The sequence below is a fragment of the Hyla sarda genome, chromosome 12 (genome assembly GCF_029499605.1).
Source record: "Hyla sarda isolate aHylSar1 chromosome 12, aHylSar1.hap1, whole genome shotgun sequence".
NCBI classification, from domain to species: domain Eukaryota; kingdom Metazoa; phylum Chordata; class Amphibia; order Anura; family Hylidae; genus Hyla; species Hyla sarda.
Window position 1 is genome coordinate 20,222,383 of NC_079200.1, and position 66,604 is coordinate 20,288,986.

The 66,604-nt window shown below is 47.1% G+C and overlaps 1 protein-coding gene across 1 annotated transcript; it reads left to right on the plus strand.

Moving 5' to 3' along the window:
• Nucleotides 1-15,031: 15,031 nt before the first annotated feature.
• On the plus strand, nucleotides 15,032-47,067 carry LOC130296268 (NXPE family member 1-like). Its single transcript, XM_056547660.1, has 6 exons — nucleotides 15,032-15,096; nucleotides 15,202-15,304; nucleotides 15,385-16,106; nucleotides 26,809-26,873; nucleotides 28,045-28,266; nucleotides 46,532-47,067. Exons 1-6 carry the CDS (start codon nucleotides 15,032-15,034, stop codon nucleotides 47,065-47,067), a joined length of 1,713 nt encoding a protein of 570 aa, XP_056403635.1.
• Nucleotides 47,068-66,604: the final 19,537 nt, after the last annotated feature.

Below are 66,604 nucleotides of genomic sequence, written 5' to 3' on the forward strand. Positions count from 1 at the left end.
CTTCTATCACAGTGACCTCTTTTTAAAGGACTCTGCTTTCTTATTAGCCCTTTCTTTAGGGACACCGACTTTCACAGGCTCATTTTTAGGCTGAGAACTCTTGGCTCCTTTAGCCAGTTTTTCACCTGCACCTTCAGATGTGTCACTGAGTTTACTTGCAGCTTCTGCAGTTATCTCTGGTTTAACTTCTACCTCAGAGAACTTCTCTGCCTCAGAATTTTCACCATGCAATGTCAATATCTCTGCAGCTTCAGAGGACTTCCCATATGGTTTCACCTCAGTCTCAGCTTCAGAGGACCTTTCATATGGCTTCTTCTCATGGTCTTCAGACTCTACTGTTTCTTGCGTCCATTGTTCAGACTCCGCCTTTTTTTGAGAAAGCATCCCTGTCTCCAGTAGCTTTTGCCCCACAAGCAGTTTTTCTTTTACACGGACGGCTGTGGCCTCAGTTTCCATCTGAGACATTTTTAACCTCTCGTTAGCCAGTTCTACTATAGCTTGGTCACGGCTTTCTTTTAGGACCTTCATGTCCCCTTCCAGCTTTAAACATTTCTGCTGCTCACTCTTGAGCTTAGCAGAGTTCTTTTTCTCACTTTCCAGCAATTCTGTCAAATTTTTGACAGTATCCTCCAGGGACAGCAGCTGTTCTCTCATCTGCTCATTGTCTTTATTCAGTTGCGCCATCTTGGACACTTTCTGCTCATAGACTTTTAGCTGAGCCTCTTGTTCAGAGAGCTGAGTACCCAGTGAATCCAAGGCAGCTGCGCGAGACTTAATATGCGTTTCCTTCTGCGCCTCCAGGCTCTGCACCTTATAAGCCATTACCACTTTCTCCTTCTCCAGCTCTTCCATGGCTACCAACCTAGCCTTGTTATCACTTTGTAGAGCCAGATATGCCCCACACAGGACATTCACTTCTTCATCCTTGAATGAGATCTGCTTGGCCAGAATCTCCAATTCTCTCTCCTTGCTGGTCATAAGACCCTGGGAGCGGGACAGTTCCTCCTGCAGAGCCGCAAACTCACTTTTGTGAAGCTCCATATCTTTCTGCAGCTGAAGCGTCGCTTCCTGCTCTTTATTCAAGTCTGCAAGTGTTTTTTCCTTCTCCTCTGTCAGGTGATGAACTACTTCTTCCTTTTGAGACAATTTAGCAGAAACCATCTGTAAGGTTTCTTCAAGGTTCTGGATCTGCTCCCTTTTTTTTTACCAAGACCAGTGCGTTTTTTCCGAGATCTCTTACTTACAGCGGTCTCCATACTCTCGCTGCTGGACCTTGTGAGATTCTCTTGTCCTCTGACAGTCACCTGTGCTTGGCCTGTCTCTTCCTTCAAGCCAACTCGTTCAGACTCTTTTCCACCTTTAGGAGTAGTCTCCCCCTTTTCAAGGGTCTTGGCAACTTGGGCTTCAGGGTAGTTCCTGGACAGTCTCTCTGGACTGTCTCTCTGCTCACTGGCAGACTTCTCTTTCACTTCAACACTGTCTCTCTGCTGCCCAGCAGAAAGGTCTAGGGCTCCTGGGTCTGCAACAACATCTGGTCCAGTGGTTCGACCTTCCTGGTCACGATCCATCTCTGGTCCAGACATCACATCTCCTTCACTCAGGACTCTGTCTGTGACAGTAAGCGCAGCACCCAGCTCCACATGTACTCTCTTCAGTACTTCTGCATTATCCACAGACATCTCTGTAGCTTCTTTTCCAGTCACCTCTTCCAGATGACCGCGCAACTCTAGCCCCCCCTTGGGCTCATCTTCAGCTGGCGGATGGAACCCATGTTCCTGTACCTGATCCGTTTCTGGTTTCACTGAAGATTCTGTTTTAGTCAGAGGCACACTTGTCACTTGAGTCACTGGATCCTCTTGGACTTGACTCGCGGTCTGGTCTTCAGCTCCCCCAGCAGTCTGGCAGACCCCTATCTGACCTACATCTAGTGACTGCTGACACTCCCCGTCCGCAGCCTCTGCTGAGTAACTCTCCACTAGTGTGTGGTGCAAGTCAAGTGTTGTGGGCCTATAAGGTGTACCTGCTCTAGTCACCTGACAGTCTTCCCATAATTGCTGAAAAAATTGAAAATCCGTCCCCAGTACTACATCATACTCCAAGGAGGGCTCTATTGCGACCTTGTGACCTATAGTACCATAGGGAGTAGAAATACAGACATTAACCGTTTTATAACCCCAAATACCAGCCTGCATAGACACTATAGAGGGGTCTGGCTTTCTCCTGCTGGACTTTACCAGACTTATTATACATCTAGGGTCTAACAAAACAGTCATCTTTTTACCTTCTATTTCCAGCTCACACAGGTTTTCTTTTGTCCTGTCAGAGGTGGCAGCAGTACTCTTTACATCTGAACACATCAACATAAGTTTTTCAACAAAAACATTATCAGATTGCACATGTTCAAAATTTACAGGACAGTTCATAGCACTAGGACCTAACTCAGGCAAAGTGTGTTTTGTTACATTTTCTCCCAGTCCTGCATTCAACATTTTCTGTTCAGATTTTTTCAATCTGATCTGCACAGTGTGAACAGTCTCATCAGTCTTCATGAGGGGTTCCCCACCCTCACATGATTTTGCAACTGGACATAGGTTAGTACCACCTTGAATACTGTTCACACAGTCAACTAGGGAAACACCACCCTCCGACTCAGCTTTTTTATGCACAGTCCCATCATTTTTATGTACAGTCTCATAGTCTCTAAACATGGCCCCCATAACCCCTGGAACAGTCTTACCAGAATCTCTTGCCTTCCAGTCGGTTAAGGGCTGGCGCTGGACACCTCTCACCAGCTTCTCTGCTGCAGAACATCGCTCCACTTGCTCTTTAAGTAGCTCTGCAACCTTAAACCCAGCATCACTGTTAGGCTGCAGTGCACACTGTAGTCTTGCAGCTTGGCTTACGCCCACTTGAATCAGGATCTCTGTCTTGACTTTCTCATAGTCCCGTAAGATCTTTGGATCCAGTTCACAATGAACTTTTTGGGCATCTCCTCCAATGAATCCAAACACCAAGTTTCCCCAGTGTGTTTTGGGCCATGCCTCATGCGTAGCAATCCTTTCAAACTCTGCAAAGCTTGCTTCCTCCTGCGCTGGAGCTGTCTGCAACAAAGCACTTATCAGGACATCCATCTTGCAACACTTCAAACCTTGCAAACACAGCACAGTCCTCTGCCGAAATGTCAGCCGCTTGCCAACAGAATTTTCCGTTGCCCCTAGTAACGCCTTTATACACAGTCTCAAAACTTCATTTGCACTCTGCAGGTGGCCCGTCCACCTGTCTCCTTACTTGAGAAAGAGCACCCACTCGCAACATGCACGATTATTTTCTCTTGGCAACAACTTCACTGCAACTCTACCACTGGTTGCTCATAGCAACGTGTTTGCCCGCATCCTCCACCAAAATGTGACGATCCGTCTTGGGGATTAGCTCTGGGATCGTCCTGGACCACGCCACAGGATGCGTTTCTTCTCAAAAAACCAGCAAACAAACGCTTATAATGCAAATCTGGCACCTTGCCAGTTTTATTAGACAGGTTGCAGGGAAAGAAATAAACAAAAAGCAGGAACAAACAAAATCCTAGACCGTCTGGTCACTGACTAAACAGATCAGCTTGTCCTGACTAACAACCGCTGAGCTTTCCTCAGCTGGTTAAACAGATGTCCCCTGCAACCTTCTACTCACATTTCTTATCACTTTCTTTGAGCCCCTCATAGCTCGGGCTGTGTACTCCTCAGCAGGCTCTGTCTCTTCCCTACAGCCCACAAGCTGTCTCCTAGGAAGAGCCCCAACTATTCTGTTTCTTTTCCTTTTAAACACACACTTTCCCTTCCTGATACCTCATTAATCAGGCAACAGGTGGAGAATTCTGCAGAGATAGCAAGGGAAATACACCCTTTCCTTGCCACACTGCCACATATCCCCCCCCCTCTGCTCAGACCACCGGGAAGGAGCACTTGTATTCAAAAGGCAGAGTCCAACTGCCTTTCCTTTTCCTTGAACAACTACGTCCAACAGGTTTTGAGGCACTTGGCTTCCTTCATCAGTAGATGTTAGGATGTTGGGAGTCCTTGTGTATAGTCTACCCCTTGTCACCTCTCGCCCATGTAGTCTTTAACCTCCCCATATGTTCCTTATTTATAAAAGTCTAACTGTATAGAAATAGTTAATTACCTGTCCGGAGAGTAGCAGGACCTGCGGGTCACGTGATCAGGTAAACTCTATGGTATTCTGCTTGAGGACCTTTGGAGGTCCTTGTGACGTAATGCACCCAGCATCCTTTGTGACAGTTAGTGACAGATGATTGGACCAATCAAAACGGCCCCGCCCCTGCCCATATAAGGGTGCGGCGGCCATTAATCTCTCTCTTGGTTCCTGGCTGTTGACGAGAAAGGATCTGCGCTGCTGTCATCAGTGAGTCTAGGCCTTAGCCTTGTGGCGACGGCTGTTCTCTTCTAAATTGTGAGTGTATCAATCCCTAAACACTCTGCAAGACCACCGGACCTTATCTATCCCCTAAATCCGGATGGATCTTCTCAATATACCCTAAGTTCAGAGACTATTATCTAAAGTCAAGGTCCGCAACATCTGTCAGTCACTGAAGTATATAGAGACTGTTTGATTGAGACTGTTACTACTCAGTGGATGTACCGTGGTGAGAATCGTGGAATTTCTTAAGTAAAGTGGCCGCATGGACAGAAGAGGCCGGAACCCACGATTTCACCTCCGGACCATAACCTTTCCAATGAACTAAGTACTGGACAGAATTCTGTACCCTTCTACTATGCAGTATCCTAGCGACCTCATACTCAAGCTCTCCGTCAACCTCAACCGGGGGAGGCGGAATCAGGACTGGAGACTGAGTAGAAACATAACGTTTTAACAAGGAACAATGGAACACATTATGAATCTTAAAAGAAGCTGGTAATTTTAATCTGTAACTTACAGGATTAATAACTTCAATAACATCATAAGGTCCAATGAACCTAGATGCCAGTTTCTTAGACGGAACCTTGAGACGAAGATTTTTCATAGCTTACCACACTTTATCACCAACTTTAAATTTTATGCCTCAAGTACGTCTCTTGTCAGCCGATTTCTTTTGTAGTTCTTGGGCGTTTCTCAGGTTCATCTGAACCTGGGCCCAAACTGTGCCCAGTTTACTCATAGTAGTGTTGACCTCAGGGTTATCACTATCAGTATTGATACAGGAAGAAAACCGTGGATTAAATCCATAAACACAAAAGAATGGTGACATACCGGTTGAAGAATGTTCTTGATTATTCAAGGCAAACTCAGCTAGAGACAGAAAGGACTCCCATTCATTCTGCCTGTCTGCCACATAGTATCTCAAGTATTGTTCCACACTTTTATTCAACCTTTCAGTTTCACCGTTAGATTGTGGATGAAAAGCGGAGGAAAAAGATAACTGAACGCCTAATTGTTTACAAAAAGCTTGCCAAAATTTAGAGACAAATTATACTCCTCAATCTGATACAATATTTTCTGGTAATCCATGGTACTTAACAACATGCCTTATAAATAAGTCAGCAAGAATCTTGGCTGAAAGAAGATTTTTTTAAAGGAATAAGATGACACTGTTTGCTAAACCTATCCACCACCACCCATAAAACAGTTTTCCCCTCAGATGGTGGTAGATCTGTCATAAAATCCATAGAAATATGAGTCCAGGGTCTCTTAGGAATAGATAATGGACACAGCTCCCCTGCAGGACAAATGCGAGGAGTCTTAGCTCAGGCACACACATCACATGAAGCAACAAAAGCTTTCACATCCCTGTTCAGGGTTGACCACCAAAATCTCCTTTGAAACAATCTCCTTGTACCATGGATACCAGGATGGCCTGCTAACGGAGAACAATGAGATTCCTCGATTATGCGGAGGCAAAACTGACTAGGTACAAAGATTTTGCTCCTAGGAGTCTCTGGGGGAACCAAACCTTGATTACTCAAAATTTCAGATGTTAAATCGACAGATACTGCAGAGATAACCACTCTTTCTGGAAGAATAGTCTCAGGATTTAGAGTCTATAGGCTGAGAAGCACTGAAACTTCGAGACAAGGCATCAGGTAAAAGTTCAATAGCACAGTCATAATCTCGGTGTGGGGGCAAAGCAGAGGAGGTAATGCATTTGTTAGAACACTCAGATCACCACTTGATAAGTTCCCCCGAGGTCCAATCAAAAACAGGGTTTAATTCCTAACCAGGGTAAACCTAAAATCACATTTACAGACAAATTTTTAAGAACAAAAAGGGTGATTTCTTCAAAATGCATAGAACCGACCAATAATCCCACCTCGGGAGTAGAAAAACTGACACAACCCCCTGACAAGGGTGTATAATCCACTCCAGAAATGGGAATCGGGTTCTCGAACCGTTTCAAAGGTAAATTTAAAGACTTAATAAATTTTAGATCCACAAAATTAGCAGCGGAACCAGAATCAACAAAAGCTTTACCAAATATTTTTCTCTTTTGAAAACATATTTGCACTGGTAACAACATTTTTGAAGATGATTTCGAAGATACCTGTGCGCCCAAATGACCTCCCCGATTGTCACTTAGGCGCTGGCGTTTTCCCGGCTGCTGACGTTTGAAGCAATTCTGGAACCGATGTCCTTCCTCTCCACAAAAGAAACGTGGTTTTCTTCCGAATGGATTTTTTCTGCTGAGGGGAAAATTTCCCTATCTGCATAGGTTCCTCGACAGAGACATGAGGGACAGGAGAAGAAGGAAACATGGAGGAAGGAGAGTGAGGAACAGAATTAAAAGTCCACTCTCGATTTCTTTCTTTCATATGTCTGTCAAGTCGTATAGCTAATGTCATGGCTTGTTCTAATGAGTCAGGTGCTGGATAACTTACTAAAACATCCTTAATAGGGTCAGATAATCCTAGTCTAAACTGACACCTAAGGGCTGGATCATTCCAACCCGAAGCCGTGCACCACTTCCGAAAATTCGCACAGCACTCCTCTGCTGTTCTCTTTCCCTGCTTAAGATTGAGTAGCTGCAATTCTGCAAAGGCTGCACGGCCTGGCTCATCATAAAAAAGGCCCAAAGCAGAAAATAAACTATCCACTGAACTCAATTCAGGAGCTGAGGAAGGTAAGGAAAAAGCCCACTCTTGAGGGTCTCCTTGCAACAAAGACAATATAAGTCCTACTCTCTGGTCCTCTGTGCTAGTAGACTGTGGTCTCATGCGAAACTATAGCTTACAACTCTCTCCGAAAACAACAAATTTCTTTCGGCCACCTGAAAAACGGTCAGGAAGATTAATTTTAGGGTCACTTGAAACAGCTGGAGGACAGACCACTGACTGAGCATTAGCTGTCTCCTGAGCCTGAACCCTTTCAGCAAGAGATTGTACTAAATGGGTTAATCCATGCATTTGCTCTACTAAAGAAGTCATTGGTTCGATCATAGCAGATGCAGGTAGTAGTTTTGGCCTGTGAAAATGTCACGTATGGGCAGGGAAGGAGTGCTCGCTAGCTCACCCGCGCCCCTGTCCCTGCCTACTTGTCCGCCTATCCTAAACGATAGGCCGGAAACTGGTTGACAATCCCTTCCTAAATAAGTGAGGGGAGTCAAATGTCAACACAATAAAATACAATCCTGTCCGTAGTCAGGAGCAACAGGGATACACGCAACTAACAAAGACAAACTAAACATACACACATAAAGACGATGTCAGTCAAACCGTGTCAAGCCAGGAGTGGGAAGAGGTGCCAAATCGCTATAACCAAAGAGAAGTCAGATAAGAAGCCAGAAGTCAAGTTGCCGGGTATACAATGCAATAAGGGAATGCTAGCTACTCAGGTAATGAACCAGTTTCACAGGCGTCTTCCCAGTGTCTGAAGCATGGTTAAATAGGGAGATTCACATGTGTTCAATCAGTAGCCAGCCACTAAGGCAGGAGGGCGTAACCCGGCAACCTAGCAAACAATACCTTGTCAGCACTTGTTAACCCCGCTGGTGCTGACACTGAAACAATACCCTGGCTGTACTACCCCTACCCCTGAGGCCTACCACAAAGCCTTTTTGGCCTCGCACAAACAGGATACAGGTGTGTGCCTACTACAGTCGCCATTAGTGAAAGTGTACTCCCCCCCAGAAAAAGAACTTTATTCATGTGCTGTAAACCGTGTTGCTTTGTACGGTAGCGGTGTTTGTGGTGCACCATACAAGGGGGCCACGAGAAAAGTAAGGGGGGAGGCGAAAATTATGCTACAACTAAGATTTGTAAACTGCGCAATGAGTTCATGCTGCGATCCTTTTGCCCGGTCGGCACAGGCGGAGCCGAACTGCTGCCCTAAAAGCGCGCAAAGAAAGCCCGCGCTGAGCCACGCTCCACCCTGGGCGTGGCTGCCAAGTTGCTGTGTCGCAGCCGAAAGGGAACTTGGAGACACAGGAGTCGTCTCAGGAGGGACCGGAAGTCAAGGCTGCTCTGATGACATCCTTCCTGCCGGCCACCATTTTGGGGAAGCCTCCTACAAAAGACGCCACGCACAGCGACCTCCTCAGTCTGCACAGGGGGCCGAAGAGCACAGACATGGCGGAGAGCAGCATCACACGTGGTGAAGAAGGCAAAATGGCGCCTGAACAATGGAAAGTCGTGGCAGTCGCAGCCCGACTTTTTCAAGAACTTGCTAATCGTCTGCAGCGGTTGTCATTAGACGAAGCAGGGGCCTGCAATCTTCCCCCACTGCCTGATGATGACCATGATTGGCCAGAGACACCTCCAGCAAAGAGCGCAGGTACACCTGGAGGTGGGTCACCGGTGAGATTGTCCCCTCACCACAGAACTTGGGGCTCGTGGGGGAAGATCCCATCGGAGGAGTCTGCAGTGAGTACCCCGCCAGGGGCGGACTTCTCTTCCTCCTCCAGCCCTGAAGTGATACCACGATCAAGCTTGCCAAGTGCACGACCGTGCTCACCGAAATGGGTGTTTGGACATGAGCCGGAGCTGATCGAGTACATGCACAGAGTGCTTCAACCATTACCTGGAAAGCCACTCCCACCAGTCCCAACTGCAGAAAGGGAAAGGGCCCGTCAAGAAGCCGAGTTGGCCGAATTGATGAAAATGGAAAAGTTAAAAGCCCGACACAAAGAACTCTATGCTCCCAAGCACGTACATTTGCCCCATGAAGAGAAAGTACAGTGGCAAGAAAACACCAAAGAAATGGAGGCATTGTACATCCGTAAATGGGATCACCCCCGAGAAGGGGAGGAGCCATTAGAAAGATGAACAGCAACTGTGGCCAAGTTCGACAAGGTCAGAGGTTATGGGACACTCCTTGACTGCCACACTGGGCAGACCATCCTCGTAAACCGGCGAGCAGTGCAAAGGCCATATCTCCATAAGAAATTCTACACCTTGGAGGTGGGTGAAATTGTAGAGTACACCCCGTCCAGAGAATGGGCTGCAGCGGTCACCAGACCAACAGCCCCAACACAGCTTCCCTTCAAGTATTTTTCGTCAACTGATTGGTAGTCCGATCCCTTCAACTTGAGTCCGACGGGGTCTGCTCCTAGAGCCTCCACCAGCGTACCCAAGGAGGAGGAGCTTCAACAGTCAAGTTCATCATCTTCTATGTACAGCAAAGAGCCAAAATCTTCATCTTCTACATATCGTCGAGAGTCAAGTCCTGCTCAAGTTCAAGCAAGTAAGCCTAAATTGCGGGCACCAAAGACTGTACCTAGACCCTCTTGGAGCTATGAGAGTTTGTCTGTTCCAGAGGTACCAAGGCACGTACCTAGGCCCTCTCGGAGCAATGAGAGTTTGCCTCCTGCACAGGTACCAACGTATTTACCAAGGCCCTCTTCTGACATGGAGAGTTTACCTGCTTCCAGGGTACCGACGAAAGAGTCATGGGTCCATCCTGATTTGGAGATGGTCCTCAAACCCTATTGCCCCACTTTGATTCCGGCTAGTAAGCCTGTATCCCCTTCTAATGCTGCCTTTCACCACTCCATCCTCACCAATGTTGTGTGGCAAAGTTATGTCAATTCTACACCTGCCTCTGATGTTGGCAGATACATAGGAACCCAGAGAGGCACTAGAAGAGTAAAGAAGAATATTCTCATGTCAGATTATTTCTTGTGTTAACCACTTTTGTTTTGCAGCAACAAGTTCAAGAATTGTGCCTAGCAGGACTTTGATGAGATTGTTCCAGTTCAAAGTTCAGCAACGTAACCACTAAGCTTGTGCCTGACTATTAAGTCAAGAGACTCCTAGCCTGTATGAGATTCATTAAGGACTGTACCCGGCTGAGTTGTGGTAAGGCCGTGTTTACCTTTCCTTTCCTATGGACTCCTAGTGTAGGTGGAATGCTGATCCTTACACGCCAATTTGTATATTTCTCTTTAAGTGGACTCCTAGTGTAGGTGGACTGCTGATCCTTACATGTCTGTTTTATGTATATACCAGCAGCTTCATAAGAACTCTTATTATAAGTATTGCCTTTATCAGGTGAATGCGCCTGAACCATGTTGGTGTGTTGATAATTGTATAGGTCTGTATAGTAGATGTGCATATGGTCCTTGTACACAGGAAGGTATCCTCGTGTCTGTGTACATAAAAAAATAAGTAAGGTTTGTACATAGAAAGATAGTCTAATGTCTATGTACATAAAAATTGTCAGAGCTGTATACAGAAAATCTCAGTGTGTTGCGCGTGTACACTCAACACTAAAAACGTAAATGATTCCTGTACATACAAAAGTATAGAGTGTTAAAGGTGTTTAGTAGTTACTAAATAGGTGACACCCCGGTTCCTTCGAGGGTATTATTATTGCTGTCGCCCATCGCTAGTGTTACGCCTAGCGCTCCGGGTCCCCGCTCCTCCCCGGAGCGCTCACGGCGTCTCTCTCCCCGCAGCGCCCCGGTCAGTCCCGCTGACCGGGAGCGCTGCACTGTCATGGCCGTCGGGGATGCGATTCGCACAGCGGGACGCGCCCGCTCGCGAATCGCATCCCAGGTCACTTACCCGTCCCGGTCCCCTGCTGTCATGTGCTGGCGCGCGCGGCTCCGCTCTCTAGGGCGCGCGCACGCCAGCTCTCTGAGACTTAAAGGGCCAGTGCACCAATGATTGGTGCCTGGCCCAATTAGCTTAATTGGCTCCCACCTGCTCCCAGACTATATCTGCTCACTGCCCCTGCACTCCCTTGCCGGATCTTGTTGCCTTAGTGCCTAGAGAAAGCGTTTACTGTGTTTGTCCATACTGTGTACTTGACCTCCTGCTATTGCCATATTGAATACGATTCTTGCTGCCTGCCCCGACCTTCTGCTACGTCCGACCTTGCTCTTGTCTACTCCCTTGTACCGCGCCTATCTTCAGCAGTCAGAGAGGTTGAGCCATTGCTAGTGGATACGACCTGGTTGCTACCGCCGCTGCAAGACCATCCCGCTTTGCGGCGGGCTCTGGTGAAAACCAGTAGCAGCTTAGAACCGGTCCACTAGCACGGTCCACGCCTATCCCTCTCTGGCACAGAGGATCCACCTCCAGCCTGCCGAATCGTGACAGCTAGCACCTGTCTCAACAAAAAATATAGGGTAACTTCCCCTTAAAATAGTACTTGTACACATAGTACTCTAGATTACTGACTTAAATGTACTATCTCAAATTTCTCTAGTACATACATCAAAATAAATATCTCACTGAAGAAAACACTTTAGGGATTGTAACATATTGAGATGCAATTCCATCCACTGTTAGGTACACTTCTTCTTCTCCTTCTTTGCGTGTACCTGGCTAGTAGGTACTCTTGCGAATATAGAATTAAACACATAATTCTTAAAGTAATCTAGGTAGGTTATGTGAAGTGCTCTAGGGGTAAGTAGCGTGTAGCTGATAGACCCTAGCAGCCAATCTTACTGTGACCTAGCTTCCGGGCTAGCCAGTATACCTTATGTGTACTAACAGGTAACTCATTGTTGGCAAAAAGAATAAAATGTGTGAGATAATAAAAATGTCTAGTCAGCTTGATGCTAAAGGTATATAAAGCTGTACTAATGTCTAGTTAGCCTCATGAAAATGTGTAGAGAGCTAATAAAATGTTTTAGGAGCTAGCAACTAAATGTCAGATAGCTGTCTAATTGTTTAGTAAGCTTTCAAATGTATAGTAAGCCTAATAAAATTTTTTAAGAAGTTAGAGACTAAAGGTTAGATAGCTTCATAAATGTCTAGATAACATAAATGTCTAGATAGCATTAATGTCTAGATAGTACCCATGTCTAGATAGATTTCTATTGTCTAGTCCAGATACTAGTAAGAATGTAAATGTGTTCAATGTTTACTTACTATGTATAGCAAATTTATAGATCATCCTGTTCTAGTCCTAGTCCCTCTGTCTTAGAGGACAGCCGTCGAGGTCGACTTATCTTAAGTAAGGGGGTTTGTGGTGTCCCGATACCGCATCCTATACGGTACCTGTTTAAAGGTCCCCATAGCCAGAGTCCCTAGGACGTTGGGGGTCCTTGTGTATAGTCTACCCCTTGTCACCTCTCGCCCATGTAGTCTTTAACTTCCCAATATTTTCCTTATTTATAAAAGTCTAACTGTATAGATGTATAGAAATAGTTAATTACCTGTCCGGAGAGTAGCAGGACCTGCGGGTCACTTGATCAGGTAAACTCTATGGTATTCTGCTTGAGGACCTTTGGAGGTCCTTGTGACATAATGCACCCACCATCCTTTGTGACGGTGAGTGACAGATGATTGGACCAATCAAAACAGCCCCGTCCCTGCCCATATAAGGGCGTGGCGGCCATTAATCTCTCTCTCTGTTGAAGAGAAAGGAACTGCGCTGCTGTCATCAGTGAGTTTCGGCCTTAGCCTTGCGGCGACGGCTGTTCTCTTCTAAATTGTGAGTGTATCAATCCCTAAACACTCTGCAAGACCACCGGACCTTATCTATCCCCTAAATCCGGATGGATCTTCGCAATATACCCTAAATTCAGAGACTATTATCTAAAGTCAATGTCCGCAACATCTGTCAGTCACTGAAGTATATAGAGACTGTTTGATTGAGACTGTTACTACTCAGTGGATGTACCGCAAGCCGTTAAGTAAAGTTTATGCAAGTTCAAATTCAACTACCTTGTGGACCTTCAATATTTATTCTTATGCACCTGTTGTCACTGGGAAGGGCGGCGATAGGCCAGAGAATCATCTCAGCATAATAGCCCTCAGCCTGGCGTCATGAACTATAGGGTTAAAATTAACCCCTGATATACTGAAACAATACCCTGACTGTACTGCCTTTACCCCTGAGGCCTACCATATATATATATATATATATATATATATATATATATATGTATATGGTGAGATTTACAGATTTAGAATGCAATAATTTCATTTATTGTGCATTTAAGGTCATTAGTGTAGACACAGATGAATCGTTTTGGGTGTCACCTCAATTAATCATACTCCCACATCATTGGTGTCTACGCTTATGACTTTAGTTGCACAATAAATGGGATTACTGCACTGCACCTGATCTGCACTGGATTTGCCTTTTTTTTCCCTTGATGTGTGCTGCCCTGCCTTATCTGAGCTGCAATTTGGAACTACTGGAGATGAGCTGATAATGACTGTGGATCATTAATGGAGGTGCGGTATATATACAATTTGTGGTGGCATGGTATATAGTTCATTGATAGTGGCATAGTAAATAGTGCATTCATTTGCTTATATGTAAAATATTGTCTAGGCCCAATCTGCAAGTAGATATGGTGAGAAAAATTATCATGTAGAGTCTCTGTGGGTGTAAATAAGGGGAGGGGGAATGAACAATAAATTACTGATGGGAGTCTGGCCAGGTATAATGGAAGCAGCAGAAAACCTAATAATAAGACAAACATATGGGATAGAAAAGAAGGGACATATTATTATATTATTACCGTATTTATCGGGGTATACCACGCACCGGCCTATAACACGCACCCTCATTTTACCAAGGATATTTGGGTAAAAAAAGTTTTTTACCCAAATATTCATGAAAAAATGAGGGTGCGTGTGTGTGCGTGTATACCCCGATATACCCCCAGGAAAGGCAGGGGGAGAGAGGCCGTCGCTGCCCGCTTCTCTCCCCCTGCCTTTCCTGGGGGTCTAGAGCGCTGCTGTCGGCCCTTTTCACCCCCTGGTTATCGGGGGAGAGAAGGGGCAGTTGCACCCATTGCCGGCGCCACTGCCCCGTTGCCTCCCCCCATCCCCGGTGGCATAATTACCTGAGTCCGGTCCGCACTGCTCCGCTGCTCCAGGCCTCCGTCGTGCGTCCCCAGCGTCGTTGCTATGCACGGCGCGGCGCTCTGACGTCATGCGCCGCGCCGTTCAGCGCATAGCAATGACGCCGGGGACGCACGACGGAGGCCTGGAGCAGCGCGGACCGGACTCAGGTAATTATGCCACCGGGGATGGGGGGAGGCAACGGGGCAGCGGCGCCGGCAATGGGTGCCGCTGCCCCTTCTCTACCCCTGGCTGTCGGCGCCGCTTCTCTCCCCCTGGCTATCGGCGCCGGCACCGATAGTCAGGGGGACAGAGCGGGCAGCGGCGCCGATAACCAGGGGGTGAAAAGGGCCGGCAGCAGGGCTCTAGACCCCCAGGAAAGGCAGGGGGAGAGAAGCGGGCAGCGACGGCCTCTCTCCCCCTGCCTTTCCTGGGGGTGTATCGGCGTATAACACGCACACAGACTTTAGGCTAAAAATTTTTGCCTAAAAAGTGCGTGTTATACGCCGATAAATATGGTATATAGACTGCAGGTCCAGAATAGGAAACAGTTTTTGGGGAATAATAAAGGACAATTAACTTTCCCACTTCTTGACCTTATACTAAGCAATAGGCCACATACAGTATCCAAAGTAGAGGTAGGGAGTCACCTTGGTAATAGTGACCACAATATAATATGTTTTAATGTATCCTATAAGAGGAGTGAGGCTACAAAAACATGAAACTTTAGGTGAATTTTCATCAACTAAGAGAGGACCTCAGTGACATAGAGTGGGACTTTGGATATGTATGGAAAGAAAAAAGAACACAAAGACAGCGCAACCTGTGCTGTTACTCACGGGAGAGCTTTGTAAGGGACACACACATGGCATAGGAAAATGTCATGTAGCTTTCACTATTGCCATTTAAAGCTTTTACACATGGTTCTGAACTGACTTGAATTCTTCTGTTTTAGGAAAACCAATAGAATGTCCAAATCTGACAAAATAACATTTATGATAATTGTTGGTCTTACAATACTTATTACCACCTTGTTTAGCTTCATCATTCATCTTAAGGTAGGTTCTTCAATGAGATAAGAGATCACACCATGTAAACAGGATTTATACCTATGTAACTAATGCTAATTTCTCATCAGCCCAACAACTTTATTAACCTTCAAAACCGATATAGCATTTTCTCTGCTTGGAGAAATGCTGAAATCCCAAACATTTTACAAAAACCAGGAAAGATAGACCAACAAATAAGTGAGATGTTGAATCATGTAAATTGGTCTATGCCAAACGTGGACTTCACATACCTAAATCAAACAACCAGTGCCAATAATAGCACAGCAACCATTGTAAATTATAAACCTACATACTGTGTTGGAGACAATATAACAGTTCGAGTCGATATGTATAACTACTTGGGAGAAAAGAAGACTTATGGAGGAGACTTCTTACGAGCTCGGATTTTTTCCCCAAACCTTGTTGCTGGAGCTTCAGGGAAAATTGAGGATTTTCACAATGGGACCTATAATGTGTATTTCACTCTGTTTTGGAAAGGTCAAGTGAAGATATCTATTCTCTTGATCCATCCTAGTGAAGGAATCTCTGCTTTATGGAAGGCAAGAAACCATCAATACAACTATATTTCGTATACTGGATTATTCCTCAACAACAGTAATACGGTTTCCACAAGATGTGACTTTTCTTTAGATGAAAAGGGAGAAAAATGTGAATATGTGGATAAAAGGTACGGAGAGTCCTTCTACTGCATGAGACCTTCCGGTGTAGCTTGTGAGGCTTTCATATCTCTGAAGAGTGGAAACAAACCTTACACTTCTTTCACTGATGAACAGAAGAAGCTCTTTATGAGGTAAATACTCAATTTAAGTGTAAGTAGAAAGCATGTTTTAAATAAGTAGATCATTTGCTTGATGTAACATGCATAGACTTATATAATGGTGAGTATAATGTCTCCGCTGTCTCGTGGACACAGCTTCACATCAAGTTTATACCGAATCTCAAGGAAAGACACGCTGGTTGCTTAACTGATGTAATCTTTACTGAGATATAATGAACACACGCGGTAAAAACTGTAAAACAAACATATGAAAGATAAATATAAGCATGGCTATTCAAGTGCCTTACATTATGTATAGCTAATACATAGATAGTCTAACATGTGCTCACTTACTACACACTGAAAACACATTATCTATCTACAATGCCTAGCATCTCTCTACACAAGATAACTAACAATTCCGTACTCACAGGCTTTGGTATTTATCAGATTTGCAGTCTGTATTAGCTTTAAGAAGTCCTGTGGATCTGGTCACTGTGGTGGCTGGAGCTGGAATGAATGAGACGTGCCGGAGCTAGCCCTAGGCTTTAGAGAGAAGGCCCGCCTCTAGGCTTCAAGAAAATGGAGGGTCTTAAAGGAACAGACCCTGCTGAGTGCCAAGCATGTAAAATACATTGCGAAGGCAGCACAGTGAGGTTTTCCTCTGGTCGCTGAATACATAGTTAGGTTGCTGGACATAAGTCTTAACCTGACCCAGCACCTCCTCCAGTAGTTTATGGGGTGGATCTTAACAAGTTAGCACTCCACATGCTCTGTATTGTCATGCTGGCCCACCAGAGTACTAGAAAATCCTCCAGTAGGCCCAAACCCATAATCTTTTTCATGAATGCAATGATACCCAGGTTTATGAGGATTTTGGAGGTAATACTTCTGCCAAGTTTAGGCACAGATATTGATTGGTTGCTTTGGGCAACTGGTCAACTTTTCCTCTACACAGTTCTTGATGAATTTCCCTCTAAGTGTCTAATTGTGGGGCAAGGGGGCCCCACTGCTGGAAACCCCTCCACAGTCTCAAGAATATAACTCCTGTCCGAATGGAGGGCCAGTGCACATACTGTCTCAACCAGTGCTCTATTTGTCTTTGGGAGTGCCAAAGATGGCCAAGTACAGTACTCAGCTATCTTCCATAGATAATGAAAGGACAAGTGATAGAGTAAGTGAACTGCTAACAACAACAAAAAACGTGGTCTCAAATGGCTGGAGGTGCTCAACCCCAAATGCAGTTGTGCATATATACTGGGGGAGCAGATCCTGCCCTTGTAGTCCGTTGCTAGGGGCGATCCCCAGCATAAAAATGCATACAATGGAGGATGCCTGCAGCAGACTACAAGTGCCACAATAGAATCCTACACCAGATAAACGGTGTGGATGTGTAACAATTAGAATAATACAATACAGAAATTTAGGTGCACTACTGTGGTAGATGTATACAGTGACATTGGCTAATCCCTCAACACTGATGTTAAAATTGAGACATTCGCCAGTGTATCCTTATATAAAGGACACACCAGAGCCCGCACACCAACGCCAAGGTTTCTCAGATGGCACGGGACCTAACGCTAACCTACCTGTGCGTAATAAGCAAAAACCAGGGGCCAGTGGGCAATTACAGCAGCACTAGGTCGACATGCAGCCTGCTCCCAGTTCCCTCACGCTGGAGGGAACTGGGAGCAGGCTGCATGTCGACCTAGTGCTGCTGTAATTGCCCACTGGCCCCTGGTTTTTGCTTATTACGCACAGGTAGGTTAGCGTTAGGTCCCGTGCCATCTGAGAAACCTTGGCGTTGGTGTGCGGGCTCTGGTGTGTCCTTTATATAAGGATACACTGGCGAATGTCTCAATTTTAACATCAGTGTTGAGGGATTAGCCAATGTCACTGTATACATCTACCACAGTAGTGCACCTAAATTTCTGTATTGTATTATTCTAATTGTTACACATCCACACCGTTTATCTGGTGTAGGATTCTATTGTGGCACTTGTAGTCCGCTGCAGGCATCCTCCATTGTATGCATTTTTATGCTGGGGATCGCCCCTAGCAACGGACTACAAGGGCAGGATCTGCTCCCCCAGTATATATGCACAACTGCATTTGGGGTTGAGCACCTCCAGCCATTTGAGACCACGTTTTTTGTTGTTGTTTGTAAATTTATACGTGGAGGTGTGTAAACTCCATATGTTAATGCGCCTTGAACACTTTCCAGGCAGCATTAGGGTTGCACCTGTGAGGCCATGCACCTATATCAGCCAACTTGGGTGGGGCTTGTAGCCTCTCTCCCCCCTTCCATTGTATGTGTGCTCAGTCACGCTGGAGGGAACTGGGAGTAGGCTGCATGTCGACCTAGTGCTGCTGTAATTGCCCACTGGCCCCTGGTTTTTGCTTATTACGCACAGGTAGGTTAGCGTTAGGTCCCGTGCCATCTGAGAAACCTTGGCGTTGGTGTGCTGGCTCTGGTGTGTCCTTTATATAAGGATACACTGGCGAATGTCTCAATTTTAACATCAGTGTTGAGGGATTAGCCAATGTCATTGTATACATCTACCACAGTAGTGCACCTAAATTTCTGTATTGTATTATTCTAATTGTTACACATCCACACCGTTTATCTGGTGTAGGATTCTATTGTGGCACTTGTAGTCCGCTGCAGGCATCCTCCATTGTATGCATTTTTATGCTGGGGATCTCCCCTAGCAACGGACTACAAGGGCAGGATCTGCTCCCCCAGTATATATGCACAACTGCATTTGGGGTTGAGCACCTCCAGCCATTTGAGACCACGTTTTTTGTTGTTGTTTGTAAATTTATACGTGGAGGTGTGTAAACTCCATATGTTAATGCGCCTTGAACACTTTCCAGGCAGCATTAGGGTTGCACCTGTGAGGCCATGCACCTATATCAGCCAACTTGGGTGGGGCTTGTAGCCTCTCTCCCCCTTCCATTGTATGTGTGCTCAGTCACGCTGGAGGGAACTGGGAGCAGGCTGCATGTCGACCTAGTGCTGCTGTAATTGCCCACTGGCCCCTGGTTTTTGCTTATTACGCACAGGTAGGTTAGCATTAGGTCCCGTGCCATCTGAGAAACCTTGGCGTTGGTGTGCGGGCTCTGGTGTGTCCTTTATATAAGGATACACTGGCGAATGTCTCAATTTTAACATCAGTGTTGAGGGATTAGCCAATGTCATTGTATACATCTACCACAGTAGTGCACCTAAATTTCTGTATTGTATTATTCTAATTGTTACACATCCACACCGTTTATCTGGTGTAGGATTCTATTGTGGCACTTGTAGTCCGCTGCAGGCATCCTCCATTGTATGCATTTTTATGCTGGGGATCTCCCCTAGCAACGGACTACAAGGGCAGGATCTGCTCCCCCAGTATATATGCACAACTGCATTTGGGGTTGAGCACCTCCAGCCATTTGAGACCACGTTTTTTGTTGTTGTTTGTAAATTTATACGTGGAGGTGTGTAAACTCCATATGTTAATGCGCCTTGAACACTTTCCAGGCAGCATTAGGGTTGCACCTGTGAGGCCATGCACCTATATCAGCCAACTTGGGTGGGGCTTGTAGCCTCTCTCCCCCTTCCATTGTATGTGTGCTCAGTCACGCTGGAGGGAACTGGGAGCAGGCTGCATGTCGACCTAGTGCTGCTGTAATTGCCCACTGGCCCCTGGTTTTTGCTTATTACGCACAGGTAGGTTAGCGTTAGGTCCCGTGCCATCTGAGAAACCTTGGCGTTGGTGTGCGGGCTCTGGTGTGTCCTTTATATAAGGATACACTGGCGAATGTCTCAATTTTAACATCAGTGTTGAGGGATTAGCCAATATCACTGTATACATCTACCACAGTAGTGCACCTAAATTTCTGTATTGTATTATTCTAATTGTTACACATCCACACCGTTTATCTGGTGTAGGATTCTATTGTGGCACTTGTAGTCCGCTGCAGGCATCCTCCATTGTATGCATTTTTATGCTGGGGATCGCCCCTAGCAACGGACTACAAGGGCAGGATCTGCTCCCCCAGTATATATGCACAACTGCATTTGGGGTTGAGCACCTCCAGCCATTTGAGACCACGTTTTTTGTTGTTGTTTGTAAATTTATACGTGGAGGTGTGTAAACTCCATATGTTAATGCGCCTTGAACACTTTCCAGGCAGCATTAGGGTTGCACCTGTGAGGCCATGCACCTATATCAGCCAACTTGGGTGGGGCTTGTAGCCTCTCTCCCCCCTTCCATTGTATGTGTGCTCAGTCACGCTGGAGGGAACTGGGAGCAGGCTGCATGTCGACCTAGTGCTGCTGTAATTGCCCACTGGCCCCTGGTTTTTGCTTATTACGCACAGGTAGGTTAGCGTTAGGTCCCGTGCCATCTGAGAAACCTTGGCGTTGGTGTGCGGGCTCTGGTGTGTCCTTTATATAAGGATACACTGGCGAATGTCTCAATTTTAACATCAGTGTTGAGGGATTAGCCAATGTCACTGTATACATCTACCACAGTAGTGCACCTAAATTTCTGTATAGTAAGTGAACTGCTGCCCCATTCAAGGAGCTTCAGAAGTCTTATTCTTGAGATTGTAGGAGGACACCCCCCATCACCCCAAGATCACTAGTCCACAATGCCTGCACCCCATGACTAGAAGAATGCTGGCATAACAAGCTTTCATGGACAATGCAGATTCTCTTTAGCACCCACACAGCCTACGGTTAGTCTTAAACACTCACAAACATTCATACACCATTGCTCCATGTGCAAAACAGGACCACTCATACTGGTAGTGAGGTGTACCTTTGTTTTAAAAGAAAGCTGTCAGTCAGTGGTGAGAGGGCGGGGGGAATGCGCATCTCAGAAATATACTGGACTCCTGCCCCACAACATTCATAGCATAATGTTGAACTGTGACTTAAAAAAAAAAAAAAAGACTAAAATCAGACACACTGCTGAAATCAACAGCAAAAATGCGGTAGAGTTCCCGTTTTTTATTTTTTTTCCTTTTACCATTGTCACGATGCCGGCTGGCAGGTAGTGGACCCTCTGTGCCAGAGAGGGATTGGCGTGGACCGTGCTAGTGGACCGGTTCTAAGCCACTACTGGTTTTCACCAGAGCCCGCCGCAAAGCGGGATGGTCTTGCTGCGGCGGTAGTGACCAGGTCGTATCCACTAGCAACGGCTCACCTCTCTGGCTGCTGAAGATAGGCGCGGTACAAGGGAGTAGGCAGAAGCAAGGTCGGACGTAGCAGAAGGTCGGGGCAGGCAGCAAGGATCGTAGTCAAGGGCAACGGCAGAAGGTCTGGAAACACTGGCAAGGGACACACAAGGAACGCTTTCACTGGCACTAAGGCAACAAGATCCGGCAAGGGAGTGCAAGGGAAGTGAGGTAATATAGGGAGTGCACAGGTGATAACTCTAATTGGAACCACTGCGCCAATCAGCGGCGCAGTGGCCCTTTAAATCGCAGAGACCCGGCGCGCGCGCGCCCTAGGGAGCGGGGCCGCGCGCGCCGGGACAGAACAGACGGGGAGCGAGTCAGGTAGGAGAGCCGGGGTGCGCATCGCGAGCGGGCGCTACCCGCATCGCGAATCGCATCCCGGCTAGCAGCAGGATCGCAGCGCCCCGGGTCAGAGGACGTGACCGGAGCGCTGCAGCGGAGGAGGTGAAGCGAGCGCTCCGGGGAGGAGCGGGAACCCGGAGCGCTCGGCGTAACAGTACCCCCCCCCTTGGGTCTCCCCCTCTTCTTGGAGCCTGAGAACCTGAGGAGCAGACTTTTGTCAAGGATGTTGTCCTCAGGTTCCCAGGATCTCTCTTCAGGACCACAACCCTCCCAGTCTACTAAAAAAAAATTTTTTCCTCTGACCTTTTTGGCAGCCAAAATCTCCTTGACCGAGAAGACGTCCGAGGAGCCGGAAACAGGAGTGGGAGGAACAGATTTGGGAGAAAAACGGTTGAGGATGAGTGGTTTGAGAAGAGAGACGTGAAAGGCATTAGGGATACGAAGAGAAGGAGGAAGAAGAAGTTTATAAGAGACAGGATTAATTTGACACAGAATTTTGAAAGGACCAAGATAGCGTGGTCCCAACTTGTAGCTAGGGACACGGAAGCGGACATATTTAGCGGAGAGCCATACCTTGTCTCCAGGGGAAAAAACGGGGGGAGCTCTTCTTTTCTTATCCGCGAACCTCTTCATGCGTGAAGAAGCCTGTAAGAGAGAATTTTGGGTCTCTCTCCATATAATGGAAAGGTCACGAGAAATTTCATCCACAGCGGGCAGACCAGAGGGCAAGGGGGTAGGGAGGGGGGGAAGAGGGTGACGGCCGTACACCACGAAAAATGGGGATTTGGAGGAAGATTCAGAGACCCTGAAGTTATACGAGAATTCGGCCCATGGAAGGAGATCTGCCCAGTCATCCTGGCGGGAGGAAACAAAATGTCGCAAATAATCACCCAGGATCTGGTTAATTCTTTCTACTTGTCCATTGGACTGGGGATGATATGCAGAGGAAAAATTTAATTTAATCTTGAGTTGTTTACAGAGAGCTCTCCAGAATTTAGACACGAATTGGACCCCTCTATCCGAGACAATCTGCGTAGGCAACCCGTGAAGACGAAAAATGTGTACAAAAAATTGTTTAGCCAACTGAGGCGCAGAAGGAAGACCAGGAAGAGGAATGAAATGTGCCATTTTGGAGAATCGATCAACGACCACCCAAATAACGGTGTTGCCACGGGAAGGGGGTAAATCAGTAATAAAATCCATACCAATCAGAGACCAAGGCTGTTCGGGGACAGGCAGAGGATGAAGAAAACCAGCGGGCTTCTGGCGAGGAGTCTTATCCCGGGCACAGATAGTGCAGGCTCGCACAAAGTCCCCAACATCCGTCTCCAGAGTCGGCCACCAATAGAAGCGGGAGATGAGTTGCACAGATTTCTTGATGCCCGCATGACCTGCGAGATGGGAGGAGTGACCCCATTTGAGGATTCCGAGGCGTTGGCGTGGAGAAACAAAGGTCTTTCCTGGAGGGGTCTGTCTGATGGAGGCAGGAGAAGTGGAGATCAGGCAGTCAGGTGGAATGATGTGTTGCGGAGGGAGATCAACTTCTGAGGCATCCGAGGAACGAGAGAGAGCATCGGCTCTAATGTTCTTATCGGCAGGACGAAAGTGAATCTCAAAATTAAATCGGGCAAAGAACAGAGACCACCGGGCCTGGCGAGGATTCAGCCGTTGGGCAGACTGGAGGTAGGAGAGGTTCTTGTGGTCGGTGTAGATAATAACAGGAAATCTTGATCCCTCCAGCAGATGCCTCCATTCCTCAAGTGCTAATTTAATGGCTAGAAGCTCTCGATCCCCGATGGAGTAGTTCCTCTCCGCTGGAGAGAAGGTCCTAGAGAAAAAACCACAAGTGACAGCATGCCCGGAAGGATTTTTTTGTAGAAGAACAGCTCCAGCTCCTACTGAGGAGGCATCAACCTCCAAAAGGAAGGGTTTGGAAGGGTCAGGTCTGGAGAGCACGGGAGCCGAAGAAAAGGCAGACTTGAGTTGTTTAAAGGAGTCTTCTGCTTGAGGAGGCCAGGACTTGGGATCAGCATTTTTCTTGGTTAAAGCCACGATAGGAGCCACAATGGTAGAAAAATGTGGAATAAATTGCCTGTAATAATTGGCGAACCCCAAAAAGCGTTGGATAGCACGGAGTCCGGAGGGGCGTGGCCAATTTAAGACGGCAGAGAGTTTGTCTGGATCCATCTGTAGTCCCTGGCCAGAGACCAAATATCCTAGAAAAGGAAGAGATTGGCATTCAAACAGACATTTCTCAATTTTGGCATAGAGTTGGTTGTCACGAAGTCTCTGAAGAACCATACGGACATGCCGGCGGTGTTCCTCTAGATTGGCAGAAAAAATTAGGATATCGTCCAGATATACCACAACACAGGAGTATAATAAATCACGAAAAATTTCATTGACAAAGTCTTGGAAGACGGCAGGGGCATTGCACAGTCCAAAGGGCATGACCAGATACTCAAAGTGTCCATCTCTGGTGTTAAATGCCGTTTTCCACTCGTCCCCCTCTCTGATGCGGATGAGGTTATAGGCGCCTCTTAAGTCCAATTTAGTGAAGATGTGGGCACCTTGGAGGCGATCAAAGAGTTCAGAGATGAGGGGTAAGGGGTAGCGGTTCTTAACCGTGATTTTATTAAGACCGCGGTAGTCAATGCAAGGACGTAGGGAGCCATCTTTTTTGGAGACAAAGAAAAATCCGGCTCCGGCAGGAGAGGAGGATTTACGGATAAAGCCCCTTTTTAGATTCTCCTGGACGTATTCGGACATGGCAAGAGTCTCTGGGGCAGAGAGAGGATAAATTCTGCCCCGGGGTGGAGTAGTACCCGGGAGGAGGTCGATAGGGCAATCATAAGGCCTGTGAGGAGGTAGAGTCTCAGCTTGTTTTTTGCAGAAAACATCCGCGAAGTCCATATAGGCCTTAGGGAGACCGGTTACTGGAGGAACCACAGAGTTACGGCAAGGGTTACTGGGAACCGGTTTTAGACAGTTCTTGGAACAAGAGGACCCCCAACTCTTGATCTCCCCAGTGGACCAATCCAGGGTTGGGGAATGAAGTTGAAGCCAGGGAAGTCCAAGGAGAATCTCCGAGGTGCAATTGGGGAGGACCAAAAGTTCAATCCTCTCATGATGAGATCCGATGCTCATAAGAAGGGGCTCCGTGCGGAAACGTATGGTACAGTCCAATCTTTCATTATTTACACAATTGATGTAGAGGGGTCTGGCGAGACTGGTCACTGGGATGTTGAACTTGTTGACGAGAGAGGCCAAAATAAAATTTCCTGCAGAACCAGAGTCCAAGAAGGCCACTGTAGAGAAGGAGAAGGCAGAAGCAGACATCCGCACAGGCACAGTAAGACGTGGAGAAGCAGAGTAGACATCAAGGACTGTCTCACCTTTGTGCGGAGTCAGCGTACGTCTTTCCAGGCGGGGAGGACGGATAGGACAATCCCTCAGGAAGTGTTCGGTACTAGCACAGTACAGGCAGAGGTTCTCCATACGGCGTCGTGTCCTCTCTTGAGGTGTCAGGCGAGACCGGTAGACCTGCATAGCCTCCACGGCGGGAGGCACAGGAACAGATTGCAGGGGACCAGAGGAGAGAGGAGCCGAGGAGACGAAACGCCTCGTGCGAACAGAGTCCATATCTTGGCGGAGTTCCTGACGCCTTTCAGAAAAACGCATGTCAATGCGAGTGGCTAGGTGAATAAGTTCATGTAGATTAGCAGGAATTTCTCGTGCGGCCAGAACATCTTTAATGTTGCTGGATAGGCCTTTTTTGAAGGTCGCGCAGAGGGCCTCATTATTCCAGGACAATTCTGAAGCAAGTGTACGGAATTGTACGGCATACTCGCCAACGGAAGAATTACCCTGGACCAGGTTCAACAGGGCAGTCTCAGCAGAAGAGGCTCGGGCAGGTTCCTCAAAGACACTTCGGATTTCCGAGAAGAAGGAGTGTACAGAGGCAGTGACGGGGTCATTGCGGTCCCAGAGCGGTGTGGCCCATGACAGGGCTTTTCCGGACAGAAGACTGACTACGAAAGCCACCTTAGACCTTTCAGTGGGAAACAGGTCCGACATCATCTCCAGATGCAGGGAACATTGGGAAAGGAAGCCACGGCAAAACTTAGAGTCCCCATCAAACTTATCCGGCAAGGATAAGCGTATCCCAGGAGCGGCCACTCGCTGCGGAGGAGGTGCAGGAGCTGGCGGAGGAGATGACTGCTGAAGCTGTGGTAGCAACTGTTGTAGCAAAACGGTCAGTTGAGACAGCTGTTGGCCTTGTTGCGCAATCTGTTGTGACTGCTGGGCGACCACCGTGGTGAGGTCAGCGACAACTGGCAGAGGAACTTCAGCGGGATCCATGGCCGGATCTACTGTCACGATGCCGGCTGGCAGGTAGTGGACCCTCTGTGCCAGAGAGGGATTGGCGTGGACCGTGCTAGTGGACCGGTTCTAAGCCACTACTGGTTTTCACCAGAGCCCGCCGCAAAGCGGGATGGTCTTGCTGCGGCGGTAGTGACCAGGTCGTATCCACTAGCAACGGCTCACCTCTCTGGCTGCTGAAGATAGGCGCGGTACAAGGGAGTAGGCAGAAGCAAGGTCGGACGTAGCAGAAGGTCGGGGCAGGCAGCAAGGATCGTAGTCAAGGGCAACGGCAGAAGGTCTGGAAACACTGGCAAGGGACACACAAGGAACGCTTTCACTGGCACTAAGGCAACAAGATCCGGCAAGGGAGTGCAAGGGAAGTGAGGTAATATAGGGAGTGCACAGGTGATAACTCTAATTGGAACCACTGCGCCAATCAGCGGCGCAGTGGCCCTTTAAATCGCAGAGACCCGGCGCGCGCGCGCCCTAGGGAGCGGGGCCGCGCGCGCCGGGACAGAACAGACGGGGAGCGAGTCAGGTAGGAGAGCCGGGGTGCGCATCGCGAGCGGGCGCTACCCGCATCGCGAATCGCATCCCGGCTAGCAGCAGGATCGCAGCGCCCCGGGTCAGAGGACGTGACCGGAGCGCTGCAGCGGAGGAGGTGAAGCGAGCGCTCCGGGGAGGAGCGGGAACCCGGAGCGCTCGGCGTAACAACCATTGTGTAGCCTTTGTCCACCTGGATATATACTATGGGGCTGAAATGTTTTCTTACCCTTTTTCTGATCCATTAAAGGTCCTTCAGTTATGGAGTAGAGATTCCTAAACTAATTGAAAGTGTTAACGTTCTGGAGTGTCCAGGTAAGTTCTTTAATCCTTTTACTATTCTTTTTTATTACTGGTCATATTAATCTTCATATATCTTTTTGGATTCATTAGAGTCACATTCATGTTAATTCCTAATTGCGAAAAGCAAACTGACTACTTGAGTTTTTAAAGGAGTACTCCAGTGCAGGAACACTTATCCCCTATCCAAAGGATAGGGGATAAGTGTCTGATTGTGCGGGGTCCAACTGCTGTGACAACCCGCGATATCCTGCAAGTCACCCCGGCAGTCCACAGGACCCCCCAAATGAAGCAGTGGCCAACGTATGTACTGTATCTCTATGTAAAAGCCAAAGATACCCGAACACTGTATATCCAGCTCTCCCATAGAGATAGATAAAAGTTCCTACACTGGAGTATTCTTTTTAAGCCAGGTTCACACTGAGGAATTTCTGGATGGAATTTCTGTGCAGACTGCATTGCTGTCCCCATAGACAGCAATGCTTTTTTGAGCAGATCTTTCAGCAGATCCACTCAGAAATGCATTGCCATCTATGGGGATGGCAATGCAGCCACCTATGGGATCATCAGCAGAAATTCCATCCGGAGATTTTGCAGTGTGAACTCGGCCTAATTGTCTTCAAAAGCTTTATTTTGTCACTATAACACTGCAAAATGTATTATTATTATTATTATTATTATTATTATTATTATTATTATTATTATGTCAACTACTAGCCACAGCAGTAAGTTATCCCAATGGCCATACACCTTTGATTTTTGCTGACTGAGCCATTGATTCCGGCAGGATTAGCTAATCATGTAATGTGTATGGTGGAATCCCGACTCTGCCCCAGTAGATGATGTAGGATCAGTAGATGATGTAGGAGAGTAGGATCAGTTATGTGGGATTTCAACTACCCAATCTTTTGGTCCTCACCCACGAGAGGCGTCGGACAGTAGCTGACCTTTCTCAATTGAAAAATGTGAACTGATTAAGCATATGTATGGGAAAATCAGGAGATGGCTGGCAACCAAAGGGGCATTTGGCCCACAGCTATCTAATATGTACTGTATGTCCAGCTTTAGGTATGAATGCTAACTTTTTTCTATGGCTCATAGTCATCTCTGAACATAGTCTTAGCATAGTCTTTTAGGAACTAATTTTTTTTATTTATTTTTTTATTCTGGTGCATTTATTTCTCAGACCGCCCAATGAAAGTGTCAACATCAGCATGTCAAACTGGGATGTTCCCCCCTTTCCCCAGTGGATATTTCCTGAACAACCAATGGTTTACGATATACTGCAACCTAACAACTTATAACCCCTTTTATAATATTAAAACTTGTTTGGCTGGTAAAACGATATATTTGATGGGAGATTCAACAATTCGTCAGTGGGTTGAGTATGTTCCGAAAGTCATGAAGAGTAAGTTTGGTGCTTTGTGTATGTTTATATTTTTCCCATTCAAGTAGCTTAGATAGTTAAAGGGTTCTCAAAGGCTAGTTAATAAATTTTAGTCATGTTGGTGGGATTTACAGCTGGGTCTGGGACTCTACGTTCAGGTGTTCTGACCTCGAAGTGGAGATGTGGCCATGGTCTCACCCCCCCCCCCCCCCCATGTAACAAGAATGAATATTCAGGGACTTCAATAATGAAGAACCTGACATCTGCATCAGGCAGATTTCCAGTCCCTCTTTGTCCAACTTGGTGGCCAGCAATAATGGTCGTGCTCCTCTGCTTCCAATAAGATGTGGTGAAGGAAGAAATCAGGTGCACAGGGCCAATGCCAACTATGGTCCTTTATGTCAGACTGTATGTACCCTCTGCCATGCGCTTTACTTCTTCAGGCTCTGCTGACCAGCAGTAACAACTAGGCAGGGGCTCTTTGTGAGGAGGAGTTGTCAGGGGACATAAAATGACAGGGACAGGGGAGCAAAGAGTGACAAGGTAAAGTTTTAAGGAGGTCATTCAGAGCATGTGTCCTCAGAAAATTGCCTAATGTTTCAATATAGTTATTATTTTAGACTTTAGACTGTGATTTTTTTTCTCCTAATTTTCCTTTTTATTATTTAGTTTATAAAATAATCTTAAAATCATGCATTTTTTTTTTTATTTCAGCCGTTAAATGCATTGTCCAGCAAAAGAAACAACCTGTGTATGGTGTCAAAAAGTATAATAAAGCAACTATTGTTATTAGTACCATAGTGCAGAGATCTCTCCATTTCAGCTGAGATGTCTCGCTTCTAGTTGTGATACCCGGTCACACTCTCTGAAAGCGCAGCTCCAGTTTGCTCAGGACCAGACCATTGATATGAAGAGAGGAGATCATATTTCTGCTCATTAATTTTAAAGTCAGCAGAAAACATTTCTCAAATAATACAGCACTGAGCCTTGTTTGGCTTAAACCACGGTGACTGAGAGAGGCTTCTTTTTCCTTAAAATCTAATGAGCAGTAATATGAGTTTCTCCCTTCACATTACTGGTGTCTCCCTGAATAAAGACGATGAAAGGGAAAAAGGTATGTGGGCTCTTGTTACACCGAGCGTTCCGGGTCCCCGCTCCTCCCCGGAGCGCTCGCAGCGTTCTCCTGTTCGCAGCGCCCCGGTCAGACCCGCTGACCGGGAGCGCTGCGATAATGTCCCTAGCCGGGATGCGATTCGCGATGCGGGATGCGCCCGCTCGCAGTTGGCATCCCGGCCCGCTTACCAGACTCGTTCCCCGTCTGTTCTGTCCCGGCGTGCGCGGCCCCGCTCCCTATGGCGCGCGCGCGCGCCGGCTCTCTGCGATTTAAAGGGCCGGTGCGCCACTGATTGGTGCCTGGTTTCAATTAGTGTGTTCACCTGTGCACTTCCCTATTTAACCTCACTTCCCCTTCCCTTCCTTGCCGGATCTTGTTGCCATTGTGCCAGTGAAAGCGTTCCTTGTGTGTCACAAGCCAGTGTTCCAGACCTCTTGCCGTTGCCCCTGACTACGATCCTTGCTGCCTGCCCTGACCTTCTGCTACGTCCGACCTTGCTCTTGCCTAATCCATTGTACCGCGCCTATCTCAGCAGTCAGAGAGGTTGAGCCATTGCCGGTGGATACGACCTGGTTGCTACCGCCGCTGCAAGACCATCCCGCTTTGCGGCGGGCTCTGGTGAATACCAGTAGCAACTTAGAACCGGTCCGCCGGCACGGTCCACGCCAATCCCTCTCTGACACAGAGGATCCACCTCCAGCCTGCCGAATCCTGACAGTAGATCCGGCCATGGATCCCGCTGAGGTCCCGCTGCCAGTTGTCGCTGACCTTACCACGGTGGTCGCCCAGCAGTCGCAACAGATAGCGCAACAAGGCCATCAGCTGTCTCAACTGACTGTTATGCTACAGCAACTTCTACCACAGCTTCAGCAACCATCTCCTCAGCCAGCTCCTGCACCTCCTCCGCAGCGAGTGGCCGCATCCAGCCTCCGTTTATCGTTGCCGGACAAGTTCGATGGGGACTCTAGACTTTGTCGTGGTTTTCTCTCGCAATGTTCCCTGCATTTGGAGATGATGTCAGACCAATTTCCAACTGAACGGTCAAAGGTGGCTTTCGTGGTTAGTCTCCTGTCTGGGAAAGCCCTATCATGGGCCACACCGCTCTGGGACTGCAATGATCCTGTCACTGCCTCCGTACAGTCTTTCTTTGCGGAGATTCAAAGTGTCTTTGAGGAACCAGCCTGAGCTTCTTCTGCCGAGACTGCCCTGCTGAACCTGGTCCAGGGTAATTCTTCAGTAGGCGAGTACGCCATCCAATTTCGTACTCTCGCCTCCGAATTATCTTGGAATAACGAGGCCCTCTGCGCGACCTTCAAAAAAGGCCTATCCAGTAACATCAAAGATGTGCTGGCCACATGTGAAATCCCTGCTAACCTGCATGAACTTATTCATTTTGCCACCCGCATTGACATGCGTTTTTACGAAAGACGCCAGGAGCTCCATCAGGATATGGACTTTGTTCGCACTAGGCGGTTTCTCTCCCCGGCTCCTCTCTTCTCTGGTCCACTGCAATCTGTTCCTGTGCCTTCCGCCGTGGAGGCTATGCAAGTAGACCGGTCTCGCCTGACACCTCAAGAGAGGACACGCCGGCGCAATGAGAACCTATGCCTGTACTGTGCCAGTACCGAACACTTCTTGAAGGATTGTCCTATCCGTCCTCCACGTCAGGAAAGACGCACTCCGATCCTGCACAAAGGTGAGACAGCTCTAGGTGTGAACTCTGCTTCTCCACGTCTTGCTGTGCCTGTGCGGATTTCTTCTTCTGACTCCTCCTTCTCTGCTGTGGCCTTCTTGGATTCTGGATCTGCAGGAAATTTTATTTTGGCCTCTTTCGTTAACAGGTTCAACATCCCAGTGACCAGTCTTGCCAGACCTCTCTACATCGCCTCAGTTAATGGTGAAAGATTAGACTGTACTGTGCGTTACCGCACAGAACCCCTGTTAATGTGCATTGGACCTCATCAAGGAAAAATTGAATTTCTGGTCCTCTCTAACTGCACTTCTGAAATTCTTCTCGGACTGCCTTGGCTTCAACGCCATTCCCCTACCCTTGACTGGACCACCGGGGAAATCAAGAACCGGGGTACTTCTTGCTACAAAAAATGCCTCACGTCTGCTCCCAGTCCTGCCAGTCAAACCCATATGGCTCCTCCTATACCAGGTCTCCCCAAGGCCTATCTGGACTATGCCGATGTTTTTTGCAAAAAACAAGCAGAGACTTTGCCTCCTCACAGGCCTTATGACTGCCCTATTGATCTCCTTCCTGGTACTACTCCACCCCGGGGCAGAATCTATCCTCTGTCATCTCCTGAAACACAAGCCATGACGGAGTACATCCAAGAAAATTAAAAAAGGGGATTTATCCGCAAGTCTTCCTCCCCTGCCGGAGGAGGGTTCTTCTTTGTCTCCAAAAAAGACGGTTCCTTACGGCCTTGCATCGATTACCGCGGTCTTAATAAGATCACTATAAAAAACCGCTATCCCCTGCCTCTTATCTCGGAAATCTTTGACCGCCTACGTGGCGCTAACATCTTCACCAAATTGGATTTAAGAGGTGCATATAATCTCATCCGCATCAGGGAAGGGGACAAATGGAAGACCGCATTTAACACCAGAGACGGACACTTTGAATATCTGGTTATGCCCTTTGGGCTCTGCAACGCCCCTGCTGTCTTCCAGGACTTTGTAAATGACATTTTTCGTGATTTGTTATATACCTGTGTTGTGGTCTACTTGGACGACATTTTGATTTTCTCTTCTAACCTCGAAGAACACCGCCGGCATGTCCGCCTGGTTCTTCAGAGACTCCGTGACAATCAATTATATGCCAAGATGGAGAAATGTCTCTTTGAATGCCAATCTCTTCCCTTCCTAGGATATTTAGTCTCTGGCCAGGGACTTCAAATGGACCCAGACAAACTGTCAGCCGTGTTAGATTAGCCACGCCCCTCCGGACTCCGTGCTATCCAACGTTTCTTGGGGTTTGCCAATTACTACCGACAATTTATTCCGCATTTTTCCACCATTGTGGCCCCAATTGTGGCCCTAACCAAGAAAAACGCCAACCCTAAGTCCTGGCCTCCTCAAGCGGACAAGGCATTCAACCGTCTCAAAACCGCCTTTTCTTCTGCTCCTGTACTCTCCAGACCTGATCCATCTAAACCCTTCTCACTGGAGGTAGACGCCTCCTCGGTGGGAGCCGGAGCTGTACTCCTACAAAAAAACTCTTCTGGACATAACGTTACTTGTGGTTTCTTTTCTAGGACTTTCTCTCCGGCGGAGAAAAATTACTCCATTGGTGATCGAGAACTGCTGGCCATAAAACTAGCCCTCGAGGAATAGAGGCACCTGCTGGAGGGGTCCAAATACCCAATTATCATATACACAGATCACAAGAATCTCTCTTATCTTCAGTCTGCCCAACGGCTGAACCCACGCCAGGCTAGGTGGTCATTGTTTTTTGCCCGTTTTAACTTTGAGATTCATTTTCGCCCTGCTGACAAGAACATCAGGGCTGACGCCCTCTCTCGTTCCTCGGATGCCTCTGAAATGGAAGCCTCCCTGCAACACATTATTCCTCCTGAGTGTCTGATCTCCGCTTCCCCAGCTTCCATCAGACAAACTCCTCCTGGAAAGACTTTCGTCCCTCCACGCCAGCGCCTCAGGATCCTCAGGTGGGGACACTCCTCACACCTTGCCGGCCATGCTGGCATCAAAAAGTCCATCCAGCTCATCTCTCGATTTTATTGGTGGCCTACCCTGGAAGCAGATGTTGCTGATTTTGTTCGGGCTTGTACAGTCTGTGCCCGGGACAAGACTCCTCGTCAGAAGCCTGCCGGCCTCCTTCATCCTCTACCTGTTCCTGAGCTACCATGGTCTCAGATTGTTATGGACTTTCTAACAGACCTGCCTTCATCCCAGGGCAACACAGTCATTTGGGTGGTCGTTGATCGTTTCTCCAAGATGGCACATTTTATTCCACTTCCAGGTCTTCCTTCTGCGTCACAGTTGGCGAAACAACTTTTTGTGCACCTTTTTCGCCTTCACGGGCTTCCCACGCATATCGTCTTGAATAGAGGCGTTCAATTTGTGTCGAAATTCTGGAGGGCCCTCTGTAATCAGCTTAAAATCAAATTTAATTTCTCTTCTTCCTATCATCCCCAATCCAATGGGCAAGTGGAGAGAGTTAACCAGGTTCTTGGTGACTATTTGCGACATTTTGTTTCCTCCTGCCAGGATGATTGGGCCGATGTTCTACCCTGGGTTTAATTCTCGTACAATTTCAAGGTCTCTGAGTCCTCCGCTAAATCCCCGTTCTTTGTGGTGTACGGCCGTCACCCTCTTCCCCCAACTGCCACGCCTTCTGGTTTGCCCGCTGTTGATGAGGTTACCCGGGATTTCTCCACCATCTGGAAAGAGACTCAAAAATCCCTCATACAGGCCTCATCCCGGATGAAGAAGCATGCCGACAAAAAAAGAAGAACTCCTCCTGTCTTTGTTCCTGGAGACAAAGTGTGGCTCTCCGCCAAGTATATCCGCTTCCGTGTCCCCAGTTATAAACTGGGACCACGTTATCTTGGACCCTTTAAAATCAAGTGCCAAATCAATCCTGTCTCCTACAAACTCCTTCTTCCCCCTTCTCTCCGTATTCCTAATGCTTTTAATGTCTCTCTCCTTAAACCGCTTATCCTTAACCGCTTCTCTCCCAAGGTTGTTGCTCCTACTCCTGTCTCCGGGTCCTCAGATGTCTTCTCGGTTAAAGAAATTCTCGCGTCTAAGACGGTCAGAGGTAAAAAAAAATGTCTTGTAGATTGGGAGAATTGCGGTCCTGAGGAGAGGTCATGGGAACCCGAGGATAACATTCTCGACAAGGACCTAATTCACAAATTTTCAGGTTCCAAAAAGAGGGGGAGACCCAAGGGGGGGGGGGGGTACTGTTACGCCGAGCGCTCCGGGTCCCCGCTCCTCCCCGGAGTGCTCGCATCGTTCTCCTGTTCGCAGCGCCCCGGTCAGACCCGTTGACTGGGAGCTCTGCGATAATGTCCCTAGCCGGGATGCGATTCGCGATGCGGGACGCGCCCGCGGTTCGCATCCCGGCCCGCTTACCAGACTTGTTCCCCGTCTGTTCTGTCCCGGCGCGCGTGGCCCCGCTCCCTAGGGCGCGTGCGCGCCGGCTCTCTGCGATTTAATGGGCCGGTGCGCCACTGATTGACGCCTGGTTCTAATTAGTGTGTTCACCTGTGCACTTCCCTATTTAACCTCACTTCCCCTTCCCTTCCTTGCCGGATCTTGTTGCCATTGTGCCAGTGAAAGCGTTCCTTGTGTGTCCCAAGCCAGTGTTCCAGACCTCTTGCCATTGCCCTTGACTACGATCCTTGCTGCCTGCCCTGACCTTCTGCTACGTCCGACCTTGCTCTTGCCTAATCCCTTGTACCGCGCCTATCTCAGCAGTCAGAGAGGTTGAGCCGTTGCCGGTGGATACGACCTGATTGCTACCGCCGCTGCAAGACCATCCCGCTTTGCGGCGGGCTCTGGTGAATACCAGTAGCAACTTAGAACCGGTCCACCGGCACGGTCCACGCCAATCCCTCTCTGACACAGAGGATCCACCTCCAGCCTGCCGAATCCTGACAGCTCTGAATGTGACGTGATGTCACAGCTACACGGGAGAGAGTACAACTGATATGGAGAGATCCGTGCAATATGGTTAATGACATTATATTAGGAAGTTGATTTCTTGAACTTTTTGACACCATACACAGATTGTTTCTTTCACTGGACAACCCCTTTAAACCTTATAATAAGCTAAAAATTCCAGTTCTGTACAGATCACTTTTCAGCACTCATATATAATATGTAACGTTTCTGTGTTTTTGAATTTTTCTTCTTTGGGTCCTGTTCAGACATTAGGTTTATGTCTGAACAGATTCTGTGTTAATTCTCCCTGGTTGGGGAAGAGTTATTGCTTCCAGCCTATGGCATTCCGGATGTGGTTATTTAGTCCCTGGCTCTGCTAGAACTCTCTTCTGGTAATTAGATTTGTATTAGGTTAGGTTTTCACTTTTTTTGGGGGGGCAAAAACACCAATAAAAACTTCCATTCTGCCGCAAGGTGTTTTTTTTGTGAAAAAACACTGCAGTCACATGTTAGCTGCAAGTCAATAGTTAACTGCAAAATGCCATATCCACTTGGCGTTTTTCAGTTTGGGTTTTTTTTTTATCCTTTTGGTGTTTTGGGGCTCCTTGGCTCCTTGGTTTTTAAAAAGCTACCTCTTGTTGAGACTTTTGCCTTTTTTCGGGAAAATCTTGGCGTTTTCCTCCCATAGAAGTCTATAAGAATGAAAAACGCCAAGAAAAATGCCATGTGGGTTTTAACTTTGGCATTTTTACAGGTGGTTTTTATTCTTTTTTGGACTTTAGCGATCCAAAAAAGTGATAGAGATACCTTTTTTTATTAAAATTTTGTAGGGTACCATTAAAAAAATTTATAAAAAAGAGACAGTAGTGATGGAAAAAATTGTATTTAACCAAAATTATCTTTTTTTTATAACAAAATTTTACTTAATTTTTACACAGGGATCAATTTATGTGTGCGGGCAGGGCACTAAAAATTTAGCCGACAATAATAAAAATGTAGTGTGTGTGTTTTATACTTTTTTTTTAAAACATTTGTTATGTAGTACTACTACTCCCAGCATGAAACACACTGTTCCATGATGGGAATAGTAGTACCTGTACTAATTGACAGATCGCCCAGGGTTTCGTTGCGATCCTCCTGTTTAATGTATAGATGCGGCCGGCCGCTCTTTTATGGTTCCCTGCACTGCCTTATATATTCACCTATTCATATTTCCCGCAGAGAGCTGTGATTGGTCAGATGGTTCCAGCCAATCACAACTCTGTGGGAAATATGAATAGGTGTATATATACGTCAGTGCAGGGGACCACAGATGAGCGGCCGGCCGCATCTATATATTATACAGGAAGATCACAGCGGGTGTCAGGAGTGACACTCGCTGCGATCTGTCTATTAATGCAGGTACTACTGCTCCCAGCATGAATCAGAATGTGCTCCATGTTGGCAGCAGTAGTACCAGCAGTAAGGGACAGATCACAGCGGATGTCACTTCTCCTTACACCCGCTGTGATCCTCCTGAAGTGAATTTCGGGACTCAGCTGTGCCCAGGGCTACAGAATTGGGAGAACAGCTGATGCTGAGAAGTAGATATATGTCCTATATCTACTGCCCAGCAAGAACTTACAGTGAGCCCCCAATGTGTATACAGTATACACATTGCTGGCTCACTTAACCCCTTGCTGAGCTGGTTGCTATGCGCCAGCCCAGCAAGGAAAGAGTTAACTTACACTGATGGGCAGTAGGTTAACCCTTTGGGTGGTATACACTATAAACAGCTTTCTAGAGATAGCTGTATATAGTGTATACAGAAGACGAAGTCCACTTACTTCCCTCCAGTCCCGGCTGGGTCAGTGTAGCCCCGCCCCCTAGTGATGATGTCATTAGGGGCGGGGCTACAGACGGAAGCCAGGCTAGAAAGGGTGTGAGGCTCTGTTCACATTGTACATTTTGTATAATGTGAACAGTCCCTTTTGGCAGTGTCTTCTCAGGAAGGGAGACTCCAGCTGTTGCTAAACTACAACTCGCCGCATGTCTGGGCATGCTGGGAGTTGTAGTTTTGCAACAATTGGAGGCTCCCTGTTTGGGAAGACATTGCAATATCTCCCCAGCAGACAGCGCCAAAAAAATACTAACCAATATTTTGTGGTTTTTTTTCTTCTTGTTTCAGATCTGTGCATGCAGAGGATTACGGCAGATTCAATGGATTATGGCGGATGAACAGGTTTTTTTTTCCTTTTAATAAAATGGTTAACGAGGGCTGTGGGGGAGTGTTTTTTTTTTAAATAAAATTTTTTTTCCAATGTGTCGTCTTTTTTTTAAATTGAATTTTCAGGCTTAGTAGTGGAAGCCGGTCTTATTGAAGGAATCCATTACTAAGCCGGGGCTTAGCGCTTGCCCCCAAAACAGCTAGCGCTAACCCCCAATTATTACCCCCGTACCCAACGCCACAGGGGTGCTGGGAAGAGTCGGTACTAACAGGCCCGGAGCGTCAAAAATGGCGCCCCCGGGCCTAGGCGGTAACAGGCTGCTGTTATTTAGGCTGGGGAGGGCCAGTAACAATTGTCACGATGCCGGCTGGCAGGTAGTGGATCCTCTGTGCCAGAGAGGGATTGGCGTGGACCGTGCTAGTGGATCAGTTCTAAGTCACTACTGGTTTTCACCAGAGCCCGCCGCAAAGCGGGATGGTCTTGCTGCGGCGGTAGTGACCAGGTCGTATCCACTAGCAACGGCTCAACCTCTCTGACTGCTGAAGATAGGCGCGGTACAAGGGAGTAGACAGAAGCAAGGTCGGACGTAGCAGAAGGTCGGGGCAGGCAGCAAGGATCGTAGTCGGGGGCAACGGCAGGAGGTCTGGAACACAGGCTAGGAACACACAAGGAAACGCTTTCACTGGCACAATGGCAACAAGATCCGGCGAGGGAGTGAAGGGGAAGTGAAGTATAAATAGGGAGTGCACAGGTGAACACACTAATTGGAACCACTGCGCCAATCAGCGGCGCAGTGGCCCTTTAAATCGCAGAGACCCGGCGCGCGCGCGCCCTAGGGAGCGGGGCCGCGCGCGCCGGGACAGGACAGACGGAGAGCGAGTCAGGTACGGGAGCCGGGGTGCGCATCGCGAGCGGGCGCTACCCGCATCGTGAATCGCATCCCGGCTGGAGACGGTATCGCAGCGCACCGGGTCAGTGGAGCTGCCCGGAGCGCTGCGGTAGCGAGAGAGAAGCGAGCGCTCCGGGGAGGAGCGGGGTCTCCCCCTCTTCTTAGAGCCTGAGAACCTGAGGAGCAGACTTTTGTCTAGGATGTTGTCCTCAGGTTCCCAGGATCTCTCTTCAGGTCCACAGCCCTCCCAATCCACCAAAAAGAACTTTTTTCCTCTGATCGTCTTGGAGGCCAGTATCTCTTTCACCGAGAAGACGTCAGAAGAACCGGAGACAGGAGTGGGAGAAACTAACTTGGGAGAGAAACGGTTGATGATGAGTGGTTTAAGAAGAGAGACATGAAAGGCATTAGGAATACGGAGAGAAGGAGGAAGAAGAAGTTTGTAAGAGACAGGATTAAATTGGCACAAGACTTTGAAAGGACCAAGATAGCGTGGACCCAGTTTGTAACTGGGGACACGAAAGCGGACATATTTAGCGGAGAGCCATACCTTGTCTCCGGGAGCAAAAATGGGGGGAGCTCTTCTTTTCTTATCGGCAAACTTTTTCATGCGAGATGAAGCCTGTAAAAGAGAATCTTGGGTCTCTTTCCATATGGTGGAAAGATCATGAGTCACTTCATCTACAGCGGGCAAACCAGAGGGCAAGGGAGTAGGGAGGGGGGGAAGAGGGTGACGGCCGTACACCACGAAAAATGGGGATTTGGAGGAAGATTCAGAGACTCTAAAGTTATACGAGAATTCGGCCCATGGTAGAAGATCTGCCCAATCATCCTGGCGGGAGGAAACAAAATGTCGTAAATAATCACCCAAGACCTGGTTAATTCTTTCTACTTGTCCATTGGATTGAGGATGATATGCAGAAGAAAAGTTTAATTTAATCTTGAGTTGTTTACAGAGAGCCCTCCAGAATTTTGACACGAATTGGACGCCTCTATCCGAGACTATCTGTGTGGGCAACCCGTGAAGACGAAAAATGTGTACAAAAAATTGTTTAGCCAACTGAGGCGCTGAAGGAAGACCAGGGAGAGGGATGAAATGTGCCATCTTGGAAAATCGATCAACGACCACCCAAACAACAGTGTTGCCACGGGATGGGGGTAGGTCTGTAATAAAATCCATACCAATCAGAGACCAAGGCTGTTCAGGGACAGGCAGAGGATGAAGAAAACCAGCGGGCTTCTGGCGAGGAGTCTTATCCCGGGCACAGACAGTGCAGGCTCGCACAAAGTCCACGACATCTGTCTCCAGAGTCGGCCACCAATAGAAGCGAGAGATGAGTTGCACAGATTTCTTGATGCCTGCATGACCTGCGAGATGGGAGGAGTGACCCCATTTGAGGATTCCAAGGCGTTGGCGTGGAGAGACGAAGGTCTTTCCTGGAGGAGTTTGCCTGATGGAGGCTGGAGAAGTGGAAATCAGGCAGTCAGGAGGAATGATGTGTTGCGGAGAGAGTTCAACTTCCGAGGCATCCGAGGAACGAGAGAGAGCATCGGCCCTAATGTTCTTATCGGCAGGCCGAAAGTGAATTTCAAAGTTAAATCGGGCAAAGAACAGAGACCACCTGGCCTGGCGAGGATTCAGCCGTTGGGCAGACTGGAGATAGGAGAGGTTCTTGTGATCGGTGTAAATAATAACTGGAAATCTTGATCCCTCCAACAGATGCCTCCATTCCTCAAGTGCTAATTTAATGGCTAGAAGCTCTCGATCCCCGATGGAGTAGTTCCTCTCCGCCGGAGAGAAGGTCCTAGAAAAAAACCCACAAGTAACAGCACGCCCGGAAGAATTTTTTTGTAGAAGGACCGCTCCAGCTCCTACAGAGGAGGCATCAACCTCCAATAGGAAGGGTTTAGATGGGTCAGGTCTGGAGAGCACGGGAGCCGAAGAAAAGGCAGACTTGAGCCGTTTAAAGGCGTCTTCCGCTTGAGGAGGCCAAGACTTGGGATTGGCATTTTTTTTGGTTAAAGCCACGATAGGGGCCACAACGGTAGAAAAATGTGGAATAAATTGCCTGTAATAATTGGCGAACCCCAAAAAACGTTGGATAGCACGGAGTCCGGAGGGGCGTGGCCAATCTAAGACGGCAGAGAGTTTGTCTGGATCCATTTGTAGTCCCTGGCCGGAGACCAAGTATCCTAGGAAAGGAAGAGATTGGCATTCAAACAGACATTTCTCTATCTTGGCATAAAGTTGATTGTCACGAAGTCTCTGAAGAACCATACGGACATGCTGGCGGTGTTCTTCTAGATTGGCAGAAAAAATCAGGATATCGTCCAGATATACAACAACACAGGAGTATAAGAGATCACGAAAAATTTCATTAACAAAGTCTTGGAAGACGGCAGGGGCGTTGCACAGGCCAAAGGGCATGACCAGATACTCAAAGTGTCCATCTCTAGTGTTAAATGCCGTTTTCCATTCATCCCCCTCTCTGATGCGGATGAGATTATAAGCACCTCTTAAGTCCAGTTTAGTAAAGATGTGGGCACCTTGGAGGCGATCAAAGAGTTCAGAGATGAGGGGTAGGGGGTAGCGGTTCTTTACCGTGATTTTATTAAGACCGCGGTAGTCAATGCAAGGACGTAGAGAGCCATCTTTTTTGGACACAAAGAAAAATCCGGCTCCGGCAGGAGAGGAGGATTTACGGATAAAGCCTTTTTTTAAATTTTCCTGGATGTACTCCGACATAGCAAGAGTCTCTGGGGCGGACAGAGGATAGATTCTGCCCCGGGGTGGAGTAGTGCCCGGGAGGAGGTCAATAGGACAATCATAAGGCCTGTGAGGAGGTAGAGTCTCAGCTTGTTTTTTGCAAAAAACATCCGCAAAGTCCATATAGGCCTTAGGGAGACCGGTTACAGGGGGAACCACAGAGTCACGGCAAGGGGTACTGGGAACCGGCTTTAGGCAGTCCTTGAAACAAGAGGGCCCCCAACTCTTGATCTCCCCAGTGGACCAATCCAGGGTTGGGGAATGGAGTTGAAGCCAGGGTAGTCCAAGGAGGATTTCGGAAGTGCAATTGGGGAGGACCAAAAATTCAATCTTCTCGTGATGAGGTCCGATGCACATTAGAAGGGGCTCCGTGCGGAAACGTATGGTACAGTCCAATCTTTCATTGTTTACACAATTGATGTAGAGGGGTCTGGCGAGACTGGTCACTGGGATGTTGAACCTGTTGACGAGAGAGGCCAAAATAAAATTTCCTGCAGATCCGGAATCCAAGAAGGCCATAGTAGAGAAGGATAAGGCAGAGGCAGATATCCGCACAGGCACAGTAAGACGTGGAGAAGCAGAGTAGACATCAAGGACTGTCTCACCTTTGTGCGGAGTCAGCGTACGTCTTTCCAGGCGGGGAGGACGGATAGGACAATCCTTCAGGAAGTGTTCGGTACTGGCACAGTACAGGCAGAGATTCTCCATGCGGCGTCGTGTCCTCTCTTGAGGTGTCAGGCGAGACCGGTCGACCTGCATAGCCTCCACGGCGGGAGGCACAGGAATGGATTGCAGGGGACCAGAGGAGAGAGGAGTCGGGGAGAAAAAACGCCTTGTGCGAACAAAGTCCATATCCTGGCGGAGCTCCTGACGCCTTTCGGAAAAACGCATGTCAATGCGAGTGGCAAGAAGGATGAGTTCATGTAGGTTAGCAGGGATTTCTCGTGCGGCCAGAACATCTTTAATGTTGCTGGATAGGCCTTTTTTAAAGGTCGCGCAGAGGGCCTCATTATTCCAGGATAATTCTGAAGCAAGAGTACGGAATTGTACGGCGTACTCGCCAACGGAAGAATTACCCTGGACCAGGTTCAACAGGGCAGTCTCAGCAGAAGAGGCTCGGGCAGGTTCCTCAAAGACACTTCGAATTTCCGAGAAGAAGGAGTGTATAGAGGCAGTGACGGGATCATTGCGGTCCCAGAGCGGTGTGGCCCATGACAGAGCTTTTCCAGACAGAAGGCTGACTACGAAAGCCACCTTAGACCTTTCAGTAGGAAACTGGTCCGACATCATCTCCAAGTGCAGGGAACATTGGGAAAGAAAGCCACGGCAGAATTTAGAGTCCCCATCAAATTTATCCGGCAAGGATAGTCGTAGACCAGAAGCGGCCACTCGCTGCGGAGGAGGTGCAGGAGCTGGCGGAGGAGATGATTGCTGAAGCTGTGGTAGTAGCTGCTGTAGCATCACGGTCAGTTGAGACAGCTGTTGGCCTTGTTGCGCTATCTGTTGTGACTGCTGGGCGACCACCGTGGTGAGGTCGGCGACAACTGGCAGAGGAACTTCAGCGGGATCCATGGCCGGATCTACTGTCACGATGCCGGCTGGCAGGTAGTGGATCCTCTGTGCCAGAGAGGGATTGGCGTGGACCGTGCTAGTGGATCGGTTCTAAGTCACTACTGGTTTTCACCAGAGCCCGCCGCAAAGCGGGATGGTCTTGCTGCGGCGGTAGTGACCAGGTCGTATCCACTAGCAACGGCTCAACCTCTCTGACTGCTGAAGATAGGCGCGGTACAAGGGAGTAGACAGAAGCAAGGTCGGACGTAGCAGAAGGTCGGGGCAGGCAGCAAGGATCGTAGTCGGGGGCAACGGCAGGAGGTCTGGAACACAGGCTAGGAACACACAAGGAAACGCTTTCACTGGCACAATGGCAACAAGATCCGGCGAGGGAGTGAAGGGGAAGTGAAGTATAAATAGGGAGTGCACAGGTGAACACACTAATTGGAACCACTGCGCCAATCAGCGGCGCAGTGGCCCTTTAAATCGCAGAGACCCGGCGCGCGCGCACCCTAGGGAGCGGGGCCGCGCGCGCCGGGACAGGACAGACGGAGAGCGAGTCAGGTACGGGAGCCGGGGTGCGCATCGCGAGCGGGCGCTACCCGCATCGCGAATCGCATCCCGGCTGGAGACGGTATCGCAGCGCACCGGGTCAGTGGAGCTGCCCGGAGCGCTGCGGTAGCGAGAGAGAAGCGAGCGCTCCGGGGAGGGGCGGGGACCCGGAGCGCTCGGCGTAACAACAATGGTCCTTGCCCACCCTGATAATGTCAGGCTGTTGTATGCGTTTTTTTAAACAAATAAATAAATGCATAGGGTTCCCCATATTTTTATTCTCAGCCAGATACCAACCAAGCAGCAACAGCCTGACGTTACCAGGGAGGGCAGGGACCATAGTAACTGGCCCTCCCCAGCCTAAATAATGCCAGCCTGTTACCGCCAAGGCCCAGGAGCGCCATTTTTGATGCTCTGGGCCTGTTTGTACCAGCTCTTCCCGACACCCCTGTGGTAGTAATTGGGGGGTTAGCTCTAGCTGTTTTTCAGGCTAACGCTAAGCCCTGGCTTAGTAATGGATTCCGTCTATTAGACAGCTTCCACTAGTAAACCTGAAAATTCAATTAAAAAAAAAGACAACACATTGGAAAAAAAATTTATTTTAAAAAACACTCCCCCCACAGCCCTCGGTAACCATTTTATTAAAATAAAAAAAATCCGGTTCATCCGCCGTAATCCATTGAATCTGCCGTAATCCTCTGCATACACGGATCTGAAACGAGAAGAAAAAAGAAACACAAAAATGTAGTTGCAATGTCTTCCCAAAAAGAGAGCCTACAATTTTTCCAAAACTAAAACTGTCAGCATGCCCAGAGAGCCTTTAGTTGTCTGGGCATGCTGGGAGTTGTAGTTTTGCAACAGCTGGAGTCTCCGTATCTGGGAGGACACTGTCGGAAGGGTCTGTTCACATTATACAAAATGGACAATGTGAACAGAGCCTCACACCCTTACTAGCCTGGCTCCCGTCTGTAGCTCCCCCCCCCAAGCTACACTGACCCGACCGAGACAGGAGCAAGGGAGGTAAGTGGACCTCGTCTTCTGTATACACTATATACAGCTATCTAAAGATAGCTGTATATACTGTATACCGCCCAAAGGGGCTATAGGAGCAGGGAGTCCTGTCAGTCTGGTGACGGGATTCCCGGCTCCTGTATAGTATACACGGGTACACTATGCCCCCCCCCTGTATACTATACAGCCGGGGGAGGTGAATAGTGATGCCATACATCATTCCTCACCTCCTTACACTCTGTGGACCGGGCGCTCTGGGGACAAAACTGGCTATTTCCACACACCAGGAAAAACGCCAGAAAAACTGCCAAAATGCAGGAAAAGGCTGTTTCAGTTTTTCTAGCATCTTTGCTGGCGTTTTTTAGGTGTTGAAAAAAAAAAAAAAGTGGAAACCTAGCCTTAGGCTAGAATTCCACTGAGGTTTTTGCACTGCATTTTTTTAGGCTTAAAAATGGCAGACGAAAACACTACCACTGTTTTTCCCTGCGTTTTGGTTTTTTTTCTGGCATTTTTACCTTGGAATTTGCCTTTTTTGGTTTTGCCTTTTTTGTGTGTGTTTTCACTTTTTTTCTCTATATTTTTACATTTTTTTAGGTAGTACTACTGCTCTCAGCATGGATCAGACTGTTCCATGATGGGAGTAGTAGTACCTGTACTAAAAGACAGATCACCCCGGGTGTCACTCCTGACACCCGCTGTGATCCTCCTGTATAATGTATAGATGCGGCAACCTCTCTCCTATGGTCCCCTGCACTGACATATATATACACCTATTCTTATTTTCCACAGAGAGTTGTGATTGGCTGGAACCATCTGGCCAATCACAGCTCTCTGCGGGAAATATGAATAGGTGTATATATATAAGTCAGTGCAGGGACCATAGAAGAGCGGCCTCCGCATCTAGAAATTATACAGGAGGATCACAACGGACTCGGGGCGATCTGTCAATAAGTACAAGTACTACTACTCCCATCATGAAACAGTGTGTTCCATGCTGGGAGTAGTAGTACTACCTAAAAAAATGTTTTAAAAAAGTCAATAACACACACACACTACATTTTTATTATTGTCAGCTACATTTTTATTGACCTGCCTGCACAAATAAATTCATCCCTGCTTAAAAATTAATAAAAATTTTGTTATAAAAAAGATACATTTCGTTAAATACTATTTTTTGCATCACTACTGTATCCTTTTATAATTTTTTTTAATGGTAACCTATGACATTTTAATAAAAAAGGGTATCTCAATCACTTTTTTGGATCTCTAAAGTCCAAAAAAGAATAAAAAGCGCAGACAAAAAAAAATAAGTTAAAACCCACATGGCGTTTTTCTTGGCGTTTTTGCTCTCCCATAGACCTCTATGGGGGAAAAACACCACGATTTCTGTGCAAAAAATGCCAAACTAAGTTTTGTTGGGCGTTTTGAAAAACCAGCCACTGAGCCCAAAATTGCTGAAAAACGTCAAAAGGATTAAAGAAACGCCAAAGTGAAAAACGTCAAGTGGATCTGGAATTTTGCAGTTTACTATTGACTTGCAGCTAACATCTGGATGTGGATGCAGGAAAATTGGAGTTTTTTTGTGGAATTTAGTGGAATTCCAGCCTTATGCACTTTAGTTTTTGTCTCTTTGAGCACATGTTCTGGGTTTTAACCATGGTTATCTGTCTTGTTTGATATATAGATTTTAGCCTGCTTTGTTTTTGTACATTTGTTGGGTTTTAGTATTTTGTACAGGTCACAGAGCATGTTTATAAAACTCTACTATAGAAATGAAGAAGGTCTGAGCTAGTCTTTTATTCCTATGTCCATGGGGTTTGCTGTAAAGCATATCTCTAAAGACTGATAAAAGCAGCTCAGATGCCCCAATAATAAAAATGAAATGAAAAATACAAATAGAAATAGATTAGAAAAAACCAACACATTTCAGTATCTGTCTTTAATCTGTGAAAAAAAAAAAATCTAAGTGAAACATTCCTGCATAGGGAATAGGCATACCTGCACGCCCTTGCCATCTTGGACTTAACGCACCAGGGCGTACATGTGCACCCTTGAGTATAAATTGTCTATGAAGGTGTACTCTGCTATCTCTGGCAGCTCCATAGGGAATTAGTGGCGTGCGTGCAGACTCATTTCTTCATTAAATGGGGACAATCAGGTCCCTTTTCGAACAATAGACGTGTGGATAGGGAACATGTTTTTATCGCTGGAATAACCCTTTCACTAAATGGGTGGTTGTTTATAAAAAAAATTCCTGCCCATAAATCTAGTGAATTTTAAATATATGAATATGACACAATTTAGACAATCTACATTTACGATATATTTCTTATTCTCCATTTAAGATGTAGCCTATTTTTAATATACTTAAATATTTATAGGACTGTAAAAAATGGTAATAAAATGTATTAGGGTTTTAAATGTTCATTTGTTCACGAATTTTATTATTTTAATAGAATTTAATTTATTATAACTGAAGACATTTATATTATTCAAAGTATAACTAAATCTAACATAAGTACCTTTTGCCTTTTCTTTAAAAACCTTTTTTTTTGCAGCATATTTGCTCTATAATAATCATGGAATTGGCAGGCATAAGACCATTTTAGGATATGATTTAACAAACCAGATTTACATTCAATGGAAGAAGCATGGACACCCATTTGTAACTCAGAGTTTCTTCAACATGAAAGACCATTCCTATATCACTAATGAAATTGACCTGATTGGCGGAGGCGCTTACACCATCATCGTCATTTCTGTAGGACAACATTTCAGACCCTTTCCCCTTGACCTGTTCATCAGAAGAGTTCTCAATATTCGCAAAGCCATTGAAAATTTGTTTTTAAGAAGTCCTGATACCAAAGTCATCATAAAGTCAGAAAATACCAGAGAAATGAATGGTGATGTTGAACGATTCAGTGATTTCCATGGATACATCCAATATCTCCTGGTGAAGGACATTTTCAGAGGACTTAATGTTGGTGTGATCGATGCTTGGGACATGACCACAGCCTATGGATCGTATAGTGTCCATCCACCAGAAGAAGTCATTAAAAATCAAATCAATCTTTTTCTTTCTTACATTTGTTAATGAAATAAATGTATGTAGAAAAATGGAAGAAGACTACAAGACCGCCAGATCTTCAGTTGCGCTTAAGCTATAAGAATTTGGTCTCACTAACAGATAACATTTTGTTTAGTAAGAGTAAAGTTTTAAAGGGGCACTCCGCCCCTAGACATCTTATCCTCTATCCAAAGGATAGGGGATAAGATGTCTGTTTGCGGGGGTCCCGCCACTGGGAACCCCCGTCATCTCCCTGCACCCGTTGTTCGTTTAGAGCATCGGGTGCAACGCAAGGAGGCTTGTGACATCATGGCCGTGCCCCGCTCATGAGATCATGGCTACGCCCCTCAATGCAAGTCTATGAGAGGGGGCGTGATGGCCGGCACGCCCCCTCCAAAAGACTTGCATTGAGGGGGCATGGCTATGACCTCACAAGCCTTTCCCCCCGCATCACCAGTCATCCGGCACGGAGTGAAAATCGGACCGTGCACCTGATGTCTGGGGTGCCGGCGCCGAGATCACGGGGGTGCCCAGCGGTGGGACCCCCGCGATCAGTCATCTTATCCTTTGTCCTTTGGATAGGAGATAAGATGTCTAGGGGTGGAGTACCCCTTTAAGGCTTATGCACAATTGAAAATATGGTGGTGCTGTAGTCATTTTTCATTTTTTTATGACTACTGGGGCCTGGAAGGGTCGAGGCCTAACATTGCATTTAGAAAATAACTAAAGGTACACCACAACACTTGTGCAGATAGCTTTAAATTATTTCAGCATACAAAAAGACATCACATGGCTGGTGAGGAATGCAGAGAATTACGTATTTTGAGCGGAAAACCCACTCTTAATCACACTAACCTCTGGTGTTGGCAGAATCCTTGATGTTGATGGGGTTTTTGGACAGACCGGAAACACCTGTGGCCAGTTAACCCCGTGCATACCAAGGTATGCAAGATAATACTAAGATATACTAAAGACAAATGTACATATAATGAGAAAAGAAAAATAGGACTATACGATAAAAACTTTGTCAAACACAAGGAACAATATGCAATGATATACCTTAAAGAAATAGACATAAAAGACATAGTGCTCAGTGTGTCCTAAAATGAACGTAGCATCCAGTGGCATACTGGTAGCGAAAGGAAAATCACAATAGTCAAATAGAAATAAATAGTGACTAAATAAATTGAATAATGTGGAATTACATCTTGTCTTTTGTTCAGGACATTTGGAACACACTTACCAGATGGCCGAAACAATAAGACAAGATGTCATTCTACAATATTTAATTCATTTAGGCATCATTTATTTCCATTTGAATATTGTAATGTTCCTTTCTTTCAAACCATAGTGCATGTTTGTATTTGAGCTACCAGTATGCCTCCCGGTCTAGCAATTTCTTAAGTATCAGTGCACACTAGATATTTATAAATTTTAGGACATGCTGAGCATCATGTCTTATGTGTCTATTTCTTCAAAGCGTGCCTGTCATACCACATGTATGCTTAGATACAGTATATTAACTACTAGATAATGCAAATTCTTTATGTGTTTTTTAATGTGTCTAGCTTCTGTACTTTGCTTAAACATCCCTGTGATCTGCTGCTCACTTATTCTGACATCCACTGCTCAGGAAGGGGCATGTCTAAGGCAAGCACTGAACCCCCCCACACTCACCCTGCATTCATTTCCTCCATGAATCTGCGGTGCAGTGCTGGGTCTCTTTAGGCTGCTCTTTAACCCTCTCCTCTTTGTTTTCATGCTGCAGTCTGATAGGACAGGAGTGAGCACAGAGGAGTGCTAGACTATGTCTATACCTGTGCTTTAGCTCAGACAAAGATGATGCTGCAGCCAGACAGGATTATGTTCTGGATGGTATGGGGACCCCTAGTGATTTTTTTTTTCTTCTAAGCAATAGTTTCTATATAAAGGAGATCATATTTTTGTGAAGTATTTTTAGTAAAGTTACTTTCTTACTTTTGCCAAAATGTACCTGTTTAAGGTATATATATATTATTACACATTATTCAATGTGTTTTTATTTCATAGTCATATTTTTATTTTCCTCATTATAAGTACGCTCACACGTACAGGATCTGCTGCATATTTTGTGCAGCATATTTTGCTACCCATTAAAGTCAATGAGTAGCAAAACCAGCAGCAGATCCTGTACATGTGACTGTACCCTATATGTACATTTTTTCTTGCGTATGTCTTAGTATTATCTTGCATACTTTGGTGTGTGTGGGCTTAACTGTCCACACTCGGGTGTTTCCAGTCTGGTCAGCAAACATCCCACATAAAATGATTTTGCCAATACCAGAAGTTAGCACGATTAAATTTCATATATTTTTTATTTATTTTTTGCTCAAATCGCATAATTCTCTGTGTTTCCCACCAGACCTTTCTGTGCTGTGTTGGAGCTTCAGTTATTTCCTTATTCCTTATTTAAAGGGGTATTCCAGGAAAAAAAACTTTTTTTTATATATATATATATATATATATATATATCAACTGGCTCCAGAAAGTTAAACAGATTTGTAACATACTTCTATAAAAAAAATCTTAATCCTTTCAGTACTTATGAGCTGATGAATTTATGTTGTTCTTTTCTGTCTAAGTGATCTCTGATTACACGTGTCTCGGGAAACGCCCAGTTTAGAAGCAAATCCCCATAGCAAACCTCTTCTACTCTGTGCAGTTCCCAAGACAAGCAGAGATGTCAGCAGTGAGCACTGTTGCCAGACAGAAAACAACAACTCAACTTCAGCAGCTGATAATTATTGAAAGGATTAAGATTTTTTTTAATAGAAGTAATTTACAAATCTGTTTAACTTTCTGGAGCCAGTTGATATATATAAAACTGTTTTTTCCTGGATAACCCCTTTAAAGACGCCTTTCCGTGTCTCTCTGGGCTGCAGTGGGCATTTTCTGGGTGAACTGACTTGAACTTTTTTTCTATTACTCCTGGTTTGTATTTGAAACAATGGAACTTGGGTGGGTGGTGCTGTCTATCTCTACATTAGAAATTAATGTATTTCTTATTTATTTTATTTATTATTGGACAAACAACTCTCTTAGAAGTCATTCAAGTCAACTTTTGTTCGTTCACTGTGTGTATTATTTGCGATACCGTCAAAAACATATTCTGATGTATGGTATACTTTAGCATGTCGTTGGTGCTATCATAGACTACAATAGACCAAATATCACCTATTGGTGACTATATCGGTCTGTTTTACCTTGGTATATTATTTATTTGTGGGATACAAAAGTCTAGTCTACCATGCTGTTGTCTCCTGCAAATAAAACACATACCAGCATAACACAGACCAACCTTAGTCACAAGTAGACAACCTATGTTTTTTTGCTGATGGTCACCACACAGCCACACCATAAGATTATCTAAACTGGAACACCTCTGTGATGGAGTTCCCACAAAGATAAAATATGATATGAGCGACTCTTTATTTTAAAGAAAGATAGACTTTTATGTGGGTGATTTGCATATGTCTTTATTCAAAAACCAAATTCTATGTAGGTCAAAAAATGTGTGAATTTCTTTGTCAAGTATAATACACTACAATGTGATTTGCTTCTTGGATTAAAGGGTATTTCCATCTCAAGTGTCATGGTCTCACCAATGGGGTGCTCACCGATCTTGATAATGGAGGTGACATAACCTTGAGAATGAATGTCGCTCACCTCCATGGTCAACTCTCTTTTTATTCTCTATTGCCCCATAGAGATTGAAAGGATGGCTGGCTGTGCACATGTAGTGTGTTCCATTTATTCTATGGACACTCTTCTCCTCATTCTTGGGATTGGTAGGGGTCTTAGGGGTAGGATCCCCAACAATCAACTTGTAATATGCTTTTAAGTATTCCAAACTGTAAGATAAACATTATGAGTTAAAGGGGTACTCCGCCCCTAGACATCTTATCCTCATTTCAAAGGATCTCCCTGCTGCATCTGGCTTTCGTTTAGAGTGTCGAGTGCAGAGCCGGAGGCTTGTGACATCACGGCCGTGCTCCACTCGTGACATCATTACCACGCCCCCTCAATGAAAATCTATGGGAGGGGGCGTAGCGGCCATCACGCCCCCTCCCATAGACTTGCATTGAGGGGGCATGGCCGTGACATCACAGGCCTCCACCCCGCATCGCCAGTCACCAAGCATGGATCGAAGTTCGCTTCGTGCACAGGATGTCTGGGGTGCCGCAGCCGAGATCAGACACCGTATACCCTATCCTTTGGATAGGGGATAAGATGTATGGGGGTGGAGTACCCGTTAAGCAAAGCTAATGGTTACACCTCATGCTTAAATGGGTCCCTTTGCCCCATAAGAGGATGCAGCCCTTTACCACAAATTTTGAGAAAAAATAATGGCCGCACACCTACATCCACATGGATTTACTGCTTCTCAGCAATTGGGTGGGCTTGTTGCAATACTAACCTTTTAGTTTAGGGATCCACTTGAATAAGGGTGTCAGTGAACTAGCTAGTGGGCTTATGCAATTTAAGCAAAAATATTTACTCTTAAAGGGGTACTCCAGTAAAAAAAAAAATTTAAATCAACTGGTGCCAGAAAGTTAAACAGATTTGTAAATGACTTCTATTTAAAAATCTTAATCCTTCCAGTACTTATCAGCTGGTGAATGCTGCAGAGGAAGTTGTATTCCTTTCTCACGTTCTTTTCAGTCTGACCACAGTGCTCTCTGCTGACACCTTTGTCCGTATCAGGAACTGTCCAGAGCAGGATAGGTTTGCTATGGGGATTTGGTTGTACTCTGGACAGTTCCTGACATGGACAGAGGTGTTCACAGAGAACACTGTGGTCAGACAGAAAATAATTCCAGAGAGAAAAGAACTTCCTGTAGAGCATACAGCAGCTGATGCACTGGAAGGAATAAGATTTTTAAATAGAAGTAATTTCTAAATATAATGTGAAAGAAGAAATTGGGGCTTAGGGTTATGAATATTGAATCAAATGTTATTTATTAATAAAATAATATTATAATATTGTATTATGCGCTGTGTCCTTTGACTCACAGGGCCCTTGTGGGTTAACAGGGACACTGAACAACTTATAATAGATAAAAAATTATAATAAAAATGGCATAAAATATAATAAAAATGTAACCACACTTATATAATGAGTCCGCTCTAAATAGAACAATAGGAAATATACTCTGTTATGGCTTTCCTCTATTCAGTGATTACTCTTTGGAGGAGATATAGTCCAGTTCAATGCGTTAAGTATAGTGAGCATCAAGTTTATGATTCCCCGGAATTGCAATTCACATCTTTAGCCAATAATAGAGATATGTAAATGGAACCTTTCAGGGAGCGTTGGTCTTTGTCCATGTCCCGGCTCTCTTTGCAAGAGAGAGCGCTGCTGGAGACTCTGACGTCTGTCCAATTCGCAGCGCGGATGATGGTGGGCTCCGGGTAGGTGGACTTCAGTGCTTCTTCTGTGCTTGTCGGCTAGATATCCCGGCGGCTAGATATTTTTGGGGGTCATTGACATATATGTCAATATGCATGTCAAGCTGATGAAGAAATGACCTACAGAGGTCCTGAAACGCGTCCAGCCGAACAATATTCCTGTGACCACCACTTATTATTGCTATACAGCACAATTTTGAAGCATATCTGTGGAACACATCGCCATCAGCCGATCTGTCAATCATTCCATGACAGCGCACTTTACCTTAAGCACGAGGATGCCGCTGGGATCTCTAGCCGACAAGCACAGAAGAAGCGCTGCAGTCCACCTAACCGGAGCCCACCATCATCCACGCTGCGAATTGGAGAGACGTCAGAGTCTCCAGCAGCGCTCTCTCTCTTGCAAAGAAAGCCGGGATGTGGACAAAGACCAATGCTCACTGTAAGATACCATTTACCTATCTCTATTATTGGCTAAAGATGTGAATTGCCATAGCGCATATAGAAAGGAATCCTCAACAGAGGCTCCCTTGTATCCCCGGACCGGGGAATCATAAACTTGATACTCACTATACTTAACACATTGAACTGGACTACATATCCTCCAAAGAGTGATCACTGAATAGAGGAAAGCCATAACGGAGTATGAATTGAAAAGACGCAACGTCTGGCACTACTGTGTGTGAATAGGCAGTGAACGGAAGAACGTGGCTATTGCTGCCGGCCATCACAGATGCATGCTCAGGTGGTGCCACGAGTGTAGTCATACATTCAATGTGAAGCTTCTCACTATTTTTGAAAGGAGGTGGATTTTTTTCAAAAAACAACCCGTTTGTCAGATACATTAAACTTTTCCTCCGTTACGTCGATGACGTTCTGGTTATCTGGAAAGGCGCAGAGGACAAATTTTCACAGTTTGTACAGTATTTGAACACACAGAATAAGGAGAACATGCTGTTCACATATGCTTTTGGGGGCAATACTATCGAATTTCTTTATCTCCGGATAACTGCTATAGACAATAAAATTACCACCTCCAACTTCCGAAAAAATTACCCTTCTTCATTATTCCAGCTCCCACCCTGTACATTTTAAGAATGGCATTCCTTATTCTCAATTTTTGCGCCGGAAACGAAACAACACTGAAGACAGTATTTACCTTATTCAGGCAGAAGACCTGAAAAACAGACTAATTTCAAGAGGCTACCCAAAAGCAATAGTTGCTAATGCATAGGAGCGAGCGGCTCCGGTTTCTAGAACAGAGTTGCTTCCCAGGCACAGAGTTGCTTCCCAGGCGCAAAAAACATAATTCTATTTCACCACATTCTCTTTTTCCAATTTCAACATGAATAGAGTAATATGCACATCTCTACTAAAACACTGGTATATATTACAATCAGATATAGACCTGCAAGATCTCACTAAACCAAAGCCATTAATAGCTTTCAGGAAAAATATCAGAGTTGGAGATAAGCTTAGAAAATGCCAAATATTTAAAGAAATTAAAAAACAAACATGGTTATCCCAGTCAGACCCTAAAGGTAACAAACCATGCGGTCATTGCTCTTTTTTTTCTTTAAACATTATTAGCAGAGTAGTTTTTATAGGAGGAATTCATCATGTGGTCCCTAGTCTCATTACTTGCCGTACCACTTTTGTGGTTTACGCTCTCATTTGCCCCTGTGGACGTTAATATATTGGCAAGACAAAAAGATGTCTTTTTATAAGAGTTAGAGAACATTTGCGTTCTCTGATTACTGGCCGTGGTGCACCAAGATTTATTAGCTACATACGTGAAGTCCACGGGGGAAATGAGCAGGATTAGAAACAGTCAATATCCCAAGACAAGGTGGAGATAGGCACCACATATTGCTCCAAAAAGAATCCTGCTGGATTCTAAAGTTATGTTCCTTGGGGCCGGCTGGCCTCAATGATACGAATGATTACAGTGTATTTTTGTAATATTGTGTTATAGTTGTATAATGTTACATTTTGTCCTATGCTATTGGTTGTTCCTTCTCCATACCTGTGTCCCACCCCTTCCTTCCAGCCTCACCTGCTTTATTAGCAGCGAGCTCTGGTGGACTCATTGTGCACGTAGCTTGAAGAAGTGCCAGTCCGGCACGAAACCGCGCAGTCCTACCGGCACCCCCTGCCTCTCCTGTTGCCCTCCCTTGCTCCGATGTGTGTACCGTCTGATGTCCTAGAATAAAGGAAGTTGTACCTGCAGCACGGTGAGTTGCCGAGTCTTTTTTTCCTCCTGCTTCACCATGGAGTATACTTTCTATTGTTCTATTTGGAACGGACTCATTATATAAGTGTGTTGTTACATTTTTATTATATTGTATGCCATTTTTACTATCATTTTTTATCTATTATAAGTTGTTCAGTGTCCCTGTTGACCGTAAGGGGCCTGTGAGTCACAGCACACAACGCATAATATAATATTATAATATTATTTTATTAATAAATAACATTTGATTCAATATTCATAACCCTGAGCCCCAATTTCTTCTTTTACATTGTCTTTTGACAGACACCGTGGGTGTAGGTGTCAGTTGGGTAGCTCGGGTCTATTGGTTACTGTCACGATTCGGCTGGCAGGAGGTGGATCCTCTGTGCCAGAGAGGGATTGGCGTGGACCGTGCTAGTGGACCGGTTCTAAGTTACTACTGGTATTCACCAGAGCCCGACGCAAAGCGGGATGGTCTTGCAGCGGCGGTAGTAACCAGGTCGTATCCACTAGCAACGGCTCAACCTCTCTGACTGCTGAAGATAGGCGCGGTACAAGGGAGTAGACAAGAGCAAGGTCGGACATAGCAGAAGGTCGGGGCAGGCAGCAAGGATCGTAGTCAGGGGCAACGGCAGGAGGTCTGGAACACAGGCTAGGAACACACAAGGAAACGCTTTCACTGGCACGATGGCAACAAGATCCGGTGAGGGAGTGCAGGGGAAGTGAGGTATACATAGGGAGTGCACAGGTGAACACACTAATTAGAACAACTGCGCCAATCAGTGGCGCAGTGGCCCTTTAAATCGCAGAGACCCGGCGCGCGCGCGCCCTAGGGAGCGGGGCCGCGCGCGCCGGGACAGGACCGACGGAGAGCGAGTCAGGTACGGGAGCCGGGGTGCGCATCGCGAGCGGGCGCCACCCGCATCGCGAATCGCATCCCGGCTGGAGGCGGTATCGCAGCGCACCCGGTCAGTGGATCTGACCGGGGCGCTGCAGTAGCGAGGATGTTGCGAGCGCTCCGGGGAGGAGCGGGGACCCGGAGCGCTCGGCGTAACAGTACCCCCCCCCCTTGGGTCTCCCCCTCTTCTTGGAGCCTGAGAACCTGAGGACCAGACTTTTGTCTAGGATGTTGTCCTCAGGTTCCCAGGATCTCTCTTCAGGACCACAGCCCTCCCAATCCACTAAAAAAAAATTTTTCCCTCTGACCGTCTTGGAGGCCAGTATCTCCTTCACGGAGAAGATGTCAGAAGAACCGGAAACAGGAGTGGGAGAAACAAGTTTGGGAGAGAAACGGTTGATGATGAGTGGTTTAAGAAGAGATACATGAAAGGCATTAGGAATACGAAGAGAAGGAGGAAGAAGAAGTTTGTAAGAGACAGGATTAATTTGGCACAAGATTTTGAAAGGACCAAGATAGCGTGGTCCCAGTTTGTAGCTGGGGACACGGAAGCGGACATATTTAGCGGAGAGCCATACCTTGTCTCCGGGAGAAAAAATGGGGGGAGCTCTTCTTTTCTTATCGGCAAACTTTTTCATGCGAGATGAAGCCTGTAAAAGACAATTTTGGGTCTCTTTCCATATGGTGGAAAGATCACGAGTCACTTCATCCACAGCGGGCAAACCAGAGGGCAAGGGAGTAGGGAGGGGGGGAAGAGGGTGACGGCCGTACACCACAAAAAATGGGGATTTAGAAGAAGATTCAGAGACTCTGAAGTTGTACGAGAATTCGGCCCATGGTAGAAGATCTGCCCAGTCATCCTGGCGGGAGGAAACAAAATGCCGTAAATAGTCACCCAGGACCTGGTTAATTCTTTCTACTTGCCCATTGGATTGAGGATGATAAGCAAAAGAGAAGTTTAATTTAATCTTGAGTTGTTTACAGAGAGCCCTCCAGAATTTTGACACGAATTGGACGCCTCTATCCGAGACGATCTGCGTGGGCAAACCGTGAAGACGAAAAATGTGTACAAAAAAATTGTTTTGCCAACTGAGGCGCTGAGGGAAGACCAGGAAGAGGAATAAAATGTGCCATCTTGGAAAATCGATCAACGACCACCCAAACAACAGTGTTGCCACGGGATGGGGGTAAGTCTGTAATAAAGTCCATACCAATCAGAGACCAAGGCTGTTCGGGGACAGGTAGAGGATGAAGGAGACCAGCAGGCTTCTGGCGAGGAGTCTTATCCCGGGCACAGACAGTACAGGCCCGCACAAAATCAACAACATCCGTCTCCAGAGTCGGCCACCAATAGAAACGAGAGATGAGTTGCAAGGACTTTTTGATGCCCGCATGGCCAGCGAGGTGGGAGGAGTGACCCCATTTGAGAATCCCGAGACGTTGGCGTGGAGAAACGAAGGTCTTCCCTAGAGGAGTTTGCCTGATGGAGGCTGGAGAAGTGGAGATCAGACAGTCAGGAGGAATGATGTGTTGCGGAGAGACCTCTACTTCCGAGGCATCCGAGGAACGAGAGAGAGCATCGGCCCTAATGTTCTTGTCGGCAGGGCGAAAATGAATTTCAAAGTTAAAACGGGCAAAGAACAAAGACCACCTGGCCTGGCGAGGATTCAGCCGTTGGGCAGACTGGAGATAGGAGAGATTCTTGTGATCGGTGTAAATGATAACTGGAAATTTTGATCCCTCCAGCAGATGCCTCCATTCCTCAAGTGCCAATTTAATGGCCAGTAGTTCTCGATCCCCGATGGAGTAGTTCCTCTCCGCCGGAGAGAAGGTCCTAGAAAAAAAACCACAAGTAACAGCATGCCCGGAAGAATTTTTTTGTAGAAGGACCGCTCCAGCTCCCACTGAGGAGGCATCAACCTCCAATAGGAAGGGTTTAGATGGGTCAGGTCTGGAGAGCACGGGAGCAGAAGAAAAGGCAGACTTGAGCCGTTTAAATGCGTCTTCCGCTTGAGGAGACCAGGACTTAGGATTGGCATTCTTCTTGGTTAAAGCCACGATAGGAGCCACAATAGTGGAAAAATGTGGAATAAATTGTCTGTAATAATTGGCGAACCCCAAAAAACGTTGGATAGCACGGAGTCCGGAGGGGCGTGGCCAATCTAAGATGGCAGAGAGTTTATCTGGGTCCATTTGTAGTCCCTGGCCAGAGACCAAGTATCCTAGGAAAGGAAGAGATTGACATTCAAACAGACATTTCTCCATTTTGGCATAAAGTTGATTGTCTCGAAGTCTCTGAAGAACCATGCGGACATGCTGGCGGTGTTCTTCTAAGTTGACAGAAAAAATCAGAATATCGTCCAGATACACAACAACACAGGAATATAAGAGATCACGAAAAATTTCATTAACAAAGTCTTGGAAGACGGCAGGGGCGTTGCACAGGCCAAAGGGCATGACCAGATACTCAAAGTGTCCATCTCTAGTGTTAAATGCAGTTTTCCATTCGTCCCCCTCCCTGATGCGGATGAGATTATAAGCACCTCTTAAGTCCAGTTTGGTAAAGATGTGGGCACCTTGAAGGCGATCAAAGAGTTCTGAGATAAGAGGTAGGGGGTAACGGTTCTTTACCGTGATTTTATTAAGTCCGCGGTAATCAATGCAAGGACGTAGGGAGCCATCTTTTTTGGACACAAAGAAAAATCCAGCTCCGGCAGGAGAGGAGGATTTGCGGATAAACCCCTTTTTTAAATTTTCCTGGATGTATTCAGACATAGCAAGAGTCTCTGGGGCGGACAGAGGATAAATTCTGCCCCGGGTGGAGTAGTGCCCGGGAGGAGGTCAATAGGACAGTCATAAGGCCTGTGAGGAGGTAAAGTCTCAGCTTGTTTTTTGCAAAATACGTCAGCATAGTCCATATAAGCCTTAGGGAGACCGGTTACAGGGGGAACCACAGGGTCACGGCAGGGAGTACTGGGAACCGGTTTAAGACAGTCCTTGAAACAAGAAGTACCCCAGCTCTTGATCTCTCCTGTGGACCAATCAAGGGTTGGGGAATGGCGTTGAAGCCACGGTAGTCCAAGGAGAATTTCGGAAGTGCAATTGGAGAGGACCAAAAACTCAATTTTTTCGTGATGAGGTCCGATGCACATTAGGAGGGGCTCCGTGCGGTAACGTACGGTACAGTCCAATCTTTCATTATTAACACAATTGATGTAGAGGGGTCTGGCGAGACTGGTCACCGGGATGTTGAACCTGTTGATGAGAGAGGCCAAAATAAAATTTCCTGCAGATCCGGAATCCAAGAAGGCCATAGTAGAGAAGGAGAAGGTAGAGGCAGATATCCGCACAGGCACAGTAAGGCGTGGAGAAGCAGAGTTGACATCAAGAACTGTCTCACCTTTGTGCGGAGTCAGCGAACGTCTTTCCAGGCGGGGAGGACGGATAGGACAATCCTTCAGGAAGTGTTCGGTACCGGCACAGTACAGGCAAAGATTCTCCATGCGGCGTCGTGTCCTCTCTTGAGGTGTCAAGCGAGACCGGTCAACTTGCATAGCCTCCACGGCGGGAGGCACAGGAACGGATTGCAGAGGACCAGAGGAGAGAGGAGCCGGGGAGAAAAAACGCCTCGTGCGAACAAAGTCCATATCCTGGCGGAGCTCCTGACGCCTTTCGGAAAAACGCATGTCAATGCGAGTGGCTAGATGAATGAGTTCATGCAGGTTAGCAGGAATTTCTCGTGCGGCCAGAACATCTTTAATGTTGCTGGATAGGCCTTTTTTAAAGGTCGCGCAGAGGGCCTCATTATTCCAGGATAATTCTGAAGCAAGAGTACGGAATTGTATGGCGTACTCGCCAACGGAAGAATTACCCTGGACCAGGTTCAGCAGGGCAGTCTCAGCAGAAGAGGCTCGGGCAGGTTCCTCAAAGACACTTCGAATTTCCGAGAAGAAGGAGTGTACAGAGGCAGTGACGGGGTCATTGCGGTCCCAGAGCGGTGTGGCCCATGACAGAGCTTTCCCAGACAGAAGGCTGACTACGAAAGCCACCTTAGACCTTTCAGTAGGAAACTGGTCCGACATCATCTCCAAGTGCAGGGAACATTGTGAAAGAAAGCCACGGCAAAACTTAGAGTCCCCATCAAATTTATCCGGCAAGGATAGTCGTAGACCGGAAGCGGCCACTCGCTGCGGAGGAGGTGCAGGAGCTGGCGGAGGAGATGATTGCTGAAGCTGTGGTAGTAGCTGCTGTAGCATCACGGTCAGTTGAGACAGCTGGTGGCCTTGTTGCGCTATCTGTTGCGACTGCTGGGCAACCACCGTGGTGAGGTCGGCGACAACTGGCAGTGGAACTTCAGCGGGATCCATGGCCGGATCTACTGTCACGATTCGGCTGGCTGGAGGTGGATCCTCTGTGCCAGAGAGGGATTGGCGTGGACCGTGCTAGTGGACCGGTTCTAAGTTACTACTGGTATTCACCAGAGCCCGCCGCAAAGCGGGATGGTCTTGCAGCGGCGGTAGTAACCAGGTCGTATCCACTAGCAACGGCTCAACCTCTCTGACTGCTGAAGATAGGCGCGGTACAAGGGAGTAGACAAGAGCAAGGTCGGACGTAGCAGAAGGTCGGGGCAGGCAGCAGGGATCGTAGTCAGGGGCAACGGCAGGAGGTCTGGAACACAGGCTAGGAACACACAAGGAAACGCTTTCACTGGCACGATGGCAACAAGATCCGGCGAGGGAGTGCAGGGGAAGTGAGGTATACATAGGGAGTGCACAGGTGAACACACTAATTAGAACAACTGCGCCAATCAGTGGCGCAGTGGCCCTTTAAATCGCAGAGACCCGGCGCGCGCGCGCCCTAGGGAGCGGGCCCGCTCGCCGGGACAGGACCGACGGAGAGCGAGTCAGGTACGGGAGCCGGGGTGCGCATCGCGAGCGGGCGCCACCCGCATCGCGAATCGCATCCCGGCTGGAGGCGGTATCGCAGCGCACCCGGTCAGTGGATCTGACCGGGGCGCTGCAGTAGCGAGGATGTTGCGAGCGCTCCGGGGAGGAGCGGGGACCCGGAGCGCTCGGCGTAACAGTTAATAGTCTGACAAGAGCCTCTCCAACAAACTTTTTTTTTAATTTATAAATCTGTTTAACTTTCTGGCACCAGTTGATTTAAAAAAAAAATATTTTCTACCAGAGTACCCCTTTAACAATCTTCTGTTGGCTTTTGTAAAAGCCGTAGATCAATGAGTAACATGTAGATGTGTAGCCATAACTTATTTCCCTTCATTGATTTGCAGTGTAGATTCTGTCCCCTGTGCTTTATTTTTTTAAACTAATATAAGGGTAACTACCAATCTTCTTTCAGTGTGCTGGCTGGGAGCAAAAAATAAATAAAAAGTTTGTCAGGCAGCCGGGGGGTGGGGGGGATTGCCAGATTGCTGGGTCATTCTTTCAATGGGCAGTACTATTGCGGCAGTGGGGGTCGTTGTTCAGTGCTATGCCTTTCAGGTTAGTGACCCACTTAAAAGAGGTAGCCTGTGCCTAGCCCAGGATCTAGCGGTATACCTTCGGGTGGTATTGTGGATAAACCACGCCCTGGCATCATGAACACAAAGGGTTAAGGCCATCTGCCCCTAGGGTAATTCCTTCTGCCCTGCATCACACCCTCAACCACAATGGAAACCTAGCCTTAATGTTGCATATAATTCAAGCTTCACAGAAAACTGTCAAGCTAAAATCTGTGTGTGTGTTAAGATTATTACAAGATTAAATTTTTTTGCCAGGTTGTATAACAGAGAAGATGGTTTCTGCATTCAACCATAAGATCTTTCTGAGAGTCATCATACCAGTCACTGTGATTATTTTTGTTTGGTATCATCTTTTGGAGGTATGTTTTTGTTGCCTTTTTTACCTTCATTGTTCCATATCCTGTTTTGTTTCAGAAAAATTGGGGTACATTTTGTTTCTAACATCTTGCTTGCTTCCTATGTGTATGATACAACCACACCTTAGGATATGTAGTACAGCTGTAACACGTGGACCTTGTAACACCGAGCGCTCTGGGTCCCGCTCCCCCCCCCCCCCCCCGGAGCGCTCGCAGTGTTCTGATCTTGCCTGCAGCGCCCCGGTCAGTCTCGCTGACCAGGAGCGCTGCTCTGTGTCCCCCCGCGGGGATGCGATCCACGCGGCGGGACGTGCCTGCCCGCGGGTTGCATCCCGTTCCACTCACCTGCCCCGTCCTCATGCTCAGTCCCGGCGTGCGCGCCGGGTCTCTCAGATTTAAAGGGCCAGTGCACCATTAATTGGTGCCTGGTCCAATCAGTTCCAATCACTCCCTACACTATATAATCCCACTTCCCCTTCCTGTCCTCGCCGGATCTTGTAGCCTTGTGCCCTGAGAAAGCATTTCTGTATGTTCCCTAGCCTGTGTATCCAGACCCCTTGCCGTTGCCCCTGACTACGAACCTTGCCGCCTGCCTTGACCTTCTGCTACGTCTGACCTCGCCTAGCCTTGTCCTTTTGTACCGCGCCATCTCAGCTGCCAGAAAGGTTGAGTCGCTACCAGGTGGAACGACCTGGGGGTTACCTGCTGCAGCAAGTCCATCCCGCTTTGCGGCGGGCTCTGGTGAATACCAGTAACCCATTAGACTCCGTTCCCCTGGTACGGCCCACGCCATCACCTCTCTGGCACAGAGGATCCACCTCCAGTGTCCTCATCATCCGCCAGCCCAGATCCTGACAGTAGATCCGGTCATGGATCCCGCTGAGGTGCCGCTGTCAAGTCTCAATGACCTCACCACCGTGGTTGCCCAGCAGTCTCAGCAGATCACCCAACAAGGACAACAGCTGTCACAGTTGGCTGCCATGCTCCAGCAGCTTCTGCCTCCACAGCCTCTATCATCTCCTCCGCCAGCTCCAGTATCTCCTCCACCACGAGCTGCCGCTACTTCCTCAAGGATCCGCCTGTCTCTTCTTGAAAAATTTGATGGGGACTCTAAGTTGTGCCGTGGGTTCCTGTCGCAATGTTCCCTGCACCTCGAGATAATGTCAGACCAGTTCCCCACAGAACGGTCTAAGGTGGCTTTCGTGGTCAGTTTGTTTTCTGGAAAGGCCTTGTCCTGGGCCACACCGCCTTGGGACCGCAACGATCCTGCCACTGCTTCCATCCAGTCTTTCTTCTCCAAAGTACGCAGTGTCTTTGAAGAGCCAACCCGGGCTTCTTCAGCCGAGACGGCTCTATTGAATCTTGTCCAAGGGAGCTCTTCAGTGGGCGAATACGCCATACAGTTCCGCACCCTCACCTCTGAGCTAGCCGGGAACAATGAGGCCCTCTGCGTGACCTTCAAGAAAGGTTTATCCAGCCACATCAAAGATGTTCTGGCCGCACGAGAAATTCCTGCTACCCTGCCTGAACTCATCCATTTGGCCATCCGCATTGACATGCGTTTCTCTGAAAGACGCCAGGAGCTTCGCCAGGAAAAGGATCTTGTTCGCACCAGGCAGTTTTCTCATTTGGCACCTCTCTTCCAGTGTCCTTTGCAACCTGTTCCTGTGCCTTCCGCCGAGGAGGCTATGCATGTGGATCGGTCTCGCCTGACCCAACAAGAGAGGACTCGCCGCAGGAATGAAAACTTGTGCCTGTACTGTGCTAGTACCGAACATTTCCTGAAAGACTGTCCTATTCGTCCTCCGCGTCAGGGAAAACGCATGCACCTAGCTAACGTGGGAGAGGCGTTGCTAGGTGTGAATTCTTCCTCTTCACGACTGACTATTCCTGTGCGGATTGCTGTACCTAATACTTCCTTCTCCGCTGTGGCCTTTCTGGACTCAGGCTCAGCAGGAAATTTCATTGAAGCCTCTCTCGTCAACAGATTCAACCTTCCTGTTACCCGTCTCGTCAAGCCCCTCTTCATTTCATCCGTGAATGGAGAAAGACTGGTCTGCACCGTGCGTTATCACACAGAACCTCTGCTCATGAACGTTGGAGTTCTCCATCATGAAAATATTGATTTTTTTTGTATTGCCCAACTGTACCTCCGAAATTCTTCTTGGCTTGCCCTGGCTCCAGCTTCACGCACCCATCCTCGACTGGACCACCGGGGACATTAAAGATTGGGGATCTTTCTGCCACAAGCGATGTCTCAAGTCGGCTCCTACAGGCCAAGTCTCCACCGCTACACTATTGCCTGGCCTTCCTAAGCCCTATCAGGACTATTCTGATGTTTTTTGTAAAAAGCAGGCAGAGGTCTTACCACCACACAGACCCTACGATTGCCCTATTGACTTGCTTTCTGGTACCACACCGCCCGCTCCAGGATTTACCCACTCTCTGCTCCAGAAACTCAGGCCATGTCAGAATATATTCAGGAAAACCTAAAAAGAGGTTTTATTCAGAAATCTTCTTTCAGGATTCGGCAGGCTGGAGGTGGAAAAGCATTGGGAATACGGAGAGAAGGAGGAAGAAGAAGTTTGTAGGAGATAGGGTTGATTTGGCATTTGAATTTAAAAGGTACAAGATAACGTGGTCCCAGTTTATAACTGGGGACACGGAAGCGGATATACTTGGCGGAGAGCCACACTTTGTCTCCAGGAGAAAAGACAGGAGGAGTTCTTCTTTTTTTGTCGGCATGTTTCTTCATCCGGTATGAGGCCTGTATGAGAGATTTTTGAGTCTCTTTCCAGATGGTGGAAAAGTCCCGAGTCACCTCATCAACAGCGGGCAAACCAGAAGGCGTGGGAGTGGGGAGGGGGGGAAGAGGGTGATGGCCGTACACCACAAAGAATGGGGATTTAGCGGAGGACTCAGAGACTTTGAAATTGTACGAGAAATCGGCCCATGGTAGGAGATCGGCCCAATCATCCTGGCGGGAGGAAACAAAATGTTGCAAATAGTCACCAAGAACCTGATTAACTCTCTCCACTTGCCCATTAGATTGGGGATGATAGGAAGATGAGAAGTTTAATTTGATTTTAAGCTGATTACAGAGGGCCCTCCAGAATTTTGACACAAATTGAACGCCTCTATCCGAGACGATATGCGTAGGAAGCCCATGAAGGCGAAAAATGTGCACAAAAAATTGTTTCGCCAACTGTGGCGCAGAAGGAAGACCTGGAAGAGGAATAAAATGTGCCATCTTGGAGAAACGATCAACGACCACCCAAATAACTGTGTTGCCATGGGATAAAGGTAAGTCTGTAATAAAGTCCATAGCAATCTGAGACCATGGTATCTCAGGAACAGGCAGAGGATGAAGGAGACCGGCAGGCTTCTGGCGAGGAGTCTTGTCCCGGGCACAGACTGTACAAGCCCGCACAAAATCAGCAACATCTGCTTCCAGGGTAGGCCACCAATAAAAACGAGAGATGAGCTGGCCGGATTTTTTGACGCCAGCATGGCCGGCGAGGTGTGAGGAGTGTCCCCACCTGAGAATCCTGAGGCTCTGGCGTGGAGGGACGAAGGTCTTTCCAGGAGGAGTTTGTCTGATGGAAGCTGGGGAAGCAGAGATCTGACAGTCAGGAGGAATAATGTGTTACAGGGAGGCTTCCATTTCAGAGGCATCCGAGGAACGAGAGAGGGCGTCAGCCCTAATGTTCTTGTCAGCGGGACGAAAATGAATCTCAAAGTTAAAACGGGCAAGGAACAACGACCACCTAGCCAGGCGAGGGTTCAGCCGTTGGGCAGACTGAAGATAAGAGAGATTCTCGTGATCAGTGTATATAATGACTGGGTATTTGTACCCCTCCAGCAGGTGCCTCCATTCCTCGAGGGCCAGTTTTATGGCCAGTAGTTCTCGATCACCAATGGAGTAGTTTTTCTCCGCCGGAGAGAAGGTCCTAGAAAAGAAACCACAAGTAACACCATGTCCGGAAGAATTTTTCTGTAGGAGTACAGCTTCAGCTCCCACCGAGGAGGCGTCTACCTCCAGTGAGAAGGGTTTAAAAGGATCAGGTCTGGAGAGTACGGGAGCAGAAGAAAAGGCAGTTTTGAGATGGTTGAACGCCTCTTCCGCTTGAGGAGGCCAGGACTTAGGGTTGGCATTTTTCTTGGTTAGGGCCACAATTGGGGCCACAATGGTGGAAAAATGTGGAATAAATTGTCTGTAGTGATTGGCAAATACCAAGAAACGTTGGAAAGCTCGGAGTCCGGAGGGGCGTGGCCAATCTAACACGGCTGACAGTTTGTCCGGGTCCATTTGGAGTCCCTGGCCAGAGACTAAATATCCTAGAAAGGGAAGATATTGGCATTCAAAGAGACATTTCTCCATCTTGGCATATAACTGATTGTTCGGGGTCTCTGAAGAACCATGCGGACATGACGGCGGTGTCCTTCTAGGTTAGAAGAAAAAATAAAAATAATAAATCACGAAAAATTTCATTTACAAAGTCCTGGAAGATGGCAGGGGCGTTGCAAAGCCCAAAGGGCATAACCAGATATTCAAAGTGTCCATCTCTGGTGCTAAACGCGTCCCCTTCCCTGATGCGGATGAGATTATATAAAATCCAATTTGGTAAAGATGTTGGCGCCACGTAGGCGGTCAAAGAGTTCCGAGATAAGAGGCAGGGGATAGCGTTTTTTTATAGTGATTTTATTAAGACCGCGGTAATCAATGCATGGTCGTAAGGAACCGTCTTTTTTGGAGACAAAGAAGAACCCTGCTGCGGCAGGGGAGGAAGACTTGCGGATAAATCCCCTTTTTAAATTTTCTTGGATGTACTCCGTCATGGCTTGTGTTTCCGGAGCAGACAGAGGATAGATTCTGCCCCGGGGTGGAGTAGTACCAAGGAGGAGATCAATAGGACAGTCATAAGGCCTGTCAGGAGGCAAAGTCTCTGCTTGTTTTTTGCAAAAAACATCAGCATAGTCCAGATAGGCCTTGGGGAGACCTGGTATCGGAGGATCCATAGGGTTTTGACTGGCAGGACTGGGAGCAGACATAAGGCATTTTTTGTGGCAAGAAGTACCCCAGTTCTTGATTTCCCCGGTGGTCCAGT

Bases quoted from the DNA above. Each gene is read 5' to 3' on its own strand.
- LOC130296268 (XM_056547660.1), top strand. From the start codon at position 15,032: ATGTATGGAAAGAAAAAAGAACACAAAGACAGCGCAACCTGTGCTGTT. The intron at 16,107-26,808 runs GTAAATACTCAA...GATCCATTAAAG, and splicing joins CAGAAGAAGCTCTTTATGAG to GTCCTTCAGTTATGGAGTAG. The intron at 26,874-28,044 runs GTAAGTTCTTTA...TTTATTTCTCAG, and splicing joins TAACGTTCTGGAGTGTCCAG to ACCGCCCAATGAAAGTGTCA.